The sequence below is a fragment of the Peromyscus leucopus genome, chromosome 1 (assembly GCF_004664715.2).
Source record: "Peromyscus leucopus breed LL Stock chromosome 1, UCI_PerLeu_2.1, whole genome shotgun sequence".
NCBI classification, from domain to species: Eukaryota; Metazoa; Chordata; class Mammalia; order Rodentia; family Cricetidae; genus Peromyscus; species Peromyscus leucopus.
This window is the reverse complement of record NC_051063.1, coordinates 14,329,080-14,389,690: the sequence shown is the minus strand read 5'-3', so window position 1 is coordinate 14,389,690 and position 60,611 is coordinate 14,329,080. Positions and strand designations below refer to the sequence as shown.

At 37.9% G+C, this 60,611-nt stretch overlaps 1 non-coding gene and 1 pseudogene across 1 annotated transcript; one reads left to right on the top strand and one right to left on the bottom strand.

Moving 5' to 3' along the window:
- The first annotated feature begins 24,007 nt into the window (after positions 1 to 24,007).
- On the top strand, positions 24,008 to 56,977 carry LOC114709816 (annotated as a pseudogene).
- On the bottom strand, positions 32,682 to 32,787 carry LOC114680605. Its single transcript, XR_003732800.1, has one exon. It is a non-coding gene; the product is annotated as a U6 spliceosomal RNA (small nuclear RNA).
- Positions 56,978 to 60,611: the final 3,634 nt, after the last annotated feature.

The window sequence follows — 60,611 nt, the reverse complement described above, 5'->3', positions numbered from 1 at the left end:
CACATACACATGAGAGTGGAGCCATTGGTGGGGCATGGTCAGTCTATGAGGAGCCATACTTCTGGGGAAAACTGACTTTCCTTCCACCAGCAGCCATCGACTGCTGATAGCTCCTCTTAGGAAGGTGAATTCTGTGCTCCTGCATCATATTGTAATGCTGACTGGATTTTTCTTGTCCACGTCTTATGTAGTTAACCACAATCATCATGAGTTCACAAGTACAATGAACCTTTCATGTTCAGAAACCTATTTCGTGACATTCTTCCCTGATCTCTGGCACTTGCAATATTTTTACCCTTCTTCCGTGATGTTCCCTGGGCCTTGGGGAGCGGGGTGCTATTATAGAATTCCCATTTATTATTGAACTTTCCACAGAGATTTATTCTCTGCATTTTAGCCAGGTGTGAATCTCTATGTTAATCATCCTCTTTAAAAGCAAATTCTTTAGAAGACTGAGACATGTAATAGTCTATGTCCAAAGATTTACATATTTTGAGGAAGTTTGATATACCCTATCATTTTAGTTTGTTCTTGGAGCTCATGTGATTCACACTAATGTACATAGTACCTTCTGTTACTTCCAAAGCAAGACAGTAAGAAGAAGGCTTCTTTTTTAAAAATTGTTTTAGCTTGGAATGAGACACAGACAGCTGCTCATTTTATTCAGGAATACAGTGGACATCCCCTCCCCGCTTTTTAAAAAGGTCACACAGATGGGTGTAACCTTAACCATAGAATACAATGTGATTTGATAACTGAAGGAGAGTGCTTCCTCTTCTTCCACAAAACATTCCGACCACCATATGAGGTGAACAAGTATTTACAGTAGCCTAGGTACAAAATCATATTACACTTAGACTCGGTTTCTAAAAGAGAAGAGAAATGGTTCAGAAGTGAAAACGAAGTATATAGAGCTCATATAGAGCATCTTGATCTGCTAGCATGACTTTTCAATTATGAATGAGAAACTGAAAAGAAAAAAACGCTGAACACCAGGGTAATGTTCAAAGTAATCTGTTCCTGAGGTCCATATAATTTATAGGAGGATCTCACTCCCCATTACCATTCTACCTTGATGTTCACCCATGGATAGACTAACGTTGTCATGAGGTACTATTTGAAGTTTATAACAAGGATTTCTCCAATTTGATTTAACAACTATGTCACACTTCAGATGAGTGTTAATATTGGTTCCATCCTGATACTAATAGGAAGAAAGAAGGAAAATTAGGTCATCACCAGCTTAGTATAGATTATAAATTGACTTGGAATTGAGTGAATCGCTAAAATGAGCCAAATTCTTTTCCACTCTTCCCACCAATGGGCCCTGGACTTCCCTGTGGAATCATGTGGACTTAATCCATATTGTAGCTTTTCAGTTGTTTGCAAAGTAATGCTCTGTCTCCATCATGAGTCTTCTCTTCTTTCATATATTTTAATGTGGAGAATTCACCAGGAATCATAGAGCTAAGTAGTTGGTCAGAAGCTGCTGCCTGGCACTGACTTGGCTGATTATATGAATGAGAGATTTGTCTATGAGTCTTGACACTAAAAATTAGTGAAACAATATTATACTTCCATCCTATAGCAGAACATTAGAGTGTTTTTTGAGTTACTGTCCTCTTTGCAGCAACAAAATAATTAACTATGTGACATAAATATGAAAGGTACATTATAGATTATAGTTATAGGGGGAAATATTCCCATATGGTTGGAAAGATTTGGGAAGAGTATTGGGAGTCTAGCTCTAGAACAAAGTTTATGGTCAGTAGTTAGAGAGCAAATAGAAATTTCTGATGGGTATAAAACTTGAATACTCCACAGCAATCCATTTCTCAAAGGAGGCTTCATTTCCTAAAGATTGCACTACACCAAAACATCACTGGCAGCTTGGGATCCAGGGTTCAAACTCATGAATTGTGGTGGATATTTCACATCCAAATAATAAATGTGTATTCTGCAGTAAAATATTAGTGACAATGATTAAGGAATACAGATTAGATTAAGACAAATTTTCAGTGGAAAGGAAAAGAGGTCAACCATCAAGGTAAGATTTATTATTAGTTTATTGAATAGAAAGTATAGGAAACAGAGACATGTAGAAATGGAAATAATAGAGGTCAAGGCAAAAGAAAGAGTGAATATGTTGGCATCTTGGACAGCAGTTGGCTAATAAGAAGGGGTAAGATCTGTATCTAGGTATCATAAACAAGGTTCATTTCTGGTATTTGGAAGATGTAGTACTAAGAGGAAGGGCACGGATAAGAGAAAGGAAAGAAAGAAAGCAGAGTTGGAGAGACAGCACAATTCAGAGAAAGGTGTGAACTGGAGCGAACAGTGTTAGCTTGCTACAACTGATGTTATAGCAGGGACTGAGAGCTGAGTGAAAAATATAATAAAATGAGATAACTGGCTTGGATGTTGTTTCTGTGTCTTTGGAAGATCTACTACATTATCTCCCACTTTCAGTCCAGGACGGGCTGGGTGCTGGTTTCTGTAAGGGATATTCTTCTCTTGTCAACTCCAGGACAACTTAGGCAAAGTTTACAGAGCCACAGTTGATGTGCCCTTGGCTGGCTGGCAGCAAAGGGTAGCTGTGTGGTGCCTAAAACAAGGGTTAGAACTCAGGCTTAGTTTCCACAGTTTCAGGATCGATTGTTAGGAGGGTACAGCAGTCACTGCAGACCTCTCTATGAAATCACCGCAGGCAGAGCCTTTGCAGATTTCATGGTGTAGATCTTTCCAGTTAGCTTGATGGAGTCTACCCTTTATTCTATCATTTCTATATCTTCTTTTTTTTTTAGAGTAGATTCAAAAATTTACCTTTGATCTTATTATATCTATATCCTTTTTTTTCTTTTTAGAGTAGTTTCAATAATCTACTTTTTATGTTATATGTACATCCTCTTTTTTCTTTTCTTTTCAAATAAGAATTCCAAATATCACTTCCCTGACCATTAACAATTAACAACTTGTAGCCAACCATCCTAAACAATGACAATTATCCAGAACACATTGAATGACCAAAAACCCACTCACCCCACCTCTTGGATGTGTGCATTTTGTTTTTAAAATTGCTTTCTGCTGTCTGGGAGCAAAGACATATTTAGGAGATCCTGAAAAGAAACATTTTAGGTAAATTGTCAAGTCCTGAGAGAGTTAGCTGTATCATTTATCTAGTTTCTGCACAATGGGAAAATGCAGGGCTTATCTGAAGTCCTTGTTCAAGTAGTCTGTCAGGCTGGAGCTTCTCAGTTAGCCATCTCAAAATTGTCCTGAGCAGCTTGTAGTCCAAATTTGATCTTTGGGTAGTTTTTGTCAGTTTAGTTTTTTTTCTTAGTGGTATTATCATCATCCTGATGGAGTCATCATTTTGGGGCCCATCATCTTTTTAGAGACTTCAAAGTCTCTGTTAGGCATGGTCATGATTCCCTGCAGAAAACTGATAGAGACTCAAACCTAAAATCATGTACAGGAAGTTAGATGAAGTCTTTCTAGGATTAGTTAGTACTATATGAAGATTAATATCATGACAAAAAGTTTAATATAAATCTTATAAATTTTAATATAAAATTTATACTTTAAGAACAGTTTTAAAAAGTTAAAATAAAACCAAAGAATTATGAGATTAGTGGCAATAGAATAGTCCTTTTATTTTGGCTTTTCTTCTGTCCCATATCAGGTGACTTTTCTGCAATGATACAGACAGAGATTTTTCATTTTCTTTTAACAAGCATGCTTGTGTTTAGAGAAGGAGAGAGGTACACTCCAACTCCAAAGCCAGCTTTAATTTTTAATTGAACTGGGACTACATAAAGACCATTTGTGGTATATGTCTGCAGAGAACAGCAGAGACAAATATTGAGAAAGACATATGAAATTTTATTTTATTTTTTTTAGATATGTGATATACCATTAGGCCAATTTACTCTTTTTCTTAGGACATTTTTTTTTTCTGGATGATATTTCCTTTTTCTTCAGATGTCTCATTTATCCAGTGTTCTTTAGAATCCCTAGCCTTCATTCTCCTGAAAGACAAAAACAAATCCCTTTCCCAACCCTAACTTTGGTGAGATTCCCTTTTGGCAAGTTATATCTGATTAAATGAAAAGCATCTGTTAGTCATATATGTTAGTTTAAATTAAATGGTCATGCTCGTTGATGAACTATCACAAATATAAGATAGAAGATAAAATATTTTCATTATTTTTGTCAAATACAAATAGGGTAGATATTGTAACTGTCATTCTTATTTGTTAACTATTTTGTTATATATAATTTACTATGTTAAAGTTAAAACCTACCTTTATATTAGACAGAAAAGGGAAAGTGCTGTGGGATGTCTTTCTATATGCTATGAATATGTGTTGCTCCTATTGCTAACAAATGAAGTTGCTTTGGCCTATGGCAAGGCAGCTTAGAGGCAGGTGAGAAATCAAAGGAAAGAGAAAAGAGGGAAGAAAGGAAAGGAGAGGGAGATGACAACCATCACCAAAGGAACAATAAGATGCCAGCAGGTTGTTAATGCCACGGCCTCATGGCAAGTTGTAGATTAAAAGAAATGGGTTAAGTTGAAGAACTCAGTGGCAAGAAGCCTGCCATAGGCCATACAACTGGTTATTAGAGTTATGCTTTGAAAGAGCTCACTCATCACAAAGAGAACTCAAGTATGATGGTAAAGTAAGGAAATCTATTCAGGCCTCTATGGTGATATTTTAATTGTACTGAAATGTGATTTTATTTGTATGTTAATAAATAAAGTTGCCTGGGGGTCAGAGCTAATACCAAGCCATAGCAGAGCTGGGCATTGGTGGCGCATGTCTTTAATCCCAGCACTTGGTAGGCAGAGCTAGGTAGATCTCTGTGTGTTCAGGGATACAGTCGGCATTGGAGACACACGCCTTTAATTTCAATACCATAGAAGACCTGGAGAGCTGTACAACAGACAGTGACAAGGCAGTCATGTGGTTGGTTTTACAACCAACGAGAAGGCAGAACAGAGAGTCTATATAAAGACAAACAGACAGGAAGTAGCTCTCTTTCTGAGAGGTCTCTTGGCTTAAGAGGCTAGCTGCAGCAGGCAGGTAAAGCTCTTAGCTCTGATCTCTTGGCTTTCTTCTTTGCACTGGTTCTGTGTTTCCTATTTAATAAGACAGTTGATTACATCTACAGGTCTCCAATAAGAAAAAAAGTAGAGTAAGTTAACTGATTGATAATTTAGAAAAACATTCAAAAGTAAGAAAAAACTTCATTAGGGTTTTGAAATTCTCCAAAAATAACAACAGAAGTATAAGAATTGAAAATCATGCAATTAAGTTAAAAACACAATGGAATCATTAACAGATAAGACCAAGCACAAGGATAAGTTTCAGAAATGGAGGTCTTGGTTAAAATAATAATGTGTTCAGATATACATAAAAAACAAACAATAAGAATGTCCAAAACCCCAAGACTCTGGGATGTATTAAAGACTGTAAAGCTAATATTTCATGGAACAGAAGATGTCACTGATATAAACAGTAAAAGCATCATCAATGTATCCAATAAAATTATGGCACACTATTTCACAAACTTAGAGGAGTTATTTATAACTCCAAATAAACATAATCTGTGAAGAATCTTTCCATGACCTGTGATGAACCTCTCAATGATATAATGCCATAGTTAACATGTCAAAATTACAACATGAAATTAATTGTTAGTTAACAAAAAAAGACCTATAATGGAAAAATGTCAGTTCACATACAAAAAGTAAACATATCAAAAATAACATCAGGTTTCTCATAAGCAGCCCCAAACTAGGAAAGCACACAATGATCCACCTTAAGTCCTGAAAGTAAACAATTGAGAACAAAAATGATTATATCTGGAAAAAATGATATCTTAAAACTTACAGTGAAACATGACCAGTTCAAGCCAAGTGCATGTAATAAAGCAATTAATGAGAACCAAGTCAATCCAACAGAAATTTCTTAAATAAATACCATATGTAGAAAAAGTTCCAACACAAGAACACTGGGGAAACTATTTTATATGAAGATTAGATTAACAAAGTAGGGTTGGGAGGAAGTCCACTATGTTGAACAGAAATAAGCCAACACAACCTTAAAATATTAGTATTGACATGGATAAATTGGCAGTAATTTGGAAGTAAACTTTAAAAGCATGGAGAAAAAATTTCATCAAGGAAGTTGAGATTCTCAAAAGCAAGCATAGAGCTAGAAAGGACTCAATCAAATAAAAAGTATAAAGGAAGACATCACCAACAGAGAAAACATAGGAGAAGAGCCCAATTTAGAGACCTCAACAGACATCTATGAAATCCACAGGGTCACCTGTAATAAAAGAACTTGGAATAATGTAACCAACTGGCAAAATAACAACAAACCCATAGGAAATGACAAATCCCTCTCAATAATAACATTAAATACAAATGGCCTCCATTTTCTTTTAAAAGATGCAGACTGACAGACTGAATTACAAAATAAGATTCAACTGTTGTGTCCAAGAAACATATATCCCTCACTGGTCAAGGTATTTACAATCTAAAGAAAAAAGGATAGAAACACACACACACACACACACACACACACACACACACACACACACACACACTCAAGGTGAAGCCAGCATAGTCTCTTATTTAATAAAGTAGATATCAAACCAAAATTAGTCTGAACAGACAAGCAAGTCCATTACAGATTAATAAAGAAAACAATTCTTCAAGAAAGTATAATTGTAGCATAAATCTTAAAAGGTATTATTAATAAAAGAAAACTGGGAGCCAGATATTGGGGTAAATGATGAAAGACCAGAGAAACAGAACAAGCCACAGCTAACCTCACTTTGCCAGTTCCTCAGCTGATCCTGTTTCCTCAGACTGGAAGCCTCTGTATCTTCATCCTAATAGATCTAGGCTGAACTGCTGCTAAAAGCTAAAAGCTTAAAAAAGGCTTTAGTTCTTGGTCTTCATGCCTTATATACCTTTCTGCTTCCTGCCATCATTTCCTGGGATTAAAGGCATGTGTCACTATGCTTGGCTGTTTCCAGTGTGACTTTGAACTCAGAGATCCAGACAGATCTCTGCCTCCAGAATACTAGGATTAAAGCCATGTATTACCACTGCCTAAACCTATATTTAATACAGTGGCTGTTCTACTCTCTGAGCCCCAGATAAGTTTATTGGGGTGCATAGTATATCAATCACATGTAATGATCATAAATATTTATCCACTGGTGTTTAGAATCAGACTCAGAATTTGATAAAATAAACATTAAAAGCCTAAAAGTTTAGATATGTTCAGATATAATAATATTTGAAAGCGTCAGCATCCCACTCTCATAGTGAGATAATTCCCACAAATTAGAAATCAGCAAAGAAACTTCAGAGGTAATCTATAGCATAAGTCAATTGAATTTAACAGATAACTACAGAATATTTCATCCAACATGTAGGTAATACATTGATTTCAGCAGTCCATGGAGCCTTCACTAAAATGATCATAGTAAAGGCCACAATACAAACTTTAACAAGTAAAACAAACCCAGACAAAGTAGATGATAAACAGAGATTAGCACAGATAGTAATGAAATGGAACACAGAATCAAGGAGATGATGAATTGCTTCTTTGAAAAAATAATCTATATTGAAAACCCCTTGACCAAACTTAAAAAGAAAAATGAGACACAAACGGATAAAAGTGAAAAAGAATGTTTATAACAAAATCCAATGATGAAAGACCTGTGAGGAATATTTAAATAATGTAATTGTGAAAGATGGAAATTTTAAAAGAAATGGATATAATCCTATGCACATATGAACTACTGAAACAAGCAGCAGATTAGAAACTCTAGTTATTGCTATGCAAATAAATGCCCACAAGCACAGTACTTCACCGATAAATGACAGCAAATGTTTAAGGGAAGATCATTGAATTACTACTGCTGAAATAGTTTCCCAAGAGTGTTGTGTGATATTTTGTTTATGTTCTGAAAAATAAAGCTTGTCTGGAGATCAGAGAGCAGAGCTAGCCCCTAGTCAACAATAGAGGTCTAGAGTTCTGTACAGACAGGAAACAGGAAGTGATGAGACTATATGGAGAGAGGAATTGATAAACAGTACTGAGACAGGATCTAGGCCCTTTTTTGTTGGAGGATTCCCAGAGGTAAGAAGTCTCTAGTGGCTGTTGCTCTGCTTCTGTGATCTTTCAGCTTTCATCCCAATATCTGACTCCTGGTTTTTATTGATAAGACTAATTAGGATCATGCTTCATTTGGCAACCAACTTTGAGGGCATGAATTCATGAAAAAGCTGCCTGCCTATGGCTTTGCAGCCATTGGCACACATCAGAGCTGTAAATGGAGATCCTGCTAGAGTCACCACCCTGTTGGCAAGGATTCCTCGCCCCCCCCACTCCCCCAAGGACTCTGAGCTAGTTTGGGATTTTTTTCTGTCGCAGCCTTTCTGCAGCAACCTCCACAGGTGCTTGGGTTTCAAGTGCCATTGGCATCAGCCCCTCACCACTGGCCAGGTCTGCCTTCATGCAGCTCCCACCACACAAACTTCTTCCCCACGACCCCCTGTGTGCATTTTTCAGATAGCCAGCTCCCTTTCCTGGTGGGGTGTGGGTTTTCCCTGGACCCCCTCCTTGGGCTGCTGCCCCACTAAGTGCTGCCTTGTCACCCACTCAGGCTTCTACTGTGGTACACAGCAGCAGTCAGCCTCATACTTCACCCTCACCATCAATGTCAGCAGAGTTGGTGAGACAAGTGGGAACTCCTAAATGGGGGAATTAATAAAAGTTTATTTCCCCATGTTAAAAAATGGTAAACAATATTATGAGGGAGGGAGTTAAGTCTCTGTATGATTATACAATGGATGGTTTAAAAAGTGGAACAAATTAATTGAGGGGATAATTATCTTAGATGGGACTTACATACTATCATTTGTAATCATTAAAAGTTTGATAATTCTTGTTTTATTTTTTAAAATATTGGTTGATATGAGTGCCAAGATATAGGCCTTAGAAAAGGCTACTATTGATAATATGCATGCCTTACTAATAATTACTAGGGAGAACAATACAATTTTGACCAGTAAGATAAACACTCTAGACATATTTACTGCTGAAGAAAGCAAAAAGGTAATCGATAATATGCAAACCTTAGAAAAATTTACTATTAAAAAGTCACAAGTCTTAGAAAAACTTATTAAAACAGATAATAGAGATATTTGGACACAGACAGAGGAGTTGATAGGAGAAGCAACCTCACCATTACATCATAAAATCAGAGAAAAACAACCCAAGGTTATCAAACAACCATCCTTAATTTATCCAGCCTCCTTATGGGATCAACTGCCAAATGACAAGCATTGCCAAGGCTATGTAGGAGCTGACTGGACTCCTATGGAAATGTTAGATTTGAGGAGATTTAAGGAAGCAATAGTCTTATGTGGCATGCATTCATCTTTTGTGAAGAAGATGTTAAATTCATGGTCAAGTAGTAACAGAATTGTCCCACAAGACTGGAGAGATCTTGAAGAATGCAGATGAACTGTAGATTTAGAGGTTTGGAAAGATTTCCTACAATTAAGACTGAAACCTGAAGTTGTAGTTAACACAGTAAAGATATAGAACACATAGGTAGATACAGATAGAAGCAACCTCTATCACTAAGCATTCAGACCAAGTAGAGAGGCATGTTAAAGTAACAAACACATTCATTTTTAACTTACATGACCCCAGTCATTGTGTGTTAATAAAGCAGATTGAAAGCAGCATTGCTCAAGGCTATACCAGAGCAAGGTTTTCCCATTAAGCAATCATTGGTGCTATCAGACATTGTAAAGGTCAGGTAATCAGCTTCCCACCCCTTCTTCCACAAAGCGCTATGTCATTGTGATGCCTGATCATGGAAGGGCTCACCCTCAGGTTCACTGCTCACAATGCCAGCAAGTGACAGTCACTAGCGACCTAATTCTTGACTTTGAAACAAAGATTGTTCAAGGAAAGCTGAAAACTGTTTAGTGCTAATTGTTTCTAACAAGGCAAACAACAATTTTATGTGCACGTGGCTATGGCTATGGACATAAACTGTTCACATTCTGTTAACTAACGGGGAGAGGATCCTAGTCAGTTGTTATTTCACCATTTATATAAGTATGACTTACATTTCTCATGCTGTGATAGAAGCTCCTGGAGGAAGAAGGGCTTCTTATTTTGACTCCAATTTCCTTCACATTAAGGAAGCAGAGAGTGATGAATGGTGCTTCTCTGCCCCCAGCTCCTTTGTTTTGTCCCCTGCTCCCCAACTCTGGATACCCAGGCCCTGCAACATTATCACCCACCTTCTTGGTGCTTTTCACCTCAAATAATCCAATCTAGAAATTTCCACACAGGCATACCCAGAGATATTTTTTGCATGTTAGTTTCAAATTGCCTCAAGTTGGCAATCAAGATTAATTGTCACATTATGTATAGTAGTTGAAGATTTTTCGATGAGAAAACTTATATTATTGCTTAATAGGTGTCTCTAAATGTGTAATTGAATTCTGATTATAGCAAATACATACTATAAAAAACATTTTGAGTATATGATGTCCACAGGAAGGTACCCATTGGAGATCTCAAAAGACAGGATCATCAGCTCCAACTGTTTCCAACCAGAGCATACAATAATAAACAACAAATTCACTCCTTTTTCCTCCGCCCCATATTTTCTACCCTTTTCGGGTATGTCCCAGAAACCTAGCTGCTGATTTGCATTGCAATACTACCTACTTGAGCCAGAATTTTCAGCTACTGAAAGGTTGGACACACATCACATGCAGTGATGTATCAACATATAAAAACAGTAAACATAAAATATTATTATTCAACAGAAAGGACAAAAATCCATCTTTTATTAGATTCAGAAACTGTACATGATAAAATTTATCATTCTTTAATGATCAAACACCTCAACAAAATAAGATTAGAAAACTGTTCCTCTACACATCAGACCCATAGGCAGCATCACTCTGAATGGGTACATTTGAATTCTGTCCTTTGGAAGAGGACACAAGCCAGGATGATCACTTCTACTTCTATCATTTTGTGTCATATTGAAAGTCTTATCCAGAGCAGGGGAAGCGAAAGAAATTATAGGTTTTAAGTAAAAAAAAAAAAAGTAGAAGTCAAATTATCCCTATTTGTAACAAGATTTTTGTCAATTTCAAAACATGAAGACTTCACACACACACACACACACACACACGCAACACACACACACACAATGAAGGACAACTTCAGTCAAATTACAAGGTAAAAAAATCATATGAACATCAGTAGCAACTTTCTATCATAATAAACTTTCTGAAAAAGAAATTGTTTTTACAAGAGTTAGATGATCTCAAACACTTTGGAAATTCACATAGTTACTGATTGCAGCCTCTAGAAGGTATTGTGCTTTCTCATCACTCTCTGTTTAGCAGCATCAGTAAGTAGATAAACTTTCAGCAGTGCATGGTGACATTTATCAGTGTAATTTTGTGCTCCCTGGTTAGTACATAAACTTAGTTAACCTTTATTGTAAGGGTAATTCTGAAAATAATTAATTTTGATATAATCTTTCCAGGATTATTGTTTGAATAGTGTGTGATTCCTGGGAAATATTAACCAAGTTGTCCATGCAGTCATTTTCTAATCAATAGGCAGTATCTAAATCAAGGATAATTAGTTATTCCTCTCAAAGGTCTTTGAAAAAACAGGCAGGGTTGGTTCACAATAGGTTCAGATATGAGATTACAGAGGAAGCTAGAAAATAAATCTGTGAATGTTGATGACTTGCAGCATCAGTATGAGCTGGGTGGAGAAAAGACTCAAAAGAAGCTTATGATTCTGCAGGTGGGACGGATTCTCTAAGAACACAACATTGATGAGAACTCTTTCCATCAAATGTTTCACTGTGAGATTTGTAGACATAACAGATCTTTATGAACCTGTCTCCATGGTTGAAAAAGTTGTAAATTTTCCAGAACACCATATTGATCATGGATCTCTGACATTCCTCTCTAGAAATTTCCTAAATGGTTTAAGTGATTTCTCTTAAATCCTACTCTGGTATTAATCAACGTGACATTTAGTTTCCAGAGATTATGACTTCCAGTAACTTTATTTCCAACAAATAATTATCGAGATCGTATATAAGGTGTATATTTTCATGTCATCTTTAATATAATATATACTTAATATGACACATGACACATATCATCTTTAGAAGTCTATTTGAAGAAAAAGTTTATGAAATGATATTGATATACAGTACATGCAATGCACAGCTACATATTATATTCTACTGTATTTTATTTTTCATAATGCTGTTCTTAACCCATTATACCAATTTGATCCTTTGAGGGAAAACTTGAGTTTGATAATTACTTTGATTATTAGATTGTTCATTTAAAAATAATGAACACTCAGTGTAAAATGAAATAATATCTAACTAGCTCAGGAGAAACTTATAGTCTCTCTACAAAAACAAAGGAATAACTAGGCCCCAGAGATGACTTCCCAACCCAACACCACAAGACAAGACAGTGTGCTCCTCTGTGCACAAATGTTTTATTCTGGTGACTGTGCCAATACAACTCTCATGGTCAAGGTGCATTGCATTGTCATCAAAACTCTTAACTCAAAATATCTCTCACTTCAAATAAAAAGATACAGGTTATTCTTAAGTAAAGCATGAATGACCATGGCCTAGCAACATGGATTCAATTTGCCCCCAAATAACAAGCCCCAATATGAAAATGCTTTCATGAACTTTTTATAGATATATGTTGTAGGGAGCCCATGAAAGACCAAAGTAAAGCCACCAGTATACTCCAACTTGGGGAACCAATGAGTTTTATTGGAGTCACTTATGAGAATATGAGTGAGGGGTTTCTTACAGAAGCACATATGACCTGAAGACAGATGTATCACTGAAATATACCCTAGCATGGGTGACAGCTCACAAACCTGGAACCTGGAACACACTGCATAGCCTGTAGGCAGCTCAATAGGTTGAAAAGTGCCCTTTCCACATGTTTCCATTGGTCTACATCTCTTCCAGGCAGCTCTGCTAGTTGATAGTCCTTCCAGGCAGCTGGTCTTGTCTCAAAGTCTTCTTTGCAGCTTGTCTCATCTGATAGTCTTCTTTGCAGGTTGGCTTGTCAGAGTGACTAAGTTGCTTAAAATGAACTTCCTGTTTACTCAGGTAATATTATATCCTTTGGGGTCTTTGATGTAGTTCAAGACTAGACAGTTATAATTATGGTTTTCCTTGGTTATGATAAAAAAAGGGAGATATAAAACTTAAGGTTCACAAATATAGAATAGACAATTAAATATTTTCTTTAATTTTGCCAAATACAAATAGACTAGCTATTATAACTATAATCATTGCTTGATACCTGTTTGGTTATATGTAATTTTACTATGTTCAAGTTAAAACCTTCCTTTTAAATAGAAAGAAAAGGGGAAATGATAGGTGATACCACTCTGTATGCTGTGAATGTGTTGTTCTGATTGGTTGATAAATAAAATGCTGATTGGCCAGTAGCCAGGCAGGAAGTATAGGCAGGATAAACAGACAAGAAAAATTCTGGAAAGAGAAAAACTGAGTCAAGGGACACCAGCCCACTATCCAGGGAGCAGCATGTAATAGCACACAGGTAAACCACAGAATAGGTGGGAACATATAGATTAACAAAAATGGGCTGAGTTTAAATGTAAGAGCTAGTCAGTGGTAGGCCTGAGCTAATGGTCAAGCAGTTATAATTAATATAATCTTCTGAGTGATTATTTTATAAGTGGTTACAGGGTCCATGGGGCTGTGCATGACTGGAGAAAACTTCAGCTAAAAGTGACTTTCAACCGTCTTTATTGTATACTCTTGGGAGGGAGGGGCCTGGTGAATCTGGTTGGATTCAATAACTTCCTGAAGCCATTTTGTCAGGTTTATCTTCTGTCTTAAGATTACTTGAAGGATAGGATTTCTAATTCACAGAGGAAACTGCTACACAATATCATAGAACAAAGAAAGTCACAAATCAAGGCATTTTCAAATAAGTTGATGGGTATACCATGTAGGCAGTTGCAGCAAAGAGGGAAAGTGCTGCAATAGGTCTCAAAGCTATCTGATGAAGTTCTGAAATTTGGGTGGTTGGAAGACATGATACATTCTGAAAGATGTTACCTAAAAATTTCAAGACTGCCATGCTGTGGAATAATCCTCTTGTACACTGTAAAGATTTGTTACTTGAATTGGTTTAATAAAATGCTGATTGGCCAGTAGCCAGGCAGAATGTAAAGGCAGGGTGACCAAACTAAGGATGATGAGAAGGAGAAGGGTGGAGTCAGGAGTTGCCAGCTGCAGTGGGTGGCTGTTTGAGCCATGCACTGAAAGCACTATCCCTAGTGAGGCAGCTGTAGCTGTTACACCTGCCTATGACTTTGAGGTACCTGTCCCTATGGCATGGCCACCAGGGGAACCCAGGCAGGAGGATTGGGATCCATCCCTGGTGCATCGGCAGGCTTTTGGGAATTTGGTGCCTGTAGTGTGATGCCTTGTACAGCCTTGGTGCAGTGAAAAGGGGCTTGGACCTGCCTAGACTCAGTGTGCTGGGCTCTGCTGACTCCCCATGAGAGACCTTGGATTGGGAAATGTGGGAAGGTGGGGTGGCTTGGGAGAGAGGGCTGGGGGGTGGGAGGAGGGAGGACGTGGGATCTGTGGGTGGTATGTAGAGTGAGTAGAAAATTTCTTAATAAAGAAAATGAAAAAAATAAAAAGACTTGGCATACACATATGCAGCTCTCTCTTGGCTAGCTCATGGTTTCAGTGCTGAGTTCTTGGACCAGGTCAATCAGTATGGGATATAGCTCAGCTTTCCTGGATCCTACAATAAATCTCTCATGGTTGTGAGTTTACCCCCAAATAAATTCTTTTGATCATTAATTTAATTCCATGGATTGATAGTGATTTAATCACATTGACCAGCTAGGTGCAGAGAAAGCAAGATCAGAATGCTGTACTGAGAAGTTGTATTGTTGTGCCCAGGTCACAAGACCCCCAAGCAAGACCACCACAGAGCCATTATCCAATGCAAGCATACTGAGGTTTTTATTTTAAAAAAAAAAAAAAAAAAAAAGCAAGCTTGGTCTACAGTTCAGCATCCGACACATTGGGTAGAGGAGAACAGCCCTGAGCACTCACTTTAAGGAGTTTATATAGGAAAAGTTTACATGCAGCTTGAGATTGGAAGAGGGGCTATGCATTCCAGAAGCCATTCTATCCTGGGAATCTGAGTCTAGTACTTAGTATGTTCTAGCTAAGATATGAGAAGATTGTAACTGTAGCTATTAGTCTTCAACCCCATCAAAGACCTGAGGAAGAATATAATAATGCCTGAGAAAATGGGAAATGCATGCAAGCCAATACTGAAAATCTTTTGAGAATAGACAGAGACAGCTGGCAGCCTGGACAGTTAGCAAAAGTTTCTCATCACCATTGGGGCATCCAATTTGGTATAGGTCTAGAATATCTGACAGAATGTTTTAAAAAGCAGTAATTTTGAAAGGCCATCTTACCCTGTCTTGGCAGAGTTCAGTAGTCCCTTTTCCTTATGTCCTGCTTGTCCAGAAAGGACAACATTCAAAGTGCAAGCAATCGAAGTAAGGGCAGTTCTTTGCCCAGTAGACCATTACACATCAGGAAGACAAACTTCCAAACAGGGTGCCTTAAGCCCAATATTCTCTTGGGATCAGATTGATGCTGCCAGGAGCAATCGTGTCTCACATCAACAGAATTCCAAGTTATTTAAATGCCATATTCTCTAAATCTATGAAGTGTTTGAAGATTATCTGTCCATCTGACCTATGTATCTGTAAATCTGGACAATCTAACTTACATAATGATAGAGCTGAAAAGCATGGATAACTATAAATCTGTAAGTCTTATCTAATCTAAATAATCTAAGGACTAAGGCTTCATATAAACAAGGTAAAAAACCTGTAAACAAATGTTCAGTAAAAGAACAATGATCTCAAAATTATGACAATACAAAAAATATCTTAAATGGGGGTAGAAATGTATAGTGCAATATGACAACATGTATCAATATACAAATATCTTAAACAGAAATGGAACATATATACAGTATGACAAATATAATTTACATTTGCACAAGATGTTTCAAATTGGAGTAGAAATACATGTACAATACTGTAGTAGGACAGGCCCATAGGGTTGAGGAAATTGGCTCAGACCAGTAGCCAAGGCATGCACATAATGTACTCCTTAAGAGCCAACCTGGAGTCTGCCTGAGGGCCTAGCAATAGGAGCTGTCAGAGTTCCTGGTCACTGTCAGAGTTCCCGATTGTACCCAGCCAATGAGGGATGACTACACAGACTGAGTACTGGAAGGGGGTTATATAAGGCTTTCCCTGTTATTGAATAAATAAGTTTGCTATTTGCCTTCAACAGACTCCCAGTGTCTGTCTTGTTAACACTGCACTTTCTCACCCTCTCCCTGAGGGAGCCTTTAGAGTCCAAGCCACATCTGGTGCTTGAATGTGGGGCTTCTGTTACTTTGTTTCTCCCAGTCCAGTTTCTGATCTGCTCCCTCTCTTCACTTGCGTTGCTTGACAGCACCCCCAAGATGGTGTGTTTCATTGAGAAGGCCCCTCAGTGTTGTGTTCTTTTGGTCCCTTTGGCAGGTAAGCATTGGGACCCCCATTTCTTTCCTTCTTTTTTGTTGTCTGTCATGTTTGCCCATCCTGTTAGGAAGACATAGGTTTTTTTTGTTTTTTGTTTTTTTGGTTTTTTTTTCATTCTGGTTCATCCAGCACTTCCACATATAAGGATTGATCCCCTAGGAGGTGGAACCAAGCCTCGGCTTCCAATCACTGTCCCTCATCTAGAGACACAGTGTGGGCATATGGTCATGGCCCAAAAAAACCATGAAAGTCCCCCACTAAGCACAGTCATAAAGGTCCAATACAAATGCCACCTGTGTCTACCAGGCTCTCCAGAACAATGCCATTTATCCATACTCTAAGCTTTGGTCTTTGTTCATATATGGAAGTCTGCCAAAATATTCATTTTATGGCATTTTTTGGAATTTCTGATGCATTTATCAGAGCTGTTATATCATCCAGTGCAGTATCATTCTTTACTTGAGACACTGGGTTATTTAATTGTCCTTGAGCAGTATTTCCTCCACAGTGGCTGAAAATGTTTGGACCATGTTTGGTTTTTTGGGCCTGTGAAAGGTCCTCTCAAGGCATTTTCCATTGATAAAGAGCTGCCTCATATATCTATTGTTAATCTGCATTCATTGGTCTAATGTCAGCCTTTGTCATACCTTCTTCAAAATTCAGAAAATTGGAGTTTCCCATTTGGGTTACTTCTAGAAGGAGTATTGCTTCTAGGAGCACCCTGTGTACAGTTTCTTCTCATATGACCTGGTGTAAAACATTTAGCATTTTGAATCCCTCTTCTTCCTCTGGAAATTGTCTCTCTTATCCAAACCTCATTACCATAGTTAAGAGACTCAACACCATTTGCATGTTGTATTATTCCTCCAAAGGTTCCAACCTGATCTTTAAAAAGTGTAAGTATTTTTTGCATTCTGTATTAGCATTGTTAAAAGCCAAGGATTCAGTTACTACTTGTATTAGTCTTTGGTCTGATACTGTCTTGTTTATAGTCATGGTCAGCCTTTGTAAAAAATCAGTAATTGGTTATCGTGGCCCTTGGAAAATTTTTGTTTATAGATCAGTTGTTTTCCCTGGTTTTGGAAGTTTTACCCAAGAATTTAAAGCTGCTGTACAGTACAAGAATATTGTGTGCTCATCAAAAGTAGCTTGTACATTTCTATAAGCGAAATGGCCCTCACCAAGAATTTGATCTTGAGAGATCACAAAACTTCTTATTTTACCTTGCTGTTCCATGATTCTAGCTTCCTCTATCAACCAGATTTTTTTATTGTAATTGCTATTTGTTTTCTAAAACAGCTGAGATAAACTGTCACATGGTATAATTCTATTTGTAGAAGACCATGTATTTAACAACTGTTTTATGTATGCTGAGTGTATATTATAAGTGACCACCACTTCTTTAATGTGTTTTAAATCTCTTATAAGAATAGGTTGCAAAATATATTCCATATATGGCTCAGGATGTTTATCACCTGCTGGCTTCTCATGGATGGTGACAGGATAAGCCATTGCATAAGAGCCACCTGGCAATGTTATGACTTGTATGGCCTTTAACTTCTGTATAGTAGTTTCTTTGTCATATTTACTGAAAGATTCTTCCAGAGCTTGAAATTGAGCACCTATGGTCTGTTGCAGTGTTTGAACCTCCTCTGTTGTAAAGGATTCTAGAGATTTTATGGATTTATGAAACTTTCTATGTTCTTCTGATACATATGATTACATAGACTTTATTTTCACCAATCAACAATAATCTTTCCTCCTTATAAATTATCTGAATAGTGTTAACATTGCTCTGAAGAGTTATTGTTTTATCCACTCATACTTATTATCAATAGAGTTAAATGTGGTTGTACAGTTATTATTAATGGACTGAAGTTCTTATGGTAAGTCAGTAGATTCCAAAGAACAAATCCATCTTTTTAAGTCCTTATTACTACTCTGCAAAGCCTGAAGTTCTCGTGGTAGTTAGCAATTTCCAAAGAAAGAATCATTTTATTTAAGTCTTCATTACTACCTTGTAAAGCCTGTGCCAGTCCCATTAATGCCTCAGTTTTGCTGTTATTATTAAGCCAATTTTTCAGTGATAAGGTAAGAATTATTATGCTAAATGACATAATAGTGAATATTATATATATATGTATATATACATACACACACACACACATATATATATATATATATATATATATATATATATATATATATATATATATCAGGAAGGTCGTATATGTCCTGTAAAAATTCATTTACAATATAAGCAAACATTTTTTAAATTATTGAGATGTAATATTTTATCCATTTTTTGAGAAATATTCAAAATTTGTAAAGAAAATTTTATTAATTTGTTTATGTATTAATCAGTTTTAAGGTGTAAAATTAACAAGTAATTTTACCTTAGATGAATCCTTGAGGGTTGATGTCCCAGTTCTCATGATGGTATTTTGGGTGTAGTAGCGCCGTTCAGCCAGCAGATGTCAGAGGGGTAGCTCTTAAGCAGATCCTGAAGCATGCTCTGATCTTATGGGATAGGGGGGTGCAGCTGCATGTCAGACTCAGCAGCTCCCTTGCACCCTACCAGTGGAGTCACACATAGGGTCAGTCTGCTGCAGAGATGTGCTTCCTCACCCAGGGATTGGATGGCCAGGGTTCAGGGGACCCAGGAAAGACTTCATTTGTCTAGTGAAGCCACAGGGGGCAGCAGCCATGGGCAGGCAGATAGGAGCCTGGAGGGCTGGCAAAGCTGTGGCTGGAGGGTGAGTGCTCAGCATCCTCTTAAGTTACCACACACTAGGTGTACTCAGTGGCATGTATGTGATCCGGCAGGAGCATGCAGTTTGTAAGCTGTAGCTAGGTCTAAAGGGGTCCAGGAACAGTACCGGCAGTACTGGGTGCTTCCAAAGCCTGTGGGCAGAGATCTGTGGAAGCTATCTGTGTGGGTAAATGGCCTAGAAATGGCCAACCCAAGTTCCCACATGGGGGAATTGTGGGCCAGATAATGGGATTATCCACGGAGTCTTATTTTTTATTTTATTATTATTATTATTATTATTATTTTGAGTCAGGCTTTCTTTGTGTTGTTTGATCCCTGGCCTGGACCTTGCTCTACAGACCAGGCTGGCCTTGAACTCATACAGATCCACCTGACTCTGCCTCCCAAGTGCTGGGGTTAAAGGCATGTGCCACCACTGCCACACAACACTGAGTCTATTTACTGAGCAAAGAAATTTATTTGAGAGTGATTTATCTTAGGGTCCAGGAAAGTTGAGCTATGTCCCACACTGACCTGTCTGGTCTAAGACCTCAGCATCTTAGAGGAGGAAGCAAAGAGAGAGCATGTACATGCATCCCAGGTCTTAAGGGTCCCCCCCATCCCCTGCACAGGCCACTCCCCAGTGACATGTACCTCAAGGTTATAGTTAGGTGTAACAATTACCTTTTTACCTCACTAGGGGCAGTGCTTCAGGGCATGGCTCAAACAACCACCCACTAAAAGGTTAGAATAAGAGGTTGTCAATGAATAGATATGGGATCAGGAATGAAAGACAACAAAAATGCCCAGGAGAATGTGGCTCTCGCTTTGGAACATTGGAACTCTCCATAATAATGAAGTTTTGATCAGTCAATCTCCCCTAATCAGTATTTAACATGAGGCTTTTGTTTTTATTTTTGAATGTTTAGTTAATGGATTAAATGATTTATATCATCATCAAGTACAGAGGTAATTTGAGCATCTCTGAACTCAAGCTTCCATTCAGTAGTGTGTTATTTTATGGTGGCTATCGGGAATTTGTTCAAAACCAACACAAATGTATTCCCTTGTGGTTTTGGTTATACTGGGATATATAGGTGGTGTGACCATAGAATTAGAACCCAGAGATCTGATTTCAGATCAAGGAGATCATAATAAGTGATGAGCAGAGTCTGTTCCCTCCAGATAATCCAAGGGAGAAACCACATCCTTGCCTTTTCTACATTACACTATTTTGCTTCTGGTCCTTTTACTTTTTCACTATGGACCCTTCAACCAGTTTCAAGACAGCAGCATAGCATTTTTTTTCCCCATGGGTATAAGAGTGATGTGATGTCACATAAACTGTAGTCATGAAGAAATGTAAAGTAAGATTTATCATGGGGCTAACTCAACCATGATGAAGGAAGCAGTAGTTTGAGGGATGTGGCATGAATCAGAACAAGATTCTGAGTTCCATGAACCAACCATGATCCTGAAATCAGACAACATGAAAAGAAGGCATCATAGTCCATTTACGCTACCACAACAGACAGAGACTGGATGTCTTCTTAAAAAGAGGTATTTACTGAATATCTTTTAATGAAGAAGTCTGGAGACTAAAGTCAAATATCAGAGTTCTAGCTTGATCAGGCCATGTCTTCTTCATAGCAGACTCCTGACTTCTCCTTGGATCTTCACATAGAAGATGTCAACAGGAGAAGCTGGTGACATATCTAGATATTAGAATACTTGCCTAGCATAGCTGAAGCTCTGGGTCCAATCCATGGTACCAGAAAAGAAAGAGAGAAGGAAAAACATGAAGCAATATGTTGGAGAGTGGGGAAAAAAAGAAATAAAAAAGTCTTTTCATATAAAGTCACTAATATCACTCCCTAGGGCTTCTTCTTCCTGACACATTTTCATCCCATAGACCTCACTTCTGACACCTCCACACTGAGGGTTGTTATTTCAGCACATGTATTTTGAGAGCAAGCAAACATTTGGCGCATTGCAGAAAAGTTCATTTCATGATTCAGTTATGTTTTATTACCTAATCTCATTTAATTTCTATTATTCATATTAGTAGGAGATTCAAATATCCATATAAGGAAGAGCTTTGATCTCATCTGAAATGCTTCTTAAATGGAACTGTTCTGATGTGTTGCCTCTCAAGCTCAAGTTTCAGTGATGGTTGAAGTCATGGTCTATACATTTCTTGGTATAACTACAGCTTTGACAAGAGTATTTGTCAAATATTGTCTAATTTTGTCAATATTTGTCTTGCATTTCCAAATATTGTCCTGCATTTCTTTGTATGTATATGTGTATGAGTATGAAATTTAGCTAATCATCGAGAAGGAAGTGATTAAATATTCTTTGTCCAGGACCCTATGTTAAATAAGTACCATCTTTGCCATCAAATGAAAACTCTGAGTCTGGTGTTGAGGAGGGCCTGCCCAGCTCCCATAATTTTATTAAAGCCTCATTTTCCTCTTTAAGGGGAAGAATGAAAGGAAAAGTCTTTGGCTTTTACAACCATCCTTAGAAATAACCTTTTGTATAAAGTAAGTTTTGGACTTGGCAACTGAACCCTCAGAAAGACTTGCTATGGCCCAGCAGGTTCTGAGCAGAGAAAACCATTCTGGGAAACAGAGCAAAAAGTATAGGAATGCATACATGTATGTACTTGTTGAAAATTAATGGGCAGTCATGGTAACTGCCTCCCAAATTTCCTTTACTCTATGCAGTGATTGTTGGTTTAAGGAGTCATTCTTACATAATTATCTAGTGAAAGACAGTAAATGAGGTACCCACTCAGAGAGTAAGATGGAATGCCAAGAATGTTTTACAACCTGTATTTTTACTTCCTAGACATCAAATAAACAAGTTTTGATTCCACAAACAACTGTGACTCTGCAAAATGCAGCTGTTTGGGCATTGGCAAGAGCTCTTGTTTGCAAGTTAGGTAACAGCTGTTGAGCAATTGTGCGATAGTTACAACATAATTGGTATGTCCCAGGAAGATGAAATTATTTCCTATCTGATTCATGAGAAAAAGTGTGCCAATCCCTGCCAGGATGAATGATCACAGAACATAATTTCTGTGTATGTAACTACTCCTGAGGGGACCCCAAGCTGATCTTCAGCCTATGTGGGGATCATCTTATGGCTATCAAGACAGTGCTGGAAAAGAGGAATAACAGACTGGAGATGCCTTGCCTGAAGTGAGGTTTCAGACTTATACTGTGAGGCCTATGATCATAAGCTGTATTCCTCTGTGTGTTTACAAAATGAGAAGCTTGGTTCAGGGTGGAAAGAGAACAGGTTCCCAAACTCCTGATCCTGCCCCTAGCTAAGTCCCCATGCAGGGGAGATGGCAACTGTACTACAAAGAAGTTGTCACTGTTCGTTCTTAATAACCAGAGCATCCAAAGAGTTTTATCTTGTTCCTTCTCTAACGTGTGCTGAAGCAGCAACATAGAGAAGCACTGTATTCAAAATGAAAATGCTACATTTAAAAACTGCCCTTTACAACGTTCCTGGCTCAAACTGTTCAGAATTTAAACTCTTAGGGAGTGCAATTTACAATCTTTCTTTGTACAGTGCCTGGACTCTAGTAGGACTCAGTGGTTCTCACCCTTCTTAAGGCTGTGAAACTTTAATACAGTTCCTCATGTTGTGGTGACCCACAACCATAAAATTATTTTGTTGCTACTGCATAACTGTGATTTTGCTACTGTTATGAATTGTTAAATAAATATCCGATATGCAGGATATCTGATACGTGACCCCCCACAAGGGGTCGAGACCCACAGGTTGAAAACTGTAATTATTCACAAGTCCAGACCTTCCCCAAAACTTCTATTACTTTTGCTTTCAAAGACTCTTCACATTCAAAGAGTATAGTGCTCTTTGAGGGTTGTGTGTGACCATGAACTCTGACTGAAAAGGCCTGGACAATTTTTTGTTCCCACTGAAAAGACAAAGATAATTTGAGGATCTGATTTGATACTAGGACTGCTACTCAGACTGGAAATAGTCCTGTTTGGCTGACTTTTTAAAGGTGGCCAAAAACAGTCTAGAGAGAGGGCCTTTCTCCCCAGCATCATTCTGACCTGGGACAAAGATGTGTATTCTGGCAGTCTTGACCTGAAGGTTCATGGTCTTCTCCCTCCAGCTCCTATTGAGAACAAGAGCCTTTTCTTTTCCACTTCACTAATTCCCTGATTCCCAGTCTATCAGAGAACGGAAAATTGCATGAGAACATAAATAGTCATGAAAGACCCAGAAAACAATAACTGACTTCCAGTGTCAGGAGCTTCCTAAACTAATTCATCTCTAAATAGTGAGCAGTCTCCAGATGGAAGTTCAGGGCTGAGGTGCAGGTTCCTTAAGGACTTACATTTAAAGGCAAAGACTTCTAGCCCCAAGCATTAGAAGAGAGTTGTGTTCTTTCTGCCCTGCCCTGAGACTGCCCATCCAATCATATCCCAATATGCAAATGACCCTTCCTGCATGCAAATAAAAAGGATCAAGTGCTGTGTCAGAACCAAACTGCTGAGCCTGTCACCTGCATTCCAGGAGCCAAACCAGCAATGTCTTCCCCTGCACAACCTCAAGTCCCTGCCCCGCTGGCCAACTTGAAGATCCAATATACCAAGGTAAGACCCTTGCAAGTGGGGCTTTCCCTGGGGGCCTGGTTAAAGCATAAGTCAATTGCAGTTTCTGTTAGAGCTGTTTGCTACCATAAAATTATAATGCTTGCTAAGTTAGTGGCCAGATTCAGTGATGAATTCTAAACCATAGCAGACAACTTCTCACGAGTTTATATCTTGACATATGTCCAAGGAAAAGAGATTTTCTTCTGTGCAAACAGTTCTTGTGCCAGAGTGCAGTGAACCAGAGTGAGCAGCAGTTCTATTAACCCTGTGCAGTGAGCGCTTATGGTAAGGCAGACAAACAGAGGAAATTCCTGGAAAAAGCCAGACATGCGTAAAAGTGTCTCCCTCTCTCAAAATAGCACACTGAAGTAGGATAACATAACCATGTGTTTGTTGACATTGTTGAGGTTGGAGTACCTAAACCTGAACATTGAATGGAGGCTGCTGCCCAACCCCCCAAATGGACTTGAATTATTTTTCTTATTTTGAGATAGGCACAGTACTTGTTTATTTCTCCAGGGAAGTTTGCTGTTGTTGGAGAAAACATGCCATTGCTAGCTGCTAAATATTTAGAGGCACAAGAGGAGGAGGCTGACCCAGGCTTTGGAATCTGCAGCCAGGAAGAGCAAATGATCGGACTGGGCTTGTCCTGAGGGACTCTTGTAATTGTGCCTACTAAGTAGTTTCATGCCTATTTCTTTAGCAGATCTTAAGATTCCAAAATTAAGAAATAAATATAGCACACACACACACACACACACACACCTTCCCTCCACCACAACATACACCCAAGTTATTAGAAAAGTCACTTAAACTTAGCTGTGTTTCAGTATAATGAAGAAAACAAAGTGAGAGATGAACTGTTCAACTCTGGAGAGAATCAGGCTGACTTCTAAACTAAATAATGAAATCCAAGAATGTTAAAGTTAATGAGAAGAGCCTGATGCCCTCTCTCATGTATTTCTTTTTCTTTTTGAGCAAATGGATGTGGTTTTGAATCACTGAAAGCTTTTGCATTTTCCCAAGCACCTGAAGTGGTAGAGCTGCCTGGCTTAGGGTCTCTTTGCTTAGGAAAAGTTCTGCAGATAGAACTTGTCCTAAGAACTTGGCTGTGGCCCACAAGCAGCTAGAAGTGCCCTCAGGCATGTTTTCACAAGGTTTTGATTGAGTGAAAGTGTTTTCAATTTAGATTTAGATTTTGACAAGTCAGAATATGCAGACTATAATGTGTCCACACTCTCCAGCAATTCACAGATGTCAAAGGTGTGTGCACACCATAGACATCTTCCACACACTTTCTCATTTGCAAGAAATTACTGTTACAATCTACAAACCAGGTAGTTCAAGAAGATGGGAATTGTTGACACTGCTTATATAGTTAGATTTGAATCACAAAAAAGAGTTTGATTTGCATGATTCCAATTGAAAAGGTAATTTGGGCATCAAGATCCCCCTCTTCCTTTTGTTAATTTGTCATTTATGAATTTTGCTAAGACTTTGTGTGTGTGTGTGTGTGTGTGTGTGTGTGTGTGTGTGTGTGTGTGTAGGAAGTTTTAAAGTGAACTGTCTTTCCTCTGAATTATTTCCTTTAGCACTTATTAATTTAAAATGAGGTGAAAGCACTAGAAAATTGAGGTATTCCTTAAAGTCCCAAGTATAAGCACATGACCAGTAGTTCCTTAACAGTTGTTTCCACATTGAAATTTCCTCACTGCAAACATATTACATAATGACATTTGAGGAAGAATGATGGGCTTAAGTATTTTAGAGCCAAGAATGCATTTGTTTGGTGTTCAAATACTTCTCTAGTTAATAATAAACAATGCCACTCAGGGAATTTTGATTTTTCCATGTATCTTCTATGTAATTCTGGTCTACTCAGTAAGCACTATATCTTTGATGTGCTGGTTACAGCATTTCACACATGGGAGAATACCAGTTATGTATGCAATTAAATCTCAATGGGGAGCTTTCTCTATGCCTGGGAACATTCCTTTTACTGTGTCCCCTAAAGAATTATATTTGATTTTCCCTCTTAAGAGGGGTTAAAATAATGGCTGTTAATTCATCTCCTGGTTGCAAAGCATGAAAGGGAGGGGTTAGAAATATTTGTCAAAAGGCTTTGCCTGAGCAGTGTCTCAATTTCTATATTATTTTCCTCACTGTTTTAATTTTATTCTTTATTATTACAAGAGGCATATACTATTGATATCAGGAAAATACCAGGTCATTTCTTGGGGTTCTCAGTCTCATTAGTGGAATAATTTATGAATAGAACCAAATGAAATCTGGAGGACTATTATTGGAACTTAGAAGGAAAACCCCAGGGCAAGTCAGATGTAAAACCTCAGTAACTGCCCTCAGAAGGAGACTGGAAAAGGAGGGGAATATTCCTGTCACTCAAACTGTCCTTGAAGTAGAACTCATGGCTGACTAGGAGCCACGTGGAGGGCAGGGAAGTTTTTAGGAAGGACTAAGCAAGTTCAAAATTTTGGCAGAGAAGACGAAACTGTTAAAACTATTCTCAGAAGAGTGATAGAAGGAGGAAAATAGAAAGTTATTTTTTTCTGAATAATTCAGAAAAGGGATCCAAAATTCTGCAGTAGGACTGCAGCTTCCGTGAAGGACATGTACAGTATCTCACTAATTATTCCACTTATCTCTTTAGTTTGACTTAAGGTGAGCCCTGCTTCCTGGGAGTGGTTTCTTGTCCAAAGTGACTGAACCAGTCCAACTGTAACTTAAAGTCACACACCCAGGTCAGAGATCCTGTTCTCTTGGCCAGGAGATTTTTTTTCTTCTTTAACAGTGTTTGGGACACAAGAAAGGGCACAGACAAGCAGATTAATAACAAAGAGAGACAGAAAAACAAGTATAGTCAGAGAGTTGCATAATCTTAACTTTCAAAGTGTTTTTTTCTCTAGTTCAGTTCTCTTTGATAGGGATAGATGAAATGGAGTTTAGTATTTAAGAATTTTTTTTTAAAGGAAATACAATATCTTTTGTATTAAAAGCCTCTGTAACTTTATAAATCCCAGTGCACCCATCACATCCCTGTCTCCATAACTCCTTAGGAGCTCTGAGTAAATGCCACCAGTGCCCTTCTTCTCTGCTACTGATCTTTTGCATGAAGAGCTCCTCTGAAAGTTACAAGGTCACTGTTCAAACACTATCATCTCTACATGCCTCTTCTCTCTTACAATCACAGTGAGATTATGAGGAGGCCCATTTCCTGAGGAGGTGTAAGCAGAGAAAGCATTCAATTGTTAAGTGGCACTTGAAGCCTGCTCTGGTTCATGGGGAATGATCAACATTAGCTATCTTGCCCAGTGTATTTTTTCTGAATAGTTTTCAACTTCTAAAATATTTTTACCTGATGTTCCCAAGATCTGTTTCCCATCATGTCATTCTTCTCTCATTTTCTCCTAATTTTCTGTCAGTCTTTCCTGTACATTCATGTCCTATCTGTACTTCACCAGAGAGAAGTTCTGAGGGTTTTCCATGGATCTCAGGGGTGAAGGATTTTGTTTCAAGGGATTTGGGGTCTTACTTCTCCTTTCTCATTTCTCATACTTTAAACACTTATTGACTAGGAAGAACCATCTGTAACTCCAGTTCTAAGGCAGCCAAGGCCCTCTGTCCTCAGACACCTGCATGCATGTGCTACACAGAAACTTAGATAGGCAAACACATATGTACAAATAAAAATGCACATATCTTTAAAGAATTTAAGTTAACAAGTGGCAATACTTTCCATGCACAAAAATATTTCATTAGCTAATAATATTTTTGTGCACACAGGAAATTAACAGCAATGCTTCTCTTAGCTTTCTCATAATGGTCATGTTACAAGGCTAAGATTTCCTTTATACAGAGGAGGAATGGAGTCAAATACACATAAAAATAGTTTCATAATGAAACTCGAATTCGGGGTGCAAATATTGAAATTCAGACATTTTCCAGTGATGTAAGGGCGCCTCTTCTAATTGCTATGTCCTAATGACACACATCTGAATTCCCAATTGTCTAACCTCTATATTTCTTTAGTAGTTAAATGACACACACATGAACGTTTTTTAGACAGGGAAAGACACATAATATTTAGGCAACTTTTAATACCTCAACTCTAGTTTATCAAGCTTTCTAACTTGCTGCATATTTATATCTATTTTCTCTGTCATTGCTGTATTTTCACAGATCTTCATAAACAATGAATGGCATGACTCAGTGAGTGGCAAGAAATTTCCTGTCCTTAACCCGGCGACTGAGGAGGTCATCTGCCATGTGGAAGAAGGGGACAAGGTAAGTTTTCCCACACCCACAGGTCCAATTCATGCCAGCAGTCTTTGCTTCTCACTGTTCTGAACTCAAAGTCCACTGCAAGTTCAGTGAAAGACATGGACACTTGATAGCTCAGGCAGATGGGGAAAAGTTCTGTTGTCCTTGGCATAAGAAAATTGGCCATATGCACATCTGGTAGACAATAAATGACCATGATACACAAGAACTTAAAAAAGAACATAAAATCAAGAGAACAAGAAACAGTAAAAAACACCGGCTATAGATCCGATGTTAGCATTTTTTATGTTACCTGGAATTTAAAGTAGGGAGGTAGGGTCCAAATCTTCAATGGTCTGAGGCTACTGTAGCATAGTGAAGTATGAACTATTAAATAACTTGTCTCATTTCTTTTTTTTTTTTTTTTTTTTTTTTTTGGTTTTTCGAGACAGGGTTTCTCTGCGTAGCTTTGCACCTTTCCTGGAGCTCACTTGGTAGCCCAGGCTGGCCTCGAACTCACAGAGATCCGCCTGGCTCTGCCTCCCGAGTGCTGGGATTAAAGGCGTGCGCCACCACCGCCCGGCTTGTCTCATTTCTTAAGGGTTAGTATTAACATTTAATATGGGGCATGGCATTTTAATATAGTCACATATTTAGGGTGCATGTCAGTTAGTCATGCCTTCTCCTTGATGACAAGAACGACACTCAAAAAGAAGACTATGAATCTGTGGATATCAGTTAACAAAAATCATGTTCGTGATGCTTTAACCCTGAAGCCTTGAACATTTAGCTCCTAGGGGGCATCTTGCTCTCACACTGGGGTTGGTCTCATCAGGAAAACAAAACTCTTTGCCTGGGTTCAGTAGAAACCTTGGCAGGTCAGCAGGCTGAGGACTTTGCTGGGGGAATCAGTGAGGTTTATCTTCTTTTTCAGGAACAGACGGGAAGCTGGTGACCATGCCAGCAGCCTTGCCAGGGAGCACTAATTTGCTCTGTCTTTAGTGACAACTGCCCCTCCTGTAGAAAGATCAGGGAGAAAAATTCATACCAGGCAAGCTGCAAGCCAAGTTGCTTTGCCAACCTGGTTGGCAGGACAAATGAGTCCTCTAAGGCAGTGGTCCTCAACTTATGGATAGTGATTCCTTTGTGTTGGGGGGGGAGGTCAAACATCTCTTCTACACGGTCACCTAGGACCATCGGAAAACACAGAGATTTACATTATGATTTGAAACAACAATAAAGTGACAGTTGTGAAGTAGCAACAAAAAAAAAACTTCTATGGGGGGAGTCACCTCAGATGAACTGTTTTAAAGGGTCACAGGATTAGGAAGGCTGAGAACTGCTGCTGTGAGGAAATTGTTAGTGATATTATCTGTGATAAGCAAGAGCTTGCTTTACAACCACAGTCCTGTATCTGTATCCTTTTGTGGAGTTATTAAACAAATAGTCTCTTTAAAATTGTTGATGTTCAAACAAATTGTGAGGAATCTAATGAAGAGTGACTAGCGTTGCTTAGAGAAAAGCTCTAACCTGGTAAAGTTCACAGCAGAGTCTGATATGCTGGACTTTCTCATCAGGTCAAAGGCTAAAGGTTTTGAAGATTCCATTCACAAGCAGAATGGGGCTGCGATTGGGCCATATCCCACCTTTCATGGTTTCACAAAGGTCGGGCACGGACCAGAGCAAATACATTTTTTTTTTCACTTCATTGGCTTTGACTTCAAAACTATAATATTTATTTTCCCTAGGCCACACAATTTGATGACAGTAAATCACAGTTAACCTAGCCATTGTTTTCTGTTTAATTCAAAATTATCTTGGAAATGCCAGCCCCTGAATAAAAATTGACAATTCAAGAAGCTTGAAGTTTGAAAGAAAAATACTATCAAAAGCATTTATGAGACTTGTACTATTGGATAATGCAAAAATGTTGTCACATAATGGAAAATAATTACTTAAAGTATGATTTTTTGTATAAATATCAACAAGAATAAGTCATAGAAGGATTATGTGTCATATCCAAAATGTAGACGAATGTATTTATGTCTTTCCATAATGTCTTACTGTATTGAATAGGAATAAATTTCCAAGATTTAGCCACTTAAATAACAGCAGTTTGGTAGAAAAGCCACCCACCTTATTCATCTGCTTGTGGAGAATGCCAATTCTTTATTACAGTATTAATCACTAACATTAATTCTCACACCACACATCACAAAGTAAGTGTATTTGTAACACTGTATAAGCATATATGGGTTACTCAATGAATACAAGTTAAAGAGTCTGCAGCATAGTTGAAGAGGTTTCAGAAGTGGCTTAGATAGAATCTCCAGTGGTAAAGAACCCATGCCTGGGCAGTGCTGCTAGGGGAGGCCTGGGGTCATTTGGGAGAGAGAAGTTGCCAAGCTCAACTGCAAGATCAAAAGCCAAACTGGGTCTATAACAGAAAATGACAGTTCAGACAGGTGAACATGTATTTGGACTGGCTGTCTAGTAGGCTGCTTCAATAGCAGGGACCCAGGTGAGTCAGAGTCCTTGGCACCTGACACACACACAAGGTATCAGACAATAGCTTGTTCAGAGGCCATGCCATTACAGTATTAGGTGTTCATCACTTTATGGGAACCAGGCAAGGGAATTGCATCATTTCCTGGGTGTCTGATAAGTTTTTCCTCTGCTTTCCTTGATTTGATTTTAATCTGCTTACTTGCCCACACACTTTCACTTCTCCCTAGAAGACTTACAGGATGGCCCACTTTCTATCCCCAGGAAGAAGTCATTCAATCACACTGTGCTAGGTAGGTGGTACATGATAGACTTCCTGGGTCCACCTAGGGGCTACAATCATCTTTCTCTCTCCAAATGGAGTCAAAAGCTACTCTTCAAATGGAGTCTCACAGGGTAATGAAGGACTGAAAAATCACTGTTCTATACATATGGAGTAACTAAACAACAGCAGTGACTATTTAACAAAGTGCTATTGAGCATCCTTGCTGAGAAAATTGAATGTGGAGATGAGATGTAGCATCAAATGTTGGTTCTAATTCTGTGTTTTACTAGCATAAGGTAAGATCTCCTTGTTTATCACTGAAACAGGGTTCATGATACTTAAGTACAATAGTAACCTGTGGTAATAAAGAACTTGTCTTTCTTCTTGTAGTTTAACTGGTTCTTGATTATTATCTGCCATTGAGCTGGGTGTCTGGTGACTATTGAAATAGATTATTACATTAAAACAGGCCTTGAAAAATGTGAAAGATTTTGGAAGTATATGGGCTTGCTGGTAGGACATTCTCTATGCAAAAAGAATTTCAGGAGCAAAAATGAGAAGGGCTGGCTCAGCTGGAGCAGAGAAAATGTCAACAGGAAGTCGTTGGCAAGTGAAGTCTGTACAGAAAATATTAGACCTGAAAGTCAAATAGAAATCTTTGATCTTTGCTCTTAGGATTGTAGATGAAGCCAGCAGTTACAAACATCCAAAGGAATGTGATAAGATAAATTATGTGAAAGGTTAACCTGGCGGCATTAAACAGAAAGTGGGAAGAGAATGAATGGGAGGCTGTTTACAATGTACAACAGTAAAAGCCTATGTAGTAGAGGGTAGAGAAGCTGAAAGGATGTGCTAGAATGGACTAGGATGCTGTGTAATCATTTTCATATTGGGTTTTCTTCTAGGACATTACAGTTCTAGTAACTGTCTACAGTTAACCCCATCTTGTGAGTGTTAGGAATATTGTCTATATAAAGTGTGAGATAGCTGTGAGTTTAAAGATAAGGAAAATGAACTTCAAACAAGTTGTGGCACAACTTCAGTTTAGAGTGAACCATCCACACCCTCAGATTCTACACTGGTGAATTCAACCCTGAGATCTGAAATGTGTAGCTGCTAACATAGATGATGTAATGAGGCCTGTCACAGCTGTGTACACACTGAATGGGCAGAGAATTTTGGCCATTATTCTCAAAGCAGTATAGTTTATCTACCACTTCCCTAGCATTTGTACTCAGCATCAGAAGTATAGTTATTGAAAGGATGTCTGGTGTGTAACATGTAAATAGTACATCATAAGTTTAGCATTCATGAATTTAAATTATCTTTTGCTGATTTGGGGAACAGTTCTTCTGGGATACTAAGGGAAACATGTGTTTACTTAGATTTCCCATTCCCAGAATTCCTTCAGTTTATGCTTTCTTTAATGCTTCTATTTCCATTTCTGGTCTTGAATAGGTTCCTTCACCTCTTTTATTTTATTTTTGTCATAGCTTTCTAAAAGTATGCAATGCTTCATGATTTGTGTGTCATCCTTGCACAGGGGCCATGCTATTTTTTTCTGTATCATTCCGATTTTAGTATATGTGCTGCTGAAGTTAGCACGAGGCCTGTGTTTATAATGATAATGTGATGTTCAGTTGTGTGTTCCTTCCATCTAATGAATATTTCAGACAAACTGTACCCCACTGTCCTATTGTTAGCCAACTAATAGAATGCCATACAGTGGATGGATATTTGCGTGCTTCAAAACTAAAAAGGAGGACTCAGAATCCTTCTTTTCAAATTAAAAATTCATGTCTTTAGTCTATTTCTAGTCCTGTAAGATTAAATATCTGGTTTGAGAAAAGGAGGGTCATAACCCAAATGACAAAACCATAATAACAAATTTACTCATAACAGTTTTCTGTAGGCAGGTTTTTGATGTTTGAATTTTTTTTTTCATCCTGGTTAAAAGATGTCTCAAAGTCATTTCTCTTCATCCCTCAGTGAGATCAGGAAGCTCTTATTAAGCAAAGGCCAATGACAGAACACTGAGCAGACAGATCCACACAGAGCTGTCTCACTAGTTTAAAATGTGTGGTTTAAAAAGCACAGCATTCTCATTCTCAAGGTTCATCACAACAAGCTGAAGCCCACTGTTGTTTTGATCATCTGATTTACAGGGTTCCTTGAGTTAGTGAGTCCTGTAGATGAATAGTTGTGGAACAGTCCTTACATACATACTATTTGCAGTTGACTTGATGAAGTTAAAAAAGCACATGGAGTAGAAATGGAAGGAGCAGTGATGCTCTCAGCAGGTGAACTAGAAGAGACTAGAGGAAGTGTGAATAGGGATCTGCAGAGGAATGGAGTGACCCTGGCAAAGTTTGGAAGGGAAGTGGCTTAGGAAATTTAAAGGAGTAAATTAAAGGAAAAATGCAGTGGTGATAAAAAGTACATGAGCAAAAACAGAAAAGCTAAACAATATGAGTGTGACTTTCTTATTCTATTTTGTTTCAATTAATGATGCTATAAGCAGTTTATTATTAATAAAAGATAGTTTCTTCTCTACTTATTTAGGGAGTAGGATGGGTCACTATTATGCTGGGGCTTATCATACACAAAGGTCTTCATTTTGAATGTGAAACATTGAACACTAGCAGATAAATTTACCCAATTCTCACCCAGGTGGTAGCACTGTGATGAGTGAATATGAAAGTTTATGGACATGAGTGTCTAATTGGCAGATGTAGAGAGAAGAGCAGGACACATGGCTTACAGGTACTCTATTTGTCCTGAGATAGCCTTTCTCTTTTTGCTTTATTTTCTTTGTGAATTTAGGAATACGTTTTTCTTATAGCATTTTCTGAATCAAATGAGATAAAGTGTGTCAATTCACTAGAAACTTATTTCAAATAAAATAAACACTGTGTTCTACTACAATGGGATAAAGTAACAACTATTAAAACAGCACTTCTGTTCTAGGAGTTTAACTATTTGAAAAGGATATGGAGCTTGTTTGAAATATTGCTCAAGAGAAACAATTCCAGCATACTGTGGTGCCCAGTGTGTGGAATGTTCTGCACTTTGGGCTAATGGAGACCTAGATTCTGTTTGTGAGGACTGTGTCCTAGTTTATAAGGGTGCGATGTTGTTCTTGCTCATCTAGTGTTTTGAACATCCTGAATTGAATGCTGTGTGATTTCCAGGCAGATGTTGACAAGGCTGTGAAGGCTGCAAGACAGGCTTTTCAGATTGGCTCCCCATGGCGCACCATGGATGCTTCAGAGAGGGGGCGCCTGCTGAACAAGCTGGCTGACTTAGTGGAAAGAGATCGCCTGCTGCTCAGTGTGAGTATTAACCCAAAACAATGGGAGACAGTGGGGAAACTCCTGAGAGCACTCATTGCTCCAAGTGGCTGGTCAGTTTGATTTAGAGCCAGATCCACAAACTGCCACCTGCCTTTTCTCTAGAACATCTGAGTGCAGAATCCAGTTTTGCTATTCTCATTAAAGCTCTTTATGCTCTCAAGACCTATATTTTCTAATTTCAATAGTTAGATAAGTCAGTATAGAACATGGATGGAGGGTACATTTCCTTGTCTTTTCAGTTTTGAATTTTAGTAAAGCCACCTGAAAACAAAGTGATATAAAAGTTACAACTGAGAATAAATGTTATTAGCTTTATAATCTTAGGTGAAAATAAGATTTTCAAACTTTTACTTTATTAAAAAATCTGCAATTCAGCAATTATTGAGAATCATTCATTCCTTAAGGATTCTACATCATTCAAAACATGCCAAAATAGAATTGATAGCTCTGAAATAAATGTATACTAACTGAAATGTTCTATTGAAAGTCATCAGCATTTCCCAAAGCTTAGTTCTTTGCATTTGTCTTATTGAAAAGTGCTAACTTCCTCAATCAGCATGAGAGCCATAGGGAGAGAAGAATAGATACAAAGTCATATTTGAGTTAATTTAAGATAGTGGGCAATATCAAACCTGTGCATCTTGCCAGGTGGCCACCCAGTGGATTGTATAATTTCAAAGCATCCTTAAAGTCTTCATAAAAATGGGAGGAGAAGATACTGACTGCTAAGGTCAGAAAATGTGGAGCTTCATAATCTTTTATTTTTCCTTTTGTGGAAAATAGATTCTTTTTCTCATACAATGTTTCCTAATTATATTTCCCTTCCCTCTACTCCTCCCAGTTCCTCCCCCACCTCCCCATATGGATCCACTCCCTTTTAGTCTGTCATTAGAAAAGAACAGCCTTCTAAGAGATAACAACCAAACATGATAAAATAAAATATAATTAGATAAAGTAAAAACCATCATAATGAAATTGAACACAGCAAACAATCAGAAGAAAAGTAGCCCCAAGAGTGGGCACAAGAGTGAGAGTCCCACTTGTTCTCATGGTCAGGGAGTCTCATAAAAACACTAAGCTAAAACTTTAATATATCTGTGCAGATCCATGGATGCCCTGTCCTTGCTGCTTCAGTCCCTGTGAGTTCATGTGTACCTTGCTTAGTTGATTCACAGGGCCTTGTTCTCCTGGAGTCTTCATCTTCTCTGGCTCCTACACTTTTTCTGCCTTCTCTTCCATGGTGTTTACTGAGCTCTGAGAGAAGAGATTATTGAAATCATCATGACAATATTTCCCAAACAGGGGGTTTAGAGTTAAAATCTCTGCTATGGCAAATCCCTGTTGAAAGATACAGTTGTTACAATTATGTGAACATACAATTAGAATTGTATGAGCAGATTGTTTATACATGAGAGGAATATGATGATTATTGTGAATAGTTGCAAACACTAAATTGTTGCTACAGTCAGATGACAAGTGCAAACTTGTTGGAATGCTGATAGGACGTGGAGACTAAGAATCATTTTTACAGCTGCGTGCTTAAGAAACCAGCTCTTAGACAGTGCTTAGCCAGAAGTACTTAAGGTCTGACAGAAAGATTTGCGAGGTTAGGCAATCAGAATCTCACTTCCTCTCCCACCAGGATCTTGTCATGTGACCATGGACAAGTCATTTGATTCTTTCTTTAAAGGAACATTAGATTTAAGAATCTTTATATTTCCCAAACTTTCTAATGCATAAGTACTAAAAACATTGACTGTATATGCTGGATCTAAATTTTATTGCTGAAAGTTTAGACTTTGATATTACTATTTATTTTTCAGACAATGGAGTCAATGAATGCTGGGAAAGTCTTTCCCCATGCATACATGATGGATTTAGACATCAGCATAAAAACATTAAAGTACTGTGCAGGTTGGGCTGACAAGATCCATGGCCAAACAATACCAAGTGGTAAGTACATTTGGGAAATTGCCAGTGTAATGTTAGAGGTGAGCCCATCAGTGCAAAGCTGCATACCTTCAAATTCTCCCTGATAGATGTGTCCATCAATTAGGTAAATAATTACTTTCCTCTTCACATTAACTCGATACAGTCTAATGCTGGAAGTTCTGTTAAGAGTCAACATTATGGGCAGTTTAGAAAGAAGTAAGAATATTCTCATAGACTCAACTATGAATTTGAGTGAGATATCTCAGTATTCATACCTTTCAGACTGGCTACAGAAATTACTTATTTGAGCTCCATTCCCATAATGCCATTCACATCTCTTCTGTGATATTATTACCTCAGTCTTTGCATGTCCAGAATGAGTCAGCTGTGCCAATCTCTGCCCATTCAAGCCCAGTATGCTTAGCTCAGTGTACTTCAACATCCCAATTCACACTAATGCTTTCCAAAAATGCCAAAGCAAGATGAAGCTGATTACCAGCTGAGTTAAGAATCTTTGTAAGGAAATGTTGTGTGTTACTTAGTAAAGAAATGGGGTGGTATTTTTCTGTGTACCCTAATAAAACTTATCTAGCATCAGAGAACAGAACATCCACTAGATTAGGCATAGAGGCCAGACAGTAGTGGAACACTCCTTTAATCCCAGCACTTGAGATCTCATGTCTTGCTTGGGAAAGACACATGCCTTTATCTCAGGAAGTGATGGCAGAAAGCAGAAAGGTATATAAGGCATGAGGACCAGGAACTAGTGGCTTTTTAGGCATTTTAAGCTTTTAGCAGCTGTTAAGATAAGATTCGGGTGAGGACCCAGAGGCTTCCAGTTTGAGGAAACAAGATTGGCTGAGAAGTTGGTAATGTAAGATTAGCTGTGGCTTATTTTGTTTATCTGATCTTTCAGTGTTTCCCCAATACCTGGGTTTGTTTTTATTAATAAGAACATATAGGATTCGTGCCACAGTGAGGTATGCAAGTAGCATAACAGACACATGATGAATATTTCATGTGAGAAAGGAATCAGTTTTGGACAGGTTGGATGGAGTTTCACTTCTCTAACTGTAATGACTTTAGAAACTCAAATAAAACACTTCAATTCTGTCTATGATGTGCACTTCCGATCTTACTGGAAGATACAGAATAAGAGATATTAGCCAGGAAGTTAGAAGATGAGACTGAGACGACAGAAGTACTATGCAGGGGGCTCTTCTGTGCTTCTTACTCTACTCTTAGGAAACATAGAAAAATCCATTCAAAGTATCTGTAGATCTTGACAGGAAAAGTGGTTGTGTGGTAGCAGTAGGTTCCTGTGGCAGCCAGAACAAAACATACATCAACAAAAGTCCAAATGGGACCACATCAAAGTGAGTATTTGCTGTGATAAAACACCATGATCAAAAGCAGCTTTTGAAAGAAAGGGTCTTTTTCACTTGTATTTCTACACTATATTCCATCTCTGAGGGAAATGAAGGTATAAATTCAGGGCAGAAACCTGGAGAAAGTAGCTGAAGCAGAGGCCATGAAGAAATATGGCTTCCTTTAGGCTTGCTTGTTATGGTTTGCTCAGCCTGATTTCTTATACAATCCAGGATCAATCTGCTCAGGGATGACACTGTTCAGAGTGGGCTGGGAAATCTCATGTCAATCATTAATTGTGCAAAGGCTGCATAGAGTTGTCTACAGAACAATCTGATGGCAGCATTTTCTCTATTAAGATTTCCTCTTCCAAGATACATTTACGTGTGTGTCGATAGTGAGGCATGAGAGTTAGTCAGGTCAAGACAGAAAAGAGTGGCATTTCACTTCAGATATTTTGTTCATGGAATAAGAGATTACGTTTATGTTAGGTAGGAAAAAGGAAGCCTCAAAGCTAGAATAAGTCTGTAGAAAGACTTCTTATTTGTTGGAGATGGTTTACTATTTAAAATTATTTGCCTTCTTAAAGTTGTTGCTCCTGGGAACATTTCCACATGGCTCTGCCCTTACCCAGAGAAAATTTCACCTCCAAGCACCTTTCTGCATCACTCTGTGAATGATGGTGATATAGAAGGCAGCCGTCTTGGAATATAAGGAATGGTGTTAACTTCTTGTCAAATCTTTCCCCATCTTGTCACTTATTTTCATGTACCTTGATCTTTTTATTCAAATTGCTGTTTGAGGCTCCATTGTTTATGGTATTAATTTTATAGATAGGAGATTTTGTTTTCCTTTTGCTATTCACTGTGGGGCTCTTCTCATATCAATCTCACATCTCCCTGCCATTGCCCACTACATTCTAACTTAATGGAAACTGTGTCTGCTCTGTTTTTCAGATGGAGATATTTTCACTTATACAAGACGTGAACCTATTGGGTGTGTGGCCAAATTATCCCTGTAAGTTCTCCTTCATGACTCCCAAAGTGGGGAAAAAGCTGTAATTCCATTTTATGTGAAACCCATTATCATACGAGTGAAGCTTATGTGGTAGTTATGTGTGAACTAAATTCAGTAAGCATGACAGCCTGAAATACATATTCCTATAATTGAGCTTCTTGGATATGAGCTATCTGGTCCAGAAACCCCTCAACACACTGCTGTACCCTTTGAGAGTGTTTTAATGTTGCCTAATAAGCCCTAAGTGTTTACTGCATAGGCTGTTTTGGAAATTGTGCTGGTTTTTTTAAGAGCTGTGATTTATAAGTATATGACAAAAGTTTGTCATGGCTCATCTGTGTTGGGATCTTTCAGTGCGACACAGCAGGATACCCTGATCCCAATACTTCTGTCTCCTTCTTGAGAATTCCCACCATTGACAATAGCAGCAGCAAGATTGTTCAAATCCTGGAAAATATCTTTTGATTTAAATGGAAATAATAATCTCCATGACAAATGGAAGAGTGTGTGGCCTGTATTGTACCTTTAAAGAGCAAGTTTGGGTACTCAAAATTCTTCTGCCTAAAAATCATGTTCTGACTGTAATCAGATGTCCTCGAAGGTTAAAACAGTACACTGTCTACATTCAGCTTATATAATTTAAAAGGCTAAATGAAAACACAGTGAAGTGTCCTGCAGTTTTCAGAATAAGAGTGACTCTTGTTTAGAAAGACTGAACATATCAATGTATGTAATGGAACTCTTCAGTACTTCAAAGGCTTAAAAAATACTCAAACATACCTACATCCCTCTAGCAACTAGGACTGTTGGATAAGTATAAACATTAACTTCTGCTTTATTGTGTTGTTTTGGCATCAAACCCTGGATTTAACACAAGGAGACAGGTATGTGCTATGGCATACATCAATTTCGTAATTAATCCTGAGGACATTCATCTAAAGTAGAGAGGACTGTTTTCACCACTCATTAGTGGTGAATGCTTAACTAAAGAAATGGTTATACATTTGACTTCTTATAGCTGTTTTGCTAGGATCAGAACTCAAGCACTCACATTGTAAATGTGACACTTCTTTGCCACTAACAATGTAGTTTGTCCTCAGCTGAGCCTAGATCACTGGTGTGGAGAAAATATTCAATATGGTTAAGTCCCTAAGATCATTTTCTAATACACATGAACACACAATCTCTTGGATGTAAATTTTTCCAAATTATAATATTGGATAAAATACAATAAGTGCCTTCCAGGGAGAAAGAGGAAGAAGACTTTACATTTTTAAAATGCAAATAAATTACAATGTGCTTAACTACTTAGCAGTAGCATTTCCTTGTAAAATAAGAATTCAAAATTACAGGACTTGATTGAATTTGGTAGCTCTTTCCTTTTCTCTTCTCCTATATAGTTTGACCTGAGCTTTTTATCATTTTCTAGTTTCTTTTGTGAACTTTAGTAAAATAAACTAGATAATTACACACAACTTCTAAAATGTTAACAAAATTTTATCAGGGTGGCAAGCATCATTAACAAATGTGGTTTTGAGTGATACAAAGAGTCCATTGTGTTGCTCTCTAGTGGAATGGTCCATTGCTGATGTTCACTTGGAAGATAGGCCCCGCCCTTTGCTGTGGGAACACCGTGATTGTCAAGCCAGCAGAGCAAACTCCTCTCACTGCTCTTCACATGGCGTCTTTAATAAAAGAGGTGAGTCTCCAGAGTCTAAACATGCAGGCAAATTAGAGTCCCCTGTTTACCTTACAGGCCTCATTCGCACTGCTGTGAGCGTCATTGTTCACACATGGCTCCTGCCCAGTCATGCAGATGAAAGCAGCAGGACTACAGGCTGGGACTTCTGTCAGCCAGCACAATCTTGTCTCCACCTAAATAATGACAGAGGCTTCTAGTGAGTCACCTTATAACTCACTGCTTATTGAGCTCTATCTTCATCATCCACCTTACAACTGGCCTGATGGCATCTGTGAACATTTTTTCAGTTATTTTAGTTTTATTATCTCTAAAAGTTGGAGGCTTCGATATGCCAACATGCCTGCTGTGCCAATGTTTCTAGTTTTGCTGGTGATGACAATAAATTCTACCTTTTGTTATAGGTATTTTAACATACACTCTCATCCTATCAATTTGAGTTCCTTTTATAAAATTTGACAGAGCTAATCAATGGAGTGATGATCAATTGTCACAATTTTGTTATCAACTTGCCATACCTAGAAAGAGGGTACCTCACCTGAGAAATTTCCTTCATCAGATTGGCCTGTGCCCAAGCTTGTGGGGTGTTTTCTTGATCACTGATTGAGGTTGTAAGATTCAGCCCACTGTGGGCGGTGCTACCCCTAGGCAGGTGGGTCTGGTTTTATAAGAAAGATAGATGAGATAGATAGAGAAATTAAGGCAGTATGTAGTATTTCTCCATGGTCTGTGTTTTAGTAGCTAGCTCCATGTTCCTACCTTGTCTTCCCTCAATAATAGACATAACCTATAAACCAAATAAACTCCTTCCTTCCCAGGTTTGTTTTTGTCAATGTTTTATCATAACAAATGAGAAGCAACCAATACACCCGTGTTGACAAATTTGTACTTAGAACATTGTGTTCTAAGGGGTTACCACCTTTAGAGATAGTTTCATGTGGATAAGGAATTAAAAACAGCAAGGAACAAAGGATAAATACACTTAGGTGAGTTTTCCTGATGGAAGAACTTCCAAGGCAAGCACAATGAAACAGCACCTGTCTCCCACTCGGGTCTTTTATGAATTGAATTATTGATCTATTAACTGCTTGCTTCTTAACTTGTAGGCAGGATTTCCTCCTGGCGTGGTGAATGTTGTGCCTGGTTATGGGCCAACTGCAGGGGCAGCCATCTCCTCACACATGGACATTGACAAAGTATCCTTCACGGGATCAACAGAGGTAGTCCCATTTTCTGAAAATCTCATCTCTAACAAGCAGAAACATGCTCTGTGAAGCTGTCTTGTCAGCCAAAACTTTATTTAAAGAAGTTGTTTTGGTGGTTTGTTACTTATTTTAGACTACAAATATGTTTATCAAGCACAAGTGGATAAATTTTGGATAGAAGAAAATATCTGTTACTAATTCAGGAAGACTATAGTAAACGAATAAGAATAAGTGGGTATAAGTTAATTTTTAGCCAGAGTTTCCCTAAACATACCTACTTACTATTTATTTATTTCTATTGATGTAATTTTGGAGTTAAAATTTTTCATAAAATATTTAAAAGATTGAAAGTCTAGGCAACTTAATTTTATATTGTCTAAATGCACAATAGCAGTTCAGACTTCACATAGACCTAAACAATTACCTTATTATTCTGATGAAGTAGAAACCTTTCATTACATTCCAGCATGTGGAGTAGGAAAAGAAAACTAGACGATAAAAGAGATGATAGATAGATAGATAGATAGATAAACAAAGAAAGAGAGAATCAATAATAATTTAAACAGGATTCAAAAGTCAAAACCAACAATGATCATAGATAATATTCTAGACAGGAAATGATCCACGGAAAAAATAAAATAATAGAAAAGCAATGTATTTTTCTTCAAAGAAGCAACTAGAATTAGAGAAGAAATGATAATGGTAGGATTCCAGCTAAGTGTGGTAGCAACAAAGAGCTCAGAGTCAGTTTCTTTTTTTTCTGTGCAAAGTGACATGTGTTTAAAAAGGGGAAGAGTGGAAGTTAGGTAGAGGGAGAGAGAGAGAAAGAAAGAAAGAAAAGGAGGCAATTAAGAGTGAGACCACTGTCATAAATCAGCAGGGAAATAGGCAGTGACTGTGTAGTTACAAGATTTACAAAGATATAAATGATACCATTTGAGGCTGACTCAGGAACATCTTTATGAGCTTTGGGAGAACAGGGAAAAAGAATCAGAATCATGCCCATCTCATCAGAACTAGGTTCAAGGAGGATGTTTGCTAAGAGCTGATCCCAAATAAAGGACCAACCTGTAGGTAGTCTGGCCTGGGAATATATAGAAAGAGAGGAAGAAAGTTGAGATTTAGATGATGGAGAGAATACTAGTTTGTCTGGACAGAGCTGTCTGAATGTTACCAGAGGGTTGGAAAGTCAATACCTGAGGTGCTTGGGGTGGATTTCTGATCAAATAAAGAGAGGAAATTCTGATGAAAATGAAAAATAACTCTTATCTGTCCACATTTTAAAGTCATCTCTGATATATGCCCATGAATATTTTCTGACTTGCCTCACATTTTCAGACTGATGGTGGAGGCTTTTACACCTGAAGGTGCCAGATCTTGAACAACACCATTTCATGTTTCTTCTAAATAAAATTAAATGGTGGTACAAATGTCCTATAAATGGAAAGTATTAAATGAACCTATCTACACAAGAACAAACTCATTTTCTTATGTGATGTTTGATTCCAGGTTGGTAAATTAATCAAAGAAGCTGCAGGGAAAAGCAATCTGAAGAGGGTCACCCTGGAGCTTGGGGGAAAGAGTCCTTGCATTGTGTTTGCGGATGCTGACTGTGAGTAAGAGTCCCTTGTTAGCATCTCACCTTCTTCCTCCTGATGCCTAATAATGTCACAGTTACCTGCAGTCCATAGCTGTAAGACTTTGTTTCAAGGTGTAAGGAAGTAGAGTCAATGGTGATTCTCGAAAGCTTTTCAATTGTTTCTATAGCATACAGACCATAAATTAAACAAAGATACAATTTTGTCCTGGGTTGGAGTAGCTTGCTACTTCCCAGTGTTAATCTGAGGTAGTACAAATGGACTGTGTCTAGGGTCTGTGACATGGTTTTGATAATTCCATACCTTCAATGGTGTTGAGGACATGTGATACTTGAGACATTTGGAACCAAAAGGAGCCTGCTGCCAGCAAGTTCCTAGTTTTCTTCTGCCTTCACTCTGGACCATTCATCTGGAGAGGGCCAGAAGAAACTTGGACCTGTCAAATCTCTCTCTCTCTCTCTCTCTCTCTCTCTCTCTCTCTCTCTCTCTCTCTCTCCTCTCCTCTCTTCTCCTCTCCTTCCTTCCTTCCTTTCTCTCTCTGTCTCTGTCTCTGTCTCTCTCTCCATACTAAGGGCATTTAAGTTTATTGTTTTATGTGACCCTATCTGTAATGATTCGGATCATTCTGATTTTATTGCTGAATGAAATCCTTAGTTAGTTCCTAAACAGTAGAGATTTAGCTGAAATTTGTGATAAGAAATTTCTTTAACTCATCCTTCAGTGGTTTCATACTAACAAAGAGGCTATAAGCAAAGAGTCTATGGGATTCACTGTTGCCACTATTGGGATCTTTACTAGAAATTTTAGAAGTGACTACTTGATTAGTAAAATTCCTAGTTTGTCACTCTGTAAACCCTCCTCACTACACTTTCAATACCTACTCTTATCTCACAGATTCACACCCAAGTTCTACAACCATAAACTGAGCATTCCTCATTTATAAAATTAACACACACACACACACACACACACACACACACACACACACACACGACTTTTTGTTTAGCATCAACAATATTCTAATACAAAAAATTTAGGTATATTGGACCATCCAGCTAAGCAAAAAGTTATTTTTTACTTTGTGTGCATTGTTGTTTTGCCAACATGCATGTCTGTGTGAGGGTTCCAGATCCCTCGGAAATGGAGTTACATAGACGATACCAACCTGCCCTGTTGTTGCTGGGAACTGAACTCAGGTCCTCTGGAAGAGCAGTGCTCTTAACTGATGAGCCCTCTGACAAGCTTTAAGCAAAGACTTTGTATGCTTGCATGACTTAGGCTTTAGTTAGAATTTGGAATGTTTTTCCTGGAGTAGGGTGGGAGGGTGAATTGCTCTGATGTAGTGATTTTTAGTTGTTTGGGTCTCATTTTCAGAAACCTAACCCATTTCTATTGACCAAAGTATTCAATAATGTTTTGAAATTATTAAAGTCAATGGGCAACTCAGATTTCTCTTGTCAGCTAGTTCAAACCTGACACCTAAAAGAAATACAATTGCCTGAAGAATTATAAAATGGAAGTAGTTATAGTTATTTGCAATGATATTTGATCTTCTAATCATTTCTACATTCCTTAGAAGTCATAAGAGACACCATTTTTTCAGGGTTCTCTTGTCAGTATTGTTTCCATGGTAAATAAAGGATCAACATATCTAATTTGTTACGTGGCTTCTAAGCAGTGGAATATATTGAGTCTGTGTCTCATCAGATTACTGATCATTTTTCCTATCAACATATTGCATCTGAGAAATATGTGTGTGTTGGTGTATTCTGTAAAAAATGTTCCTACTCTCCTGTGAATGTTTCCTTTGCAGTGGACAGTGCTGTTGAGTTTGCACACCAAGGAGCGTTCTTCCACCAGGGTCAGATTTGTATAGCAGCATCCAGGCTTTTCGTTGAGGAGTCCATTTATGATGAGTTTGTGAAAAGGAGTGTTGAGCGGGCTCAGAAATATGTTCTTGGAAATCCTCTGAACGCAGGAATAAGTCAAGGTCCTCAGGTGAGTAAACATTAGGAAGCAAGCATTTTGGATGTAAAACTAATCTTTTTAGGCCTAATTTTGGTTAAGCAAGATTAACTTCTTAAAAATGCTTGTTGGTAGCTGATATTATCTTGATCAGGCAATTTAATGAATCTAACTTCAAACAACAAAGACATCATTCTGTTTTGTGTTGGCTATTTTTTTCTTTCTATATAGAAACCAGGAGCCATGGTTGGAATGATGCTTGGAAAGAAGGGCCAGAGAGATGGATTAACATATAAAACATTTGTCACACAACCCTACAAACCAGACTTCAGATTCCAGCTCCCACATAAAAGCAGATGTATGTAGGAGCCCATCAGTAATCCCACTGTTAAGAAGGGTGAGCTGGCCAGTTAGACTGGAGCTATGAGCTTAGTGAGAAAGCCCCCCTCAGTAGAAAAATTGAAAATGAAAAAAAAATAAGAAAAATTGAAAACCATTAAGGAAGACACACAATATCAACCTTTGGCATCCACACACATGTGCATGCATGTACATACAAGCAACTGTACACATTTCCTCATGCAAGTGCATACATAGGTACATGCATTTGCTCTTACCTCAACCCACATGCATGCAAATGTACACACCTGCACACTACACTCACATAGACATTCAAAAGAAAAAAGAAAAATGCTATCATTTCTTGCATTCTTTAATTGATAAAACTCTTAATTCCTGCATATAAATTTTTAGTCTTGAAGTTTGTAACCTATCTGTAAATTCTCCCCCATGATCAATCCTTCATCTCAACTGCCATTCTATAAGTGGTAAAGCACTCCCCAACCCTCTGCAGGGTCCTCAGTTTCTCTAATGTAATAATACCATAAGTGTTCTTGAAGGACCTGGTTTCTGGGCTTCAGAGAAGCTTCTTGTTTCAGTTATCTAAAGTCAGGCATTCACGGGGGGGGGGGGGGGGATCTGTGTTTCTTCTATATAGTTAGATGTACTGTAAATATGAATGCCTTTGTCTCTCTCACCCAATGGTAATCTTTTGCTCTTGCACAACTTCTGTTCATGGTCCATTGGTCAAGCTCTTGGACTTTCTTCATTCAATCCTCACTCTGGATCCTTCTTTAAAACAGTGATCCTCAACCTGAGGCAGTTGTGCCCAACCCCCACAATAAAGGACACTAACCTTATTTGACACAGATTAAATTGTCACAACAAGGTGAAGAGGAGGAACATTCACATCTGGTGAGCAGAGGAAGGGGCACTGCTGCACATCCAACAGAGAACAGGAAAACATCACAACAATGAGCTTCCTGTCCCCAAGAGCCAGTAGAGCTGTTCCTGAGAACTGTGCTCTAGGGACTGGACATTGACCTTGGGGCTGTTATTCTTTCATATTAACTATGATACACTGTTTTCCTACTATTTAGTTGGAACCAAAATTCATTCTTGAATTATTTAATAAGTATAGCTTAAAATTAAATTAACAAAAACTTAGAGTACATTGCTATCAACTATACCCGGAGAGAGGAGTCTGGCAAATCACAATAATAACCTAGTCACTGGTTTCCCTGGATTTAATAAGCTTGCAAAGAGGTCTTGGAATTTTCTACTTATCACAAATATAAAAACCGAAAAACTTTAGGACAAAAACAATTTCTTAGAGGGGAGGAGGTTAGTACGGGTCCATCCTTGATTGGTCCAGTTTTTCCTGGGCCTGGACTTTATCTTATTCTAGCTTATCTGTTTGCCCTGTCAGGAGTTTTACAACTCCTCTCCAGGGTCTGGTCATGTTATGTCCAGAGAGGGGGCTTAGTTGGTTACCATCAGACAGCCTGACTCTGTTCTTTTGAGTTCCTGGGGCTGGCACCATCATTTCTGGGGACTTGAAACTGGCCTGGGTCTCTCTATATTGAGATATCTTTGTCTAAGGCCCCTTTTTTGAGACAATAGAGTGTGGGTCTTATTGTGCCTAGATCTAGTCCCCAAAGCTGCCACTGGAGACTTTAGGTACAGAATGCAAAAGTAAGGTGTTTTCTAAGTTTACAAGCCTCCAGGGAGGCTCTTCCAAATCTCTCACTCACAGCAGGGAGGTTGGAAGGAGCACTCCCCTTTCTTTGTGAGGCTAGTTCTTAAAGGCACAGACCATATAATTTATTTTAACCCGCCTCCCTTTTTAGTCTTTTGGTCGAATATCCTGACTGTGTTTTCCAAAGTCCCTGTAGCAGATACAGCCACCTGGAGAAAAGAGGTCTAAGTTCTTATCTACACTTAGGAATCCTAGTTTAAGCTTCTCTTTGTCTGTAGGGGATAGAGTGGGGGGTTTTACTGAGGTATCACAATGATAAAAGGTAAATTTGTTACAAAGCTTTGGATTGATCAAGATACGATAGATAATAGAGTGGTTTCTCTGAATTTACAAAATGCAAAGGGACCGAATATTGTAAATGTAATTCTTACTTGATAACTGTTTTTATCGTATATAGTCTTACTATGTTAATGTCAGAACACTTCCTTTTTGTTTAGTCAAAAAGGGGGAAATGTTGGGGAATATTGTATTAACTAGGCAAAGTTGTGTTAGATTTGTTTATGCAGTGTTTATTTAATGATGTAAGGTTGTGTTGCTCTTTTACCTTGCCTAAGGCACCTGATTAGTCCAATAAAAAGCTGAATGGCCAGTAGTTAGGCTGGAGAGTAACATACCCACTGGAATTGAGTCAAAGTCATATTTACCATTTCACTCCTTTTATTTCACTCAAGACTACAACTCCAGAAATATGTGTTTAATCATTAACATTTTTTCTTCCAAAATGAATAAACAGCAGTTGTATGAAAACTTCATATATTCCCATGTCACCAATTTCTGTGCTTACCTAACCACACTCAATTTAAATAATTTTAAGATTTCTTGCCTCAAAAATCATGAGAAAGAAATCATATTGAAGAATAAGATAAGTATCTGTCACCTATTTTGAAACATCAGATTTATCATGAATATCCTGGCATTTTGAAGCCCTCATTTACAATATGTTATTTTTATTGTCACCCTTTTTCTTGTGATTTCTTTCGATTAGATTGACAAGGAGCAACATGATAAAATACTTGGTCTCATTGAGAGTGGGAAGAAAGAAGGAGCCAAACTGGAGTGTGGTGGTGGACGCTGGGGGAACAAAGGCTTCTTCATTCAGCCCACAGTCTTCTCCAATGTTACTGATGAGATGCGCATTGCCAAAGAGGAGGTAATGCTTCCATGTGGTTCTGTTTCTGGGCTTGCCATCTTCTTCTGTGTTTAACTTTTGTATCCTCTAGCTCCTTGAACAGTATTCCCCTGAAATGTTTGATGATAAAATCTTAAGTAATTTGTGATCAAGACTAATTAATCAGTGAGGAATCCAATCGGCCTACAAATAGTTTGCATCAAACACGGAAGAAGTCCACAGCGGCTTTAATAGGTGCTTCATTCACAGCCTCAAAGGAATGGGAAAGGACCCTGTCATTTGTAGATTAGGAATAAATGTGCACATATTGTGTTACATATGCCAGGCACTGAACAACATGCATTGAATGATCTCAGTTATGAAAAGAACATAAAAAAGTCAGCCTCACAGAGACAGAGTGGACTGTCTGTAAGGGAAGCGAGGATGAGTTCTGGGGAGTGCAATCTAAGTAGCATCAATTGGTACCCAGATATTCAATGTATAATTAAGAGGAACAAGTTTGTGATGAAAGTGGTAGCTAATATACTTTCCCAGTCAGAGGACTTTTAATATGCAGAGATATGAGCACTTGCTTGGACAGTGAAAGTGTCATGCGCTATACTACAATAAGAAGATATAATGACTCAAAGTCACTGGGTCATAATTTAAACATTCAATATATCTATACTCATAACCCTGACAAAGGATCTGAGAGGTTGTTTTCTTTACCTCCATAATATAATCAAATAAAGAGAAAAAGGTAATATTCAGCTTCATGAGAAGAGGAAATGAATATAAGGAACAGAAATAAAAATCAAATGTATGTGGATCATCCAACATAGGTAGGAGGTCTGTATTCATTCCTCAACTGCTATTGAATTTCTATGCTTATTGGTCAGTTCTTCTTTGACCAGAGCTATTGTTCTTGTAGATTTTGATCAACATGTATACAAAGGACAATAAAGCAGAAAGTAATCTCCATTCAAGGAAGCATTTATTGTGTCCTATAATGCCCTCAGTGGGATTTTTTAATCTGCTACTTCAGAACTGGAACCTGGGAGCCTATTCTGTGTCAGATAAATACCTGCAACTCTGAGCGAACCCACTGCCTTCCCCTGCCACCTGCTTCTGCTTGCACTGTTCACACTGTTATGCCTCCCAGTTACAGGGTCATGACAGAATTTAGAACCCCAGGGTCTGCCCCCAGACTTCAATGAGTGGAAACTAACTGCCCCAAGACACTCAAATTGACTTGGAACCAGAAAACCATTTAAATCTTGAGGGTTTTTGCCAACCCATGTTCACATTTCCCAGGAAATTGTCCTAGCATTCAGAAAATCCTTTTATTTAATTTTAATGAACACCTTACCAAAATGTAGTTGTTTAGTATCTATGAGAAAATCCAGGTGTTTCCTATTACCCGGGGGGCATGTGAGATACAGACTGGGTTCTGTGTAGGTTTTACTGACTAGATTCCAGTAGAAATGAAGGGCTGACTCACTAAATTAGACATGTTCTTGCTCCTTGTCCTGTGACTCTAGCCACTGCCAGAGACCTCAGATTTTGGTTACTATAGGATGGTTCTGGACTTAGGCTTCCAGTAATAAGTATTCCTTTTTTTTTTTTTTTTTTTTTTTTTTTGGTAACTCTGTATATGATTGGGTGACTAGTAGAATCTGGATAAAAAAAATTGTGCTGTTTTAGCTAATTTTTATAATTATAAAAGTATCCAAATATAACCAAATGCATGATATTTAAATCAATGATACACTGATGTTTAAAGCATAAACACTGTTCTCAATCATTGTTCATTTGTTACTCAGAGCAAAGGACTGCTTTCTTGGTCTTTCTGTCTTGTGCAGTAACTTGAACAATGAAGAAAGCTAGGATTAGGGTGTAAGATGTTTGCATGGAAATCATGCACTTAATGATTTGACATTTGGTTCTTACATTTCGGGTTGTTCTGTTTCAACAAGTAAGAATAAATTCTGCCACAATGATTGGTGTCTGCATCACAGAGAATGTCACACGTGATCACAACGTTTCTATGTTCATTGGCCATGGCCACCTTTCGATTCTTACACATAGGTCTGAAGCGAGAGATAAGACCTTAGTTCATATAGAGAGGCTTCTATGGAAGCATATGTAGTGTATTTAAAGCATATGTAGTTTATGTACTGTTAACCTATTTTTGTGTCATTCTTGTGTAGATATTTGGACCAGTGCAACAAATCATGAAGTTTAAATCTATAGATGATGTGATCAAGAGAGCAAACAATACTGCCTATGGCCTAGCAGCAGGAGTCTTCACAAAAGACCTGGACAAGGCCATAACTATGTCTTCTGCTCTGCAGGCTGGGGTAGTATGGTAAGTGCATCTGAAGTAAAGGTTGCTTTTCCTGTATCAGCCACATGGGCAGGCTGAGTTGACTTCCTCCAGACTAGAATTATCTGATCTGTTAGCAAAATAGTTTCTGTAAAATTATAAAAAATAAAAAAAATCCTCTTCCACCTTTTCAAGTTACTTGTGTAGTAACTTGACTATTTTATGGCTGTTTGATTTATACAATATTTGTGTTGTTAGATAATTTCAGGGCACTCAGTGAAATGAAAGAAAAATTCTGTTATAATCAACCATAAATTAGAAAATGTGTATTGGTATCTTATATCCACTAGACACTATTGCTGTTATTATCATTTGCCATATTTGAAATCAAACCTAAGGTGTTACATTAGCTGAGCACATGGTCTAGTCATGAGCTCTATCCTAGTCTGCTTTAAACTTTTAAATATGAGACAGGAACTCGGTTTCTGATATTGGCCATGAACTCACTCTGTGGCCCACACTAACGTTGGACTTCTCATCCTCCTGCAACATGTTCCTGAGTGGCTGGGATCACAGGTCTACATCCTAAACATGGTGATAATTAATTATTTTTTAAAATTTAATTTATGCATATGGGTTTGTGTGTATGTCAGTCCACCATGTGAGTGCCTGATACACGAAGAAACCAGAAGAAGGTATCAGCTCTGCTGAAATTAGATTCTAGGCAGTTGTAAGCCACAGGATGTGGGTGCTGGGAAGCAACTCAAGTTCTCTGTAAAACCAACAAGGACTGTGAACTCTGAGGCACCTCTCCAGCACTTTCTCTAGCTTTTCACTTAGTCTGTTCTTTGATTTTTGTAATTTAGCTTTAATACAAATTCTCAGGCTGTGCCTCTCTAACTGAGGCTCTGCCCAGCCAGCTCCATTCCCTGGACTCTTTCCTCAGCAGCCTTTTTTTCTCATCAATCCTCTCTCCCCTCAGTCCTGGCAATGGCACAAGCTATTTTCCTTCTCTCACCTAGTCCAGCTAAAAAAAATTAGGCACTGAAAAGCATCCTAAGGGACACAACCAGGCAGTTCGTGACCCTCTGGATCATTTGATATACCATTTCCTCCCATGAAAGTGAGAGTCATCAGCTAGTTACCATTGGTTTGAAGTTGCAATGTATTTATTGCACTCATCATTTTATTTACCCAACACCTACTACTTGATATTCCAATCCTTGTCTTGTATAAAAACCAGGAGTTTGCTGAGATTTAGAAGCTTATTGAGAGCTTACAGTGTATGCGTTTAGCCAGCTTGACACTAAAATGACAAGTCCAAAACGCTTTGAAATATGCCAATGTAATGTTAAAACTGTTTGTGTTTTGGAGCATTTCCAATTTTGTATTTTCAAATATGGATTTTCTACCAGTAAAACCTATGTAAATAGTCCATAGACTGAAAACCCCCAAACTGAACGACTACTAGTCCCCTGCATTTCACATAAAGAACACATAGACTGTATTATTGAGAGCTTAAATACATGTAAGATGGGACTGCAGAAATGGCTCAGCAAGGAAAGTGATTGGTGTGCAAACATAAGAGACTGAATATCTTTCTAGCTTCTGTGTGAAAGCCAGATATGGTGGCCTGTGCTTTGAGTTACCTCTGTGGCCAGAGGCAGAAGCATCCCTAGATTTTACTGGCTAGGAAATATAGTTAAATTGGTGAGCCTTAGGCTCTGTGGGAGATGTAGTCCCAAAGAGTAAGATGGAGAGCAATTGAAAAAAAAGATAAAAAGAAAATAACGTTTATCTTGTCTCTGGCTTCCATCTATCTTCCCTGTGCATGCACACACATGTACACACACACACACACACACACACACACACACACACACACACACATTAGATGAATGAAAAAATTATATAAGCAACCAAATGAGGGATGAGATTGAGAATCAAAAATCTCAATCATAGTATGTCTCTGTGATTTACTCTGGGCATAGGTCTGTTATTCAACGAAACTTTTTTAAACTGCTGTAAAATCTTAATAGCATTAAACACAAGCGCTCAAATGCCTGATGTTAGTTTTTTTATAGTGGCATTTCCCCTCAAGTCTCTTAAAAGTAATCAAAGTCTCTTCTAATTAGTATAAATAATTATCAACACAGACTTTTTTCTATGATAAAAGTATTAGTAAATTCAATTTTTCTAACTCATATATGTTCATATTCTACATTTACTAAAGACTTACTGTGTCCATGTATTTTTATAAATCATCTGTCAGACGTCAACAGCTGCTCTTTAAAATACAGAACATCATTCTCTCTGCATGAGCATTACAATAATTGTGCATGCCCTGCAGAACTGCACTCCAGTCAGCACTCTCCCATTGCCTTCATCCACTACTGAGTTTCTCTTTAGTTCTGGTCACATTTTTTTTTACTGTATTTTTCTGTAGAAATATCTTCGATATATTTCTGAAAGCTGATTACCAGATTGATAATTGGGCCCAATTCCTGCTACCACTATTGACCAAGAAGTGAAACAAGTACTGACACATACAATAATTGCTAAAGAGAATTAATTTTAGACTGCTAAGTGTGCAAACTTCAAGACCACCAAAAGCTTCATGCATATAAGGCATTAAAGAATGCCATTCCAACCCAGCCTCAGCTGCTTCTTTTGATGGCACCTTTATGGCACATTGGTTTTTCCCTTTGTTATGATTCAAGCTAAATATATATATATATATATATATATATATATATATATATATATATGTATATATATATATTCATAGTTGTATAATTTATTTCTAGGTAATACATGAATGCTTGTTTATTCTAAATTACAGTGCTGCTTTTTAGTTCAGTGATCACATTAGATTGAAGCAAAGGAGTTATTAAAAAGATTTCTGAATTTTTAAATTTCCTGCTTAGAAATTATGGGGTGAGTTAAATATGACATATAGTAGCCACCTCTTCTTTGTTTTAGGGTGAACTGCTATTTGGCTATGGCCATCCAGTGCCCCTTTGGTGGATTCAAGATGTCTGGAAATGGGCGAGAGTTGTAAGTTAAGCTTTATATTACAATAAATACATGTTTTGTGATAAGGATTGCTACTCCTAGGAAACTGTTCTATTTTCACTACTTTGGGGGTAAACTCCACCTACTTTTAGTACCAAATAGTTTTTAAATGTTGGAAGTACTTCCTTACTGCAGAGAAGCAATTGTAGATTGGATGTACTTTATTAAGCTCCTACAACCAAAACAGGGCCATGCTAAGTACTCCACTCTGGTAAATAAATTGTTGCCTATTTATAGGATTGCCTATGGTATATGTGAATAGAAGCTATTTGGGAAACATTTTCAGAAAGCAGGTAAAAGGGTAAACTGGTGACATTGAGTTGCATGTAAATAAATACTGAAACATTCTAGATATTTTATATACCTTTTAAATTATAGTTGCCTTATCTCACTCAAACTGATATGCTTCTGGTGAAGTCTACCTAATAACTATGATGCATCTGTAAAGTAAGGCATTTGCTGGAAAATGTCCACAAAGAATTATTGAGATGATTACCTCTAATGACTCTTTCCAAGAGTTATGAGTTATTTTCAAAGGCAGAAAAGCAGAATTAACAAATTTGGAATCAGGGTTCCCAAAGAACCCCAAATAGTGAACTCAGGTGAATTTTTATTTTCTTGGCTGTGTTTGTCAAGTCAGTTTAGCAAACTTTTCCCTGAACCTTCATTAAGGCTCATTTCTTGGCACTAAGCAGACATAGCTTAGTCTCATACTGCTTTATACACTGAGTAGAATGTCATGGGAAGCAAGAGTGCTATGTGCAGATTTACTAGAGCTCATCAAGATCCACTGAATCAGAATCAACATTTGATGAAGGGCCCAGGAGATTTGTATACAGAATATTTAGAAATGAGAGACAATAATATATAGATTTTTCTTAGCTAAGGAGAAATATAAAGGGATAGATGCTCTTGTGGTCTTTGTTAAAATAATATATGTGCAGTTTTCTCAGGAAGATGATTTAGGTCAGCCTTGATATCACAATACACATCGAGCTCTCCAGAGAGTGTCCAGTTCTGTAGTAACCTGAAATACAAAGGGGAAGCAACTTGGTCAAAATTATGGGCTAATTTGTCTGCCTCTTTGATAGGAACTACTTAAACAGTACATTAATGGACTTTAGAGAGCTGGGTCAAGCACTTTATATATTTGAAAAACATGCTTTTGAGGTTTTCAAGAACTAGTTTCAGAAGTTTAAATTATTCACAAAACAATCAATACTATGGGATTATTGATTGCTCAGGAGAAGAAGACATTGTCGAGATTTATAACTGAATCAGGAGCAGTGCTGGTAGAGAAGTACCAAAATCCAGCTCCTTTGCAAACCTGTGTGTTATAGGTTTTATGATCCTGGGAATAGTCCTGTAATGTAATCTTCTTATGCAAACAATGCAGAACAGAACTGAGTGCAGACCTTCTAAATTAAATCATCCACCAGGTCGAAGGAAATCATGGTTTCCAAAATTGGCCTCAGGTAGAACCCTAATAAGTCACCACGGTATCTACAGATGGGCTCAATTCAGCTTCTAGTTACTTGGAGTTGACTTGAAAACTTTTATTGTATTGTAGAATGTTGAATATTAGAGAATGCCAACATCTACTAAAATCTGAAAAGCCTGAATCAGGCCAATCTTTAGTTTCTTTCCTCCTTAAAGGAATACAAGCAATTCAAAAATAAAATAAAACAAAGCCAAAATAAGCAAACAAAGGAACAAATATCCCACCTACAAAGATTAGGTGTTTGTTTTGCCCAGAGTCAAAAGATCCTGTTAAAACTCAGCTTCAGAAGAACAGAGCACCCAGAATTAAAGTGGATCTTGGTCATTCTCTAGCTGCTCACCTTTTCTGCGACAATGCAGATGATGAATTCAGGCTCTAGTGCAGATGGTGGATGATCTGCTGATCTTCAGTGACCATAGAGTACAACGTGAACTAACACCTCTCTTACTTATTGATCTGATAAAAATCTGACCAGGTTGAATTATGATTCTGGTCATGAGTCATATGGTCAAGTAGAGTAATGTAAACAAAAAATAATGTCTGTGAAAATAAACAGTGCAGAATTATTTAAAATAAAAGACATTTTAGAATATTGCTCTCCATTGGTGAGTTTATATTTGGTCATGAAACTTATGGTTAGCTAGCAACTATATGAACTACTATTTATTCAGTAAATATTTTACATTGTCCCTACTCAAATAAGCAAGAAAAACTTTTACCAAATTACCAGGGATTGTATTTAACTTACACTGCGGTATGCAATTATGTTTATATGCAATTTTTCTTCCTTCTCTAGGGGTGAGCATGGTATTTATGAATACACTGAGCTCAAGACAGTCGCAATAAAAATATCTCAGAAGAACTCATAAAGAAAACAGCAGAGTGAAGAGAACCCCTTCAGTAATGGCTACACATCCCCTGTAGTCACCAGTATAGGGGTGATTTCCTGTAACTCTTTTGTCTATTGTTTTCTTTCTTTTTTTCTTTTTGGTTTTTTAGACAGGGTTTCTCTGTGTAGTTTGGGTTCCTGTCCTTCATCTTGCTCTGTAGACCAGGCTGGCCTCAAACTTAGAGAGATCTGCATGGCTCTGCTTCCTCAGTGCTGGGATTAAAGGCTTGTACCACCACTGCCTGGCCTTCTATTGATTTATTGAATATAAGTGATTCATTAATATTAATTTCACACATAGAAAACCTATAGCTTAATCTGAAAGAAACATTAGCCTCCTAATATGTGACCCCAATTTGTATCCTAGATTGAAAGGGTAGATTTAGGTGCAAGCTCTCTGTGACTGTCATGATCACGTGCTTTCCACTGTAGCTACTTGCTTAGAAAATTTACTTGGTAAGGAGGACCAGTCATGATTTAGTCTCTGTCTTTTAGTGACTTAATGCATTACTCAATGTGCATAACGACTGCAGAGTAAGTTACTCTGTGGTTATACCCTCTGAGTGTTTTGAAATATTTTCTAGAATGTCATGCCTGCTTGTCAAATGAAATGCCAAATGGAAATTAGAAAGTAAAGCTTAATAAAGGCACTTTTACATGATTTTGTTCACTTGAATTTTTAAAATATATATTTATTCTTTGAAAATTTCATATGTGTGTGTGTGTGTGTGTGTGTGTGTGTGTGTGTGTGTGTATGGTGTATGTGTGAGTGATATCATATTTAAACCTGTTCTCCCCTATGACTCCTCCCAGATCTGCATCCATTTACATCCTCCTCCAAATTTCAGGTACTTTTAAATTTATTGTGACCCACTTAATCCAGTTACTGCTGCCCACATACACATGAGAGTGGAGCCATTGGAGGGGCATGGTCAGTCTATGAGGAGCCATACTTCTGGGGAAAACTGACTTTCCTTCCACCAGCAGCCATCGACTGCTAATAGCTCCTCTTAGGAAGGTGATTTCTGTGCTCCTGCATCATATTGTAATGCTGACTGGATTTTTCTTGTCCACATCTTATGTAGTTAACCACAATCATCATGAGTTCACAAGTACAATGAACCTTTCATGTTCAGAAACCTATTTTGTGACATTCTTCCCTGATCTCTGGCCCTTGCAATATTTTTACCCTTCTTCCGTGATGTTCCCTGGGCCTTGGGGAGCGGGGTGCTATTATAGAAGTCCCATTTATTGTCGAACTTTCCACAGAGATTTATTCTCTGCATTTTAGCCAGGTGTGAATCTCTATGTTAATAATCCTCTTTAAAAGCAAATTCTTTAGAAGACTGAGACATGTAATAGTCTATGTCCAAAGATTTACATATTTGGAGGAAGTTTGATATACCCTATTATTTTAGTTTGTTCTTGGAGCTCATGTGATTCACACCAATGTTCATAGCACCTTCTGTTACTTCCAAACCAAGACAGTAGGAAGAAGGCTTCTTTTTTAAAAATTGTTTTAGCTTGGAATGAGACACAGACAGCTGCTCAGTTTATTCAGGAATACAGTGGACATCCCCTCCCCCCTTTTTAAAAAGGTCACAAAGATGGGTGTAACCTTAACCATAGAGTACAATGTGATTTGATAACTGAAGGAGAGTGCTTCCTCTTCTTCCACAAAACATTCTGACCACCATATGAGGTGAACAAGTATTTACAGTAGCCTAGGTACAAAATCATATTACACTTAGACTCGGTTTCTAAAAGAGAAGAGAAATGGTTCGGCAGTCACTCATATAGAGCATCTTGTTCTGCTAGCATGATTTTTCAATTACAAATGAGAAACTGAAAAGAAAAGAAACACTGAACTTCAGGGTAACTTTGAAAGTAATCTGTTCCTGAGGTCCATATAACTTATAGGAGAATTTCACTCCCCATTACCATTCTACCTTAATGTTCACCTATGGATAGACTAATATTGTCATAATGTCCTATTTGAAGTTTATAAGAAGGATTTCTCCAATTTTATTTAGCACAACTATATCACACTTCAGATGAGTGTTAGTATTGGTTCCATCCTGATACTAATAGGAAGAAAGAAGGAAAATTAAGTTACAATGAGCTTAATATTGATTATAAATTGACTTGGAATTGATTGGATCATGGAAGTACATTCAAAACAACCTTATAGATTAGAACACTCCAGCATGTTCTACCTTCTTTTCACTTCTAAAATACAGGAAGCAGGTGCTCAGCCACTAGAAACACAGTGGGATTCTCTCTACCTCACTGTGCACGTCCACATCCTTGTTGCAATATTAATCCTAAAATGAGCGAGATTCTTTTCCACTCTTCCCACCAATGGGCCCTGAACTTCCCTGTGGAATCATGTGGACTGAATCCATTTTGTAACTTTTCAGTCATTTGCAAAGAAATGCTCTGTCTCCATCATGAGTCTTCTCTTCTTTCATATATTTTAAATCTGGATAATTCCCCAGGAATCATAGAGCATAGTTGGACAGAAGCTGCTACCTGGCACTGACTTAGCTGGTTATATGAATGAGAGATTTACCCAATAGTCCTGACAGATTCAAAATAGGTTCAAAGATTAGTGAAACAAAAATATACTCCTGTCCTACAACAGAACATGGAGTGTTGTTTGAGCGACTGCCCTCTTTGCAGCAACAAAATAATTAACAATATGTGATATAAAATATGAAAGGTATATTATAGCTTATAGTTCCCAAGAGAAACACTCCAATATGGTGGAAAAGATTTGGGAAGAGTATTGGGAATCTAGCTCTAGAATTAAGTCCATGGTCAGGAGCCAGAGAGCAAATAGGAACTTCCAATGGGTATAAAACTTGAGTACTCCATGGCAATCCATTTCTCAAAGGAGGTTCCATTTCCTAAATGTCGCACAACTGCAAAAACATTACTGGCAGCTTGTGACCCAGGATTGAAACTCATAAATGGTGGTGGATGTTTCACATTCAAACCATACATGTGAATTCTGGAGCCAAATATTAGTGACAATTATTAAGGAACATAGATTAGATTAACATAAAATCTGTGTTCCAAAATGACAGATTAACAATAAGAGAACTAAGAGCATTAGGAAGAAGGCATCTAAGGAAGTACCAGCTTGAATCCCTAACCTGTGGTGAAGAAGATTTGGGGGAAGATTTGATGAAGACATCCCATTTAGGGGTGGGTGTTCCAAGGTCTCACACTTTCTGTCTATTTCTGGCTGTGGATCTCTGTTTGCTACCATCTGTTACAGGAAGAAGCTTCTCTGATGATGATTGATCAAGGGACCAAGCAATGAGTTTAGCAGAATTATTTGACCATATTTATAATCATTCTTTTGAATTCATGATTTGGCATTTAATCTAAGTTGTTTTTGTTAGGGGCATTTTTATGTGACTGATAATTTTTTGAGGAAAAATACTGCCTCAGTATTTTTCTATTACCTGTAGTTTGCATTGGGATCTGCCCATATTAGATTAGATCATTGTTTCAATTTTATTGTAGTTGTTATTTTAATTTGGGTTGTAGCTCTTCTTTAATAGAGGTGTTTGCAGTGTTCAAGAGAGACTAGTTTATGAGAGAGTTATATTGGTATTTTCCTCTGTTATCACGATTTCCCAGGCAACAGGCTCTTTCTGTTGTTCATTTCTGTGGATTGAGTATTGTCTTCAGCAAAAGTCACTATCCAGCTGTTGACCCACCATGATTAACAGAGGGGTAGGTGGTGACAAAACAGCTATTTGTTAAGTACTGAGCATTTTAATGAGTAAAAGGATCTTGATAGCACTGTGAATAGTTGACAATATTGTCAATGTTAGGTGATTAGTATTGGTTTATTAGATGGAAAGTATAGGAGACAGAGACATGTAGAAGTGGAAATAATAGGGGCCAAGGAAAAAGAGAGAGTGAATATGTTGGCATCTTGGACAACTCTAAACTAACAAGAAGGGGTAAGATCTATATTTAGGTATCATAAACAAGGTTCATTTCTGGGCTTTGGAAGATGTACTACTAAGAGTAAGGGTATGGATAATAGAAAGGAAAGAAAGAAAGCAGAGATGGAGCAACAGCATAAATCAGAGAAAAGCATGAACTGGAGGGAACAGTATTAGCTTGCTACAACTGATGTAGAGGGGGACAGAGAGCTGAGTGAAAAATATAATAAAATGAGATAACTGAATTGGATGTTGTTTCTTTGTCCTTGGAAAATCTGTTACATTATCACCCAGTCCCAGTCCAGGATGGGCTGGGTGCTGGTTTCTGCA